This window comes from Letharia lupina, assembly GCF_014066315.1.
Source record: "Letharia lupina isolate WasteWater1 chromosome Unknown contig_3, whole genome shotgun sequence".
Taxonomy (NCBI): domain Eukaryota; kingdom Fungi; phylum Ascomycota; class Lecanoromycetes; order Lecanorales; family Parmeliaceae; genus Letharia; species Letharia lupina.
Window position 1 is genome coordinate 2,279,068 of NW_023502972.1, and position 72,089 is coordinate 2,351,156.

Consider the following 72,089-nt stretch of genomic DNA (forward strand, 5'->3'; position numbering starts at 1 on the left):
TCTAAAAGCGGTAGCTCGACTTCTAAATAAGATGAAAGATATTACTTTTTTAATACTTTACGAATTTCTATAATAGGCTTAAAAGCTAAATAAAACCTTTAAAACTTTTATTAGCAGATCTTAATATTAATAGATAGCGCCTATCTAGAATAGTAGATTTTATCTCTAATTCTCTTCCTCCTTCACTCTCTACTACCCTCCTCTCGTCGATATATAATATAGAAATTAGTTTTAAAAATATCGAGTCTTATTATTTCTATAGAGGGAAAAAGAAAGGGGATAAAGGAATAAGTGATAGTATAGATAATATTATCTAATACTCTCTTTTATTACCTAGTATATCGCTAAATTCTAAATTATTACTAGTTTTATAGCGATCTTTATATTAAAAAGATACTCTAGAGTTAGTAATAGATTCGGCTAAATTTTTATAGATATGAAATCTAACGAACTTTATAGATAATACGTCTATAATAGCTATAAATATTATTAATATTTAAGATTTCTTTAAATATATAGTAGATACTATAGATTTAAATGAGAGCGGAGAAGATATATATAGATTAAAGAAGATCTAGCGTAAAGATTAATATATAAATACTTTTCTCTCGTGAGTATTTTTAATAACTCTAAATAGACGTAATTATAATTAATAAGATAGATAATATCGATAATAATTTAAACGATCTTAATTTTATATAAATCTAATTATAATCTAAGTCTATCTTTAGATAATTTATCTTTTTATAAAATTTTTAATAATATAAGAAATTAATAAGCTTTAGACGATTTAGTAAAGTTAATAATAATTAAAATATATCCCTTAATATATTTCTAATTAATATTCGAGATTTTATCTAACGTATTTAAAATAATTCTCTTATTATAAGAGATAATAATAAAAAGATTAGCGAAATTAGCGCTTCTACTAGAATTATAAATATAAAGTCTAAAATTAATACTATATACTTTTAAAGCTTTCACTTAAGAAAATAATTAAAAATATATAATTACTTAAATCCTTTCACTATCGAATCTATCTTCTCTTTTATTAATTATTTAATCTCTTCTAATATTATATTATTTCGAGGTCGAGTTAAATAGATAATCTATAGAGATAATCGCGGAATAATAATAATCGTCTATTACTCTTACGTAATTATTATTTCTCTATCTCTTATTAAGCGATTTTAGAATTAAAAAACTTTAATATTAAATAAAGAGAAGTAAAAGATTATAAGAATTATTGATAAGAGATAAAGAGGGAAAAATTATAAATATAAGGTGTACTAGAAGAAAATATAACTATTTAAATACGAGTTAGAAAATATATAGAAACTACTATAAGAGTTTAAGGCGAAATATTAAGCGTAGCGAGGAGATAAATAAGAAAGATCGATATATATAGATAAGGATCGGTAATCGTTAGTCACTATTTTATTTCTAGAAGGAGTTTATCTATATATTCTTAAAATTTTAGAAATTAAGATTATTCTAGTATATTTGAGACACTACTGCCATTCGCTATATATTTTCATTTTACAAAATTGATATGCTTGAGGAGGCGAACATTCTACAGCTAGTGGTGCCCGGTTCTGACGAACATATAGAATAATTCTATCCATCACCCACTCCGCCGAGGGCGCTGGCCGTTATTTTAGATTGGCGACTTTACCCGAACCGTTAGCTTGAGCCCCAACGAGAATAGGAGATAGAGCATACAGATTTACGTCCCCAAGCGCAATATTGATAGTAGACTTATAGCCAGCCAGGACATTCTTGAACCCGGAAATATCGCTGCCCATATACCTCAGCTTTGCCCAATCCCGCATACTATGTTTGGATCCAACAGAATGCATTGTGCAGCTGAGAATCAATGCCTTGAATTCTTTGTATGCCTTCCCGCAGCGCAGCAGGGGACGTTCTAGGCACGTGAGACTTGCTATATCATCGGTGACTGCACTTTGAGGTGATTGCAATATCTCTTGGGATGGTGGAAATATAGGCATTTTAGTCTGTTTACATAGCTGAGTGAAGTGAGGTATGGCCTTTCTGTAATTGAGCGTGAATGTATCAATGTTGATGAGATGCTAATATGGTCTAGATACTGAAAGGAGAGGTAGCATGTAGAGGATGGGTGAAGGTTTTTGATATCTAGCATGAAAAGGATATGGCAATTGTCAGAGGTGGAGCGGTGGTATTTAGTAAGAACACTACCGGCAAATCTCTCAGTTCCGTTTATTTTAAGTATGTCTCAACTAAACACTCTGACTCATTGAGTAGCATAGTGTCTTTCATTAACAAAATAACCTCGCAAGTATATATTGTACCAGATTATAAAGGAGCCTCAATGCCTCCGTCGACTGCATAGATACATGATTCTTCTTCTTTATCTTGAGGAATAAGCCGAGGAGCAATCTGCGGAATGAAGTGCCTCGCGCTCCTTAAATCGTCGACGGTGCCTTACAGAAACCTGATTAATATTATAAGCGTCATGATCATATCGACTTATTATGCTCTACTGGGTCGCTATCAAGTTGACCCAATTGCGATAAAAACAGCTTTCCTCTTATACTAAACGAGGCTTTATTAGAGTTATAAATTATAATATCTCTTTCTTCTCTTCTAATCGACTTTATAATTTTTCAATTAATTTAAGATTTTAATAATCTTATTATATTCTAGGCTTAATAATTATATATATCCTTATATAATAAGCTTAAATTATTATATCGTATTCTCGAACTTAAATCTTATCTTATAAAGGAATCTTAAATTATATCTTATATCTAAGGCTTACTTATACTTAGAATCTTAGACCTTTTCATATCTCGCTAATGCTCATAGATATATATCTTCGACCTCTTTTATCTTATCTTAATTCTTATATAGAGTGCCTAGATTATTAATCGTATTAAGCGTCGACATATACTCGAAACTCTAGGTCTTTTTATATCCTATTAATGCCCGCAGGTATATATCTTCGACCTCTTTTATCTTGCTTTGATTTAAGTATAGATTTTCTAGTTAATAATATACGCTGCTAAGAAATAAGAGGTATTCTCTATTTTTAAAGACTTCTTATAAATATCGCTATAGTATTAAATAGATGTAATTATAATATAGTAGAAGATGTCTTTATATAAGCGAATAATAAAGTATAATCTTTAAAGATATAGTAAATATAATGATAATTAAGGCGAGCTAGCTTATAGTAGTTTTATCTTTTTTAAATATATAAAAGTATTAATAATAAAGTATAGAATATATAAAGAAAGAAAATAATCTAGTTTTTATATTAATAAAGAAGTATTCTAATAGAAGTTCTATATATTTCTTAAATTTAAGTTTATTATCTATATATCTAGCGAATTAATAAGATATTTTATTAATAATTATAAGATTTAGTATAAGCGTAAGAAGCTTATATAAGAGATCTCGATTATTAAAAAATGCTTATAGTATTAAGAGATTAGCTACGTTCTCGCTTTATAATCGAAAAGAATTAAAAGATAGCGTTTATATCGTTAGAATATTATGATTTACGTTTTCTCGCAGAGTAGAAAGATACTACTTTTTTAATAATCTTATTTATACTTAATTATATAACTCGATATACTTAGATATATTTATACCCGTCTTTTATATATATAATTTAACTTAATTAATCGCTAAAGGAAGATTTTAAAATATATTAATGAGTTTTAGTAAATCTTATTTATCTTAGATATTAGATAGGGTTTAAACGAGTAAACTACTAATTACACTGTTCTTCTATTAATCGTCTGAGGCTACTCTTGAGGATACTTGCTCCTTGCACTTTATTAACTGGCTCTAGTTTTATGTCCGGTCCTAGCCGTGACGAGCAAGGGTTTGCGTGTTTCGGTTTGGCTTCTCGGAAACCTTACCGTAGGATATTGCTTCAGGTCTGCAATCTCGGGCGACTCAAACCCTAAGCGTTCGGCCAATTCAGCGAACTCGCGCAGCACTGTTGGATCTGCGTGGGTCGTCGGCCGCATCATAATCTCTCTTCTTGTAGAGGGTTTGGGACTTTTGGGCATTTGAGGGTAATGGCGCATGGCGTAGGCATATAGCTGTCGAAGACCCAAGTCCACTGGATCGACCGACTGCGCTGGGCAGGACGTAAAGCTGGACTCTGCGATCTGGAGGACAGCTCTGTCCGTTCTTTCGGTTGTATCGGAAAAGGCTCTTGCGAGCGCTGTGGACACTGTGTCCTCAGGCAAAAGCCTTGTTAACCGGGTCATACAGCCGGCCAACACCTCCAAATAGTGGACGTCCTTGAAGAAGGTGAAGATGAAAGGGACGAGACCATCCAACATCTGTAGTCTAGTCCATATTCCTGCCCGAGCTTAATCGCTGAAAGCGCTGAAGATTACCCCTCCGAGTAGTTGGCCGCATAATATCTTGGCATCTTCCGTCGAGGTCCGTGGTGCTCTCAGCTCTATCGCTTCGATTGTCTCTTGATCCACCAGGAGTATGGCGTTTATATCTCCCTGCAGAAGTGTATATTAGACATCTTTGATATGTTTTAGGTAGCGGAGGATTATTTATGGGGTAATTAGTAAACGTGATACGCAGGCAGGGTGTCCTATTTTATATTATCGCATTTCATGGCTATAATTGTGTGTAACGTGCTGATCCTTATCCCGCCTTAGAGCCTAGAAATCTTTAAAAGCGCGTTAAAAGCGGCGATTAGCTTATCGTGTCTGAAGAGTTACTTAAAATATCGATTCTTATATTAACTTAATCGACTTTATTATCGCCGTTTAAAGCGTAAATTTCGTTAAAAATAGTATTAACAAATCTTGCAGTAGATCTCGTCGTCGCTTAACTTTTTTTCGTTAATATGTTTCTTAATTAGATATATTTTTAAATTAAGATAAAGATCTAGTTAAAGTATTCGTTAGAAGAGTTATAATATAGAGTAATAATAGTTATATCTATAAGATATAGATCTATAATCTATCACTTTAATCTTAACTCCTTTATCGTCTAAATTTTATTTTATTTATAAAGATATTTTAATTAATAGTTAGCTAAAAAAACTAACTTTAAATAGTCGTCTAAGAAATATTTAATTAGTTATTCTACTATAATTTTCGAAAGTCGAATAATAGTAAGAAGAGCTTACTCTTCGATTATAATCGAGATATAATTACTAGCGTTAAGCTATAAATATTCTTCTCGAAAGATAAACTTTAATCTCTTAATATTCTTTCGATTATTTATATACGATTCGTTTAATTAAAAGAAGAGCGATTTTAGCTTAATTTAAGCGATTCTCTTATACTTAATATATTTATCTATCTTAACTCTTAACTCTATCTCTAAGACTAAAGCTCTTTTTATCTTAATAAACTTTAATAAACGAAGAATCGAAAGAAGAAAGAAATAAAATATATTAAGATGTAGAAAGTATTCTAATTTAGAGAATTATTATTAGAAGCTAGTTCTAGCCTTTAAAAGTACCTCTCTCTATTCTATTTCCTTTTACTCTCTTTTCTTTTTATCTCTAGCTAATTCTATCTAATCTAAGCTTTTAATAGCTACTTAACTATTATAAGACTTATATCTACTTTTAATATTCCTTTACTCTAATTTACTTACTCGCTATATCTAATACTCTTATTTATTCACTATATTATTTATTACGTAGTCGAATATGACCTCTTAGAATCTCAACCGCGATACTTAATTCATACTGAAAGACCTAATAGGCCTAGAGTAACCCTCTTTACTTCTAGAGTTAGATAGCTATATTATAGAAGAGTAACACCGATCGCAGAATCGCTAGGCTCTAAAGAAAAATATATCGAAAAGAAAGAGATTCCTTTCTTCGCAGATAGATAGAGCGATAGGAATATTTAGGGTCCGATCGTACGATTTTATATTAAAAGAGGCCTCTCCATGGGAAAGCTACTGGAGGATCTTCCAGCTCAAGTTCGATCGCTTTGTAACCGTTGTCGTCCGGAAAGATCCCCTCCGCAAGTGTGTCATTGTGAAAACCTTTTCGGAGCGGAGCTCTCAGGAGGATATTTAGATAATCTATAGGATTCGGCACGACAAAATCGTGAACGTCCTCGAGACCTTTCGTTTCGAGGGCTCGTTCTACGTCGTCCTCAAGCGTATAGCTATTTATCTAATGTAGATCGTTGCTTCTTCTACCTATCCCGATGAGTAGGAACTAGCCGCTATACTAGAACAGGTAGATCAAAGAGATATAAATCGAAGGAGTATATACTGACTACGATAGATACTTCGAGGTTTTGCCTACCTTGCCTCGAAAGGCCTAAAGCACGGGTTTTTAAGCTACTCGATTATTCTTCTGAGCTCGAAAGAAGACGTCAAGATCGGTTGGTCTCTATCACTATCCTCGTCATAGCCTGTGTATCGCGTGATGATGTTTCGTCCTCCAGGAGAGCGGAATTTTACTGACTTGACATGGTAGCGGATTAAGAACGCTGTCGCTTAGTCGATCCGTCAGGCAATATTGGTGTCGGAGATATCAGGGCGCTGAGTAGGATCGTGATAGAATTGATGCAGAAATATGTCAAAGAGGACGGAGCCGTCGGGATCGAGAATTTGGATCGTTGGCCTCACGACTCTGCTGCTGTGGATTCTCTGTCATTGACGACCTCCGCCAGTTCGGCGAAATACTTGATGAAAGTGAGTCGAGGTTCTATCTTTGCAATCATAAATTGACGACTTCCAGCACCGCTTGCTTCAGTGTGATTGGCGGAAGGATTGGCTCGGATGAATGGTCGATTGGGCTGGAGTCTCCGCCTATAGACTCCATAAGCCAGCAGTATAAACGGATCCCTTGATCGTCAGATTGCTGAACCTTTCCTGTAAGGATTCTGGTTTCTTTGGTCGTAGGACTCTCGATGGATTCTAAATATAACGTTGTGCTAAAAGTTGATGCTCCATTTTTGCTGCCCCTCCAAAAGTCTCAGGTACCCGCCTTCCCGTTCACGTTTTTTCCCTCTATTTCTCTTCTCTCCCTCTTCCTTCTCTTCAACGTCAGTAGTAGTGCCTTTCTATGCACCCCTTATGGATGTCCTCCAGATTTACGCCACAGCCGTTGGCGGCTTCTTCCTTCTCTTTATCCTTCTCAACTTTCTTTCATAGACGGTACGGGAGCGGATCGCTCTCTTCACGTCCAAGCACCTTATCTATTCATACTGTCTTTACCGTTATCGACTACTAGGCCCGTGGACTCGAAATGACGTCCTTATTTAACTGATCTACATTACTACCAACAGTTTATGTCTGGGATTTAGAGTATCTACACTGTCAAAAGCTGGTCTCCGAGCGGGGAACCTGTCGCTGGTTAATATGGTCCCTCTCTTCGCCGGTCCTCACCTCAGCTTTCTGGCCGACGTGCTCGGCTTTCGTTTGGACTCGTATCGCTACGTTCACTGCTCAGCAGGTCTGATGTCGTTTACACTGTCGCTATTCTATGTCCTTGTCGTCGTGATTTAGCAAATATCGTTCTCTCTAAATATATCGGAGCATCTCTACGGCACAATCGTGTGTTTATTCTCCTCGCTCACGCTGTTTGTCACTGACCCTGTATAGGCAGGATTATCGTTATGTTTACTTGTGCTACTCTCCCACCCCCTTTTGCGCAGACCCTCCTACGAAGTCTTCCTGCGGATGCACTAAGCACTGGCCGTCCTCTCTGCCTACTCAATCTGGCGTTATCTGCCGTCGGATTCGCTCTTCCCACGCATGTACATTTATATCTCCGCGGCGCTATTCCTCTCTACGTCGGTGGTCCAATGTGTCAGCATCGTGTGGCGGAATGGGACCTTCCGCCACGGTCCCGCCCGAGCCTTCGTCACTTATGCTGAGGGCTCGGTTAAGATCAGCATTAGGCTTTCTCGGCCGCTGACGATCCAAGCCGGACAATATATCAACCTGTGGATGCCTTCCGCGAGTTTCTCGTCCTTCCTGCAGAGTCATCCATTCGTGGTGACCTCCTGGTCGCCTGAAGAGCAAATTCAACTGGAACTATTTATGGAACCTCGCCGAGGGCTTACTCGGGAACTCCTATACCATGCGCAGGCCCGTGAAAGGGGGGCCAAGTTTAGCTCTCGCTGGGTCCTGTTCAGTGGACCTTATGGAATTAGTGCCCTTGTGGGCGAGTACGAAAGCATTCTTATGATTGTCATCGGTTTTGGGATGGCCGCCCTTCTGCCATATCTCTCACAAATGATCCATAGGTATCAAACTCGAAAAATTTACACACGTCGAATCCGCGTAATCTGGCAGGTACAGCGAATCGGTAAGCAAGGCCGATGCATCCATACAAATAAGACAAAGCTTACGAATGTAAAGACTGCACTCGCGATGCAACCATTACTGAACAGTGCCTTGAAGGGCGACAGTCTGGACAAGGTGATAAATGAGCGCTGATTAAGGAGGCATCGCTGATATAGCCTACAGATTCTCTCCATCTCAATCTTTTCAACCTCTTTGAAAGAGGAAGAAGTCTCTTTTGGCCGCCGTGGCATCGTTTACCGAGGCTCGGCAGACGTAACGGGTATCCTGCGAGACGAGATAGCCGTGAGGAATACAGAGAACCAGTACAGAGATATTGAAGCCGCCCAAATCGAGGCTGGACACATACGAGAGGTCACAGGGAAGCTTCAGAGGGAGAAGGGAAAGATGCTGGTGATGGGTAAGGTCTCTTGTCAGCTTGCCCGTCATAACTGACCGTGAGCAGTATCCGGAATATCAGCCCAGAGAAGGGTAGGCACGACGGCCGGATTGGTGGTCGGTGTTTATATGTAGTATAAGAAATAGTAGTCTGTAGCATAACCTATCAACATGTCGCTCCAAATACCACCTCCTTGTCAAGCCGAGGTGGTCCAAGAGGGACTGAAGAGCATGTTGGGCTGATATCTACTCGAATTTGATTGGTATCTGCTCCATTGGCTGAAATCCGCCCAATAACTTCTCAAGACCAATCAACCACTTTTATCATGAGACCGTTATCTTAAGACATCATCGGTCTGGAGACTATGGCCTACCGAAATACTGGGAATAACCCGTCTCAAGATTAATACTGTCTTCAGACAGGTTGTCTCTAGACGCATGTAGTCTTTAGACATAAGATGTCTTCAGACTAATGTTTCAAGACATGCCAGGTCTGGCGACATGTGTCCGGAGACGTAATATGTCCCAAGAAATATCAGGTCTGAAAACAGCTGTCTTCAGACGTGATTAGTCGTTGGACAATATTTGTCTTCTGACATATGTCTCAAGACATATTATGTCTTGAGACATTATTTGTCCCAAAACGCTAGTCTGAGGACGTCGCTTGTCTGGAAACACTTGTTTAAGGACACTATTTGTATGAAAACCCTGGTCCCAAGACATATACAAGAATAAATTTCAGTGCTCATATTATCAAAGATGACGCTTACCTCACGTTAAAAAGTAAAGGTTAAAACTACGTACTTCATAAGAGCAAGGCTCCGTTGTTGTTCCTAAAGTCCTATCTGAAGAGTCTATGGCGAGGCATCTCTAGCCACTAAGACCACTACAACCTAATTTACTAGGGTGCCTGTGGAAGCAGATCGAAAGGCGTCGAGGCAGAAAGACTGTAAAAGCTTTAATTAGTATTAAAAACAAACAGAGAAAGGGAAATTGACCTGATCAAAGACAGAAAGGGGGGAAGGTGCACCTCAAAGAGAAGAGTCCATTTCTGGCACCCGCCATATTTGGATATCCATAAGTCAGGTGCGAGCACTGCCGTCTCTCCGGAGATATCCATGCCGCTGGTCACTTTGCGCATGTAGGTGTTAAGGAAGAATTGAATGAAGCCCTCCATTTGTATGCTATTCGCCTGTTGCGGTTGCCCCTAACATATAGATGGAATTCTATCCTCGCCTACCACTTCGCTTTTATGACTGCGCGCATTCAGGGCGGCCAGGACGTTCCTAAGGATTGGGAGCGGACGATCAGAGTTGTAGAGATCTTCTCGTGCCCAAAGGGACTCCTGCGAGCAACAACAGGCCAAATTCTGGTTGGCCTGGCCCTAATAAACCCGCAGCATTCGGAGGCAATGGAATTTGCAGGAATTTCAATGCGAGTCGCTGTGTTCGCGAGCGATGCCCCTACACACACATCTGCAATATCTGTCAGCAAGGTCACTCTGCAGACAAGTGCCCTAAGGCCCAGAACTCAGCTGGAAATCGCTCCAATCAGTTGCCACTGGGAAATCGAGTTACCAAGGCCGACTGACTCCCAGGGCACCCACGGGTGCCTTGGTCACTGCAGTGTGTATCCGAAGGATTCCCTTACGCGCTGTACGATCTACTGGACCTGGATCTGCTCTATCAAGGACCGTTGATAGTTGATGGTTGGGATAAGTGGTTGAAAGATCACCCGGACCTCTTTTTTGCTAAGTCGATCTCGGCTATTCTTCGGAAGGGAGCCAAAATAGGATTTCGAGGCCATATTCCAGCCCATCGCAATCACATTCACAATCACCTATCAGCACGTCAAACACCGCAAATACTATCGGCGGACCTCCAAAAACAGCTCCAACAGCATCGCCTGACTGAGGTTTACCCCCAGGGAAAGCCCCAATACGTCTGTTCGCCGTTGGGATTGGTACCGAAGCACGATGGCGGTTGGAGGCGAATCCACGACCTCTCTTTTCCACACGGTCAATCAGTCAATGATGGTATCCAGGAAGATTGGGGGGCTTTAGAATATGCTACATACGATGACGCAGTAGAAGCATTATTGCTGAAAGGCCCAGGGGCCCAATTCGTCAAACGAGACCTCAAAGACGCCTTCAGGCACATATTGATCGTGAACGTATCTGACGTATTCTTATCACACTTGACACTCAGCTCCCCTCCAAAGCCTACAGCTTCGAGGATCTGCGCCCATACTCCATACTTGCCATGTCGCAACTGATCGCTTAGCCTAATCGATTTGTAGGTTCAGCGTGTCCTGCTTACCCAGGACCCTACCCTAGCTTTACGCTCTCATGGAGATGGACTTTTGAGGTTAACGACTCCTCTCACCCTAGGTCACTTGCAGTTTGCTCCTTAAGCACGTAGTACTTAAGCGTACCAGCTGCCCACTGGTTCCTACACTCCACGTACCGACATGCGCGTCTGTCCTCTCGGGGTGTACAGGCAGTTTCTTTCAAGGCCTCGACGAACTACGGCTGTCTCACTCTCCCGAGAGAGAGTGATCCACCAGGGGCCAGAGCCCATTGAAGGGGTGAGGTCCCTGGGGCCATATGTATGCGTGCTTGAGCCCTGAGCAGTCGCTACCACTGTACACCATGCCCCGCAAGTCCCCGTAGAGAGCTTGTTTCGCGTTACCTGCAGAGATCTCCCTCTACAAGCCGACCATGTCTTGCAAGAGTACCACTTTTCCGCTGCGTCCCGTAGCCCTGGCCAGGCAGTTGTAGTATTCCCACTAACCAAGCTTGCTCCCCCGGTAGTCTAGGACGATACCATATCCACCAGCTACCTTCACGCCCAGTAGCTAGCTTCGGGCCTCAGTGCGAGTGAGGTAGACTATCGATCGATCGTTCCCCTCGCTGCTTGGCCCGCGCCGGAGCCTCCACAATCCCAGAGTATACGGCAAGCCCAAGGGTGTCCTGTCGCGTTGATAGAACGATATTACTTCCACTGAGTTGATAAGCTCAGCTTCGGGCCTGAGTACGAGTCAGGTAAACAACGCGTCGGATGGTTTTCGTAACCAGGTTCCCTTATAGGCGTTGCTTTGAGACGAGCCCAAAGCAACATGAGATCTCTTGGCTCTGCTGAATACCGTGATAGCAACAGGTTGGTAGCCGGCAGCACGTACAGCTGGATCTCGTCGCCGGCCATGAAGGAGAAAGTAGAATACATGTTTGTGCGTTTGCCAAGCCACTAGTATCACAGGGCTGTTTGCCACATTTTCCAACATAGATCACAGCGGCAACAGTACGTCCCAATAAAATTAGCTTTCGCATTCAGATCCCTTAAAACCTAACGTCCTCATTACGCCTATAGATATGGCAAATCAAATAAACGTACTTTTGAATAGATGGATAGAATCCATTTTGTTGTTCAAGCAAAGTGGTGAAGTGGCTCACTTGCAAGATACAATCCAATATGGGCAGAACGCCTTCTCACAAGTTTCGCTGGAATCACCTCATCATCTCACTTTCCTCATCATCTTAGGTGAACTGTTCGAAGGTCTTTATTATCAAATATACGACCTTAATCATCTCACGCAGGCAATCGAGTACAGTCAAGAAGCTGTCGATCTGACACCGAGGGGGAATCCTGATCGAGCTAGTCTGCTCAACAATCTCAGCACTCTTCTCAGTACGCGGTACGAAAGAGAAGGCAAGCAAGAAGACCTCACGCAGGCAATCGAGTACAGTCAAGAAGCATGTAAATGCTTGAACAGCCCCCCATCATTGCGTCTTCGTGGTTGTCAGATTGCTGTAAACCTATTGACCATATCTCAAAGATGGCCCGAAGCACAAAGCCTATTGGAGAACGGCTTTAAACTTCTACCATTCTTGATCTCGCCTCTGAACTCAAAGCTTGATCAGGAATATATGATGAAATCGATTTCTGGACTGGCCGCAACAGGCTGTGCAGTTTCGCTGCAATGCAACAATGATGGCTATGATGCCCTCGAAATCCTAGAATCAGGTCGAGGGGCCATCAATCGGCTGACAATCAATTCAAGAAATGACCTCTCAACTCTATATGAGTCCTATCCACGCTTGGCAAAGCGATTTGAAAATCTCAGAGTTCTGGGTAATGCTCCGTCCGAATCCAGGGAAAGCGCCGGGAACACTATCCCTGCAAGGAGCACTCTGGTCTCTGAGTTGAGTGAATTGATATCAGAAATCCGCACGAAAGAGGGATTTGAAAACTTCCAAAACTTCTTCTTCGAAGGACCAGCTTCTTGACACTGCCGCAAAAAAGACCAGAGTTCTTTTGAATACTACTCATTTCCGTACAGACGCTGTTATCATTGATGGCAACGGAGACGTCCAGACTCTACCCCTAGATCAGTCAGTTTTCCAAAATTCATCTAAGTACTATGGCAAACTGCAAAATAGGTTTGGGTACAACAATCATGGAGATTGGGCAAAATCGAATACGGACATGCGAAACTTCTTGGAATGGTTATGGGACCAAGTAGTTGGACCGGTTTTAGACGCATTAAAGTTGAAGCCATTGAAGATTCTCTACGATTACGATCCACTAGTTAACAAGACCAAGGCAGATCACCTCTCCAATCTAAGAAACACCACTGGTCCTAGATGTCCCAATTCAGACCAGCTGGTGATCCTCCAAGAATTAATGAAGCAACAGCCCAACATTACAAGCTCTGCAAATTCTACCGAATCTCCTAGGGCTCAATTCAGAACTCGGAAACCAGCTAATGCCCCTAAGTTTCCACGAATTTATTGGATTGGTGTTGGCTATATGGGTGCTTTCCCTTTTCATGCCGCTGGGTATGGATCCCGATACCTACGGAAAAATACCATGAGCTGCGTAATATCCTCCTACGCTTCAACGCTCACAGTCCTAGCATTTGCAGGACGGAAGCAGACAACGCTTCAACCCAGCGCTTCGAAGCTGCTTTTGGTCACAATGCCGAAGACACCAAATGAATCCGATCTTCCAGGAGTAGCCAAGGAGGCCCAAATTATTCAAGAAGCTGCAAAGATTCTCGCGACTGTCGAATTACGTGAGTTAGCTCCCGTACAGGTGGTCCTGGACGATTTACCACTTTTCAATGCCGTCCACTTTGCATGCCATGGCTACGCAGACCCAAACAGTCCATTTCGGGGTGGCTTACTCTTGTGTGGGGATGAACCTGAAAAGATTTTCGCTGAGAACACCCAGAACAGCATACTCACGGTCGAGTCTATCAGCTCGGTCAATACGGAGAACTCGCACCTTGCTTTCCTATCTGCCTGCTGTACTGCAGAAAATGCGTCTTCACTACTCATGGATGAAGGAATCCACCTAGCTAGCGGTTTCCAGCTCTCTGGCTTTCCTCACGTGATCGATTCTTTGTGGGAAGCTGATGATGAGCTTTCTGTGACCATAGCGGAGAAGTTCTATCAGATAACTTTTGCTCGGAGCAATCTTACTGGACACAACAAGATAGCCTATGCACTTCATGACGCGGTTCTAGCCGCACGCCGAAGTTGCGATGACCCTTTGTCCTGGGCTACAACGGTGCATTTTGGACCTTGATGAATAGCAGTACATGAAAAGAAAGAATTAAAAAAGCTATGATGAATTCGAAACTGATTCATGATGACTTTGCTTAGAGTCCAGTCGTCTACTTTGCCCGCCAAACATAAGTAGTCTCGGTGCTTGTCTCTTGCATTCTACTGATGCGGTCGACACTGTTCGATCATATTCTTCTTGGAGCCATTGGCCCTGATACGTCTTGAGCGCTTGCTTTCTCAGCCGCAGCTATATCTCCCCGATCTTTTTGCGCTCATCCCATTCCTCAGACGACAATGCTACTAGCCTGCCCCGAAGCGCTGTCATTTCTTGGCTATCTTCAAGGTCAGCGAATACTTGGGCCGGCAATTTCCGAGGCAAATCGGCATTTCGGTGACGGGCAGCACTGCGCAGATACTCGATCGATTTCGCGTTAGTAGTTCCTCTCAAGAAAAGGGCCTGACCATCAATACTGGATATCCGTGATTTATATTTTTGCTCATACATCTTTTGAGATTTGTGACCGAGGGCTTGTGAAAGCTCCGTGGTCGTGACATGTGCTAGTATCGGCATATTAGCAAGGTTCATTCAAAGAGACCTAAGCAATTCGAGGATCACACTCACGCTGTACACGATTGTCGAAGCCTCGGCGCAAGGTATGGATTGCAATAGAGCCCTTTTCATATCCGGCAGTTTCCGTTAGGCTGTTCAACAAACGATTCATTGAGTGGGTGTTCCAGGCAGGGGAATCTCTACCCATCGCCCAGTCCTTATCGAACGATCGAAAGACCGGGATATCCATAAATGCAACGTTCCATTGAAACTCAAATTGTTTTTGGCGCCCGAAGGTCGAACCTTCCAGAATTGGACTAGGGATAAGATACTTCGAAAAGCATTTTCTGCGAATGCGAGAGCAACCGAAAAACATCTTCTTAGCCACAATTAGATACAAAGATGAGTCACTGACCTCGTATTTCAAGCATCTGCCAGAACCCTTATAGTAGTAGCCGCTCTCGATAAAAGTGCCAGCGTGAGCACCTGAGTACGCATGCAGTAGGAGAAAGAGTGTCAATTGAACCCGCATTCGTTCCTGCTTGAAAGAACAACCATTTTTGCGCCACAGAGTTGCAGTCAGATTGTCTAAATCGGTCTCTAAGACCTCGTACTTCTCCTTTGGTTGTTTTCTTACACCAAACTTTTGCGGTAAGCCATCGCGGATGTACTGCGTTGAAAACCTGCATTCGTTTTGCGTGGCCGTTGGTCACTGGTACAATCGTAGGAACGGCCATCCGGTAAGTAGATAGAGACTGTGACAGGATTTTCGGGTTACTGATCTGGCTGCAGTTTGCAATAGGTGAATGCGGTATGCCGATGCAGCTCGCTCGCTGTCCGGAATGCGGAGCACCTGTCGGTGGACAAAGTCATACAGTAGCTGAGGGGTTTAATCGTGCGAAAGATATGGAAGGCTGAGATGTTGTCGGAGGTAGCAATCTGAGATCCACGTTGAGCTTTGATCTGGACAAAATTCATTGTGTTCTCACCAGACGGAGGATGACGAAATGATGGGACCAGTTCCTATACCGAACTCATATGAGGAGGCGATCAACGATCCCATGTATGGACGCCATTTGCTAGAAGCTGCCAAGAACGAGACATATCTTGCACGGGAGCGACGGCGTTGTATTCTTTTTGGATCTGATACATAAGCTCCCGCTCTCGCGCTTTGATCTTGCGATCTATAGCTCATTTGGCCTCCTTATACTGATACCTAGCTGGTTTTGGGATAATTTGTTATGGCAGTGGCTTACTTCTTGTATTCTTCGAGAGTTTAATCGAAGAATAGAGTAATCTATTATTTCTTTACCGCTTAATCGAACTAGTAAGAAAAATATTAATCTTATATAGTTTAAGCGCTTCGTAAGATATAATAAATTAAATCTTAAGAATCTAAGAGCTATAAGTTTTATCTAAATCTTTTAAAATTATCTTCTAATTATATATTAGTATTTAGAATTTGAAATCGTTATTTTTTTAATCGAATGATTATTAAATTAATCGAGTTCTAGAAAACGAGCTAAAATTGAAAGAGAATTGGATATTTTCTCGAAGATAAAGAAATTCTCTATATATAATTCTATCTTCGAGTAATATCTTATTAATTATAATATTTATCTTTATAGATATAATTATAATAATAATAATAGCTCTATATATTTAAATAATTAAGAGAAAATAAATAAGAGGCTAGCGTAGCTACGGCTTTCTCTTTTACTATTATATTTTTCTTATAAAGCGTTTTAGAAGTTTAAAAAAATAAATATATAGGCTTTAATTAAAAATATTATAATAAATAAGATATTCTCGATTATTATTAGTACCGCCGATATTCCTTTATAGAAGAATCTTCTCTTTAAAAATCTTAAATATTTAATTAATAACTTTATTATTAAGACTAAGCCAGATTTCTATAATAAAAGTTATCTCGCGGAATTTAAAAAGTAGATCTAAAAAGAGCTAGGGCTCTATATTGTATTATTAATAAATATTACTATATTATATTTATCTAATTTCTTTATAAAGATAAAAGATCTAAAGAAGATTATAGACGTATATAAGCTATAAGCTTTATATAACTATACTTTAAATACTTAAGAGATATATAAGTTATAATTATATATCGATTAGGAGATATTATTTAATAATAATATATATATAATTATATTAATCTATTATTATAGTAGCCTTCTTACTATATATATAACCTATTCTAATATATTCGAAAGTTCTATAAATTCTATTAAATATCGTATAATCTAGCTTAGGTTATTCGCTATAATTAATACTTTAAATATCTTTCGATAAGGAGTTAGTGTATTAAGAAATATTAAGAACTAGATAAAAGAGAAATAGGAAGAGTTTATAACTACGGCGAATGATAAGGCGCTAGATCCGAGATAATCAAGCTTGATTTTATCTACAGATAGCTTCGTGTCGTCATCAAATGAGGTTACTTACCCAGAATCTGAGATATCAGCTGACGAGCTTGCCTTGGACGTTGGTACGTTTCGGGTCAGCAGAGCTGAAATGTCGTAAGGAAGCCTGGCAATTTTAAGCAGTGTAATAACCTGTGATGTGATGATCGGACGTAGCAAAGATTAGATATCCTTGAGCGTATATATTCACCTTGGTCTGCAGATAACACACAAGGTCGATATGAGGCTGCTAGCACCCGCCTTTCTGTTGCTCTGGATCTAGAAAGAAACACGCTGGGAGTAGAACATCCAGACACGCTGACCAGCATAGCCAATCTGGCATCAACGTACTGGAATCAAGGACGGTGGGATGAGGCCGAGAAGCTGGAGGTGCAAGTGATGGAGACGAGAAAGAGAGTGCTGAAAGAAGAGCATCCATCCACGCTGACCAGCATGGTCAATCTGGCAGCAACGTATCGGAATCAGGGACGGTAGGATGAGGCGATCGAGTTGATTCAAGTTGTCGTTAATCTTCGTACAAAGACTATTGGGCCAAATCATCCAGATACGCTTGGTGCAGTTGATTTATTGGATGAGTGGTCAAGGACTTGAAATTATTTTTACTTATTGTATCTAACTTGGTCAATACGGCTTCAATTTCAAAAATTCTGAAAGGCTTATAAATCGTATTCTACGCTTTATAATTTGGCTTATTACATTTTTTATCAAAACGTTGTGGAAAAACCGAGTGCATATCCCAGGGAAGTGCATTTCTGGGTGGACCCTTCTAGTGCCCGATTTCCATGTAGATCTCCCGTGGAGGCGATCGTTAGGGTTATTGCTCATATCGCACGCACTCTCACCAAGCAAAAACGGCTTGCCGCGAATTTCTTATTTTATAAATATTATTAGAACGCGCGCTAAGAGATATTAACTCAAGGTAAGCGAGGGTTCTTCTCTGCCTCAATCGGGGAGGATGGTTGCGGTTCAGGTACAAAGAATGTCTAAGATCATGGAGGGGGGCAGTCAGAAATTGAACGGCGCCACATGCGAAGCTCATTCATGATTCGTGCGATTGGACATATGTGCAAAGACATACTACTCCCTTGTTTATCCTATTCAAAGACCATGTCAAGATATACGGGACCTTGATGGCAATGAAACAATTTGCGATTATGGCTTCGATAATTTTATAGTTCGCGGTGGCCTAGAAAAAAGACATTGGGTCATAGCCGCTTAAGAGATCTTTCCTCAAGGCTACAAGATCTTCCGGGGTGTCTTAGTCGCACCTCCTCGTTCCGGAAAAGACAAAATGCAGTGAGCATGCAGAGTACAGTAAGGGGGCGTAATACGCTGGTTTCTGCAGGGATTAGACGGGAGGACGAGGTAACTCAGCCGAGTGGCGTTATTCGTATGGCTCAGAAGCTTGGCAGCCAGGCAGCACAACGATGTTGATACTGACACCAAGATTGCCGTCGGAAAGGCAAGCAGATAGACCTTGCCATATCCAACTACAAGGAAAGCATCATGGTTATATTGCGGAGAAGAATCGCAAGAGGAGATAAATTCCGCTACAGCAAAATTGACCCGTCGACTCGTGAAATTCGCGTCGTATGGATTCAGCCGAATCTTGAAAATGGATTGACAAAATGCCAGTTAAAGCATGTTGAGGTTGATTCGCAGCATGCATGCCTATCTTACATGTGGGGCTCCACGAAGAAAGTCAAGCAGATCCGCGTCAACAACCAACGCTTTTATGTTCATGGTAGCCGGCCAGGGCAATCGCCAAGGCCAAATACCCGAGTTCTCTCACGATTCCATCGACTTCTCTTCACATCCGGCCCTTCCTTCGTAAGCTTCGCGTACCGCCGGAGCAGCTCTGTTGCTTCCGAGGGTTCCATCTCCGCCACTTCCACCGCGTCCAGCGTTGTCATCTCCTTAGCTGTTAAGCTCCGCGAGGTAATAACAACATATACTCCAGGCGCGTCGGGCATGAAATAGCCCAGGTCGATATAGGCTTTATCTCGGTTGTTGTCGATGGTATCCGCACTGTCCAGAACCACCAGCCATCGCCCCTCACGATCGTGGAATCAGCGCTTAACCGCAGGCACCGCATCTTCCACCTTCACCATCTCATAGCCTACATCAATCTGGCGACTGTAAAGGAGTCGGTAGATTTGAATATAGTCGCGCTCGATCGACTCCTTGGATCCAGCTTCGATCCAAAATACAGCTGTATAGTCCCGTCGATATTCGCGGATGTAGATCAGCACCAGCTGCGACTTTCCCGCTCCACCGAGCCCCCACACCACTAGGATCCGCACGTCTTCCACCCCGTTATTCTTGAGGTCGTGCAACTGCTCTTTAACCTTTTGGTGCAATCGCGGTCGCGAGACGTAGTTGGGGATTGGTTGGAGGGACGAGTTGGCGTAATGGCCCTTATACGAGCTAGGGGCGACTTGGGCAGCAGTCGTGGGATCTGAGCATTATCAGCTTGTGTTCTGTCCGTATTGGTGATCCAGATGGTTCCGTGCGTTAGCCGAGCGATGATGGAGCGATGGTGGGCCTCAGCGCCATTGCTACGCCCGCGTTTCGTGCTAAATATAGGCCAAAACTGCCATCAAGGTGCAGAAGAGCGGCTACGTGGGGCTAAATTCTGGTGGAAATCTATTTGGTCGCCTCACTTGAGCAAGGCATATATTCTTAGGTCGATTGGTCCCAAGCAAGGAATATTGCATAAGTTTTGTTGGCGGTCGATCATGAGAGGCTGTTTTGGGGAGCGTGAAAACAGACGGATCGAGAGAGCAGATCGGATGTTGAGGCTATCTGTGTCGGGAAAACTAAATACCAGCTTCTTACCTTGCCTCAGAATCGGCACCTTCCGCCAATTTTGGTACCTCTGCCATTTTCAGGGTTGTTCTGGAGAACTTGTGGTCCCGTGTAACCCAGATTTCCGAAAGCGGCCTCTAGAGAAGGAAGTGGCGAAATACGCGATAGAACATAGCGCGATTTTTGGATTGTAGTTTCGATGGTTGAGGTATGGCGTAGATACCAGATTTTGTTGAGATCATGCAGTTCCTATGTACGCTCGCTCAGGTCCTCTTTCAAATGTAGACGAACAGCAGGTACTCTGACGTTCTGACATCCTGCTTGCGATATGCTTGGCAAGCTTACGGAAAATTGCCCTGGCAGCGCTGGATCCTCTCCAGTTGATCCACCCCCACGCATGTACGACCTTAAGCATTAGGTAGCTCCCATGATCCGAACTCCATTAGGATCATGGAACACACTTAGATATCTCGACTGCTGCCTCCAACTCATGGAAGTCGAAGTCAGCTTTGGGGGAAGGGACTATATGATGGGGAGGGCTTCTGGCTCATGAGACAATACATTTCCCTTGTCATACACCTCGAAAGTACTGCACTGCTCTTGCCGGCCACGACCTCATCCGAGTTCCAGACACAAAGTCATTCTTCGACCAAGACACCATGCCTGATTATTCACCTGAGTGTTCCCCATCCTCTTGTACATCCCAGGCTGGGATGTCATCCTGCAAGTCGCCAGTGCTCAGGAAGTCAAGAAACTCGTGATCGATCGGTTGAGAGCTTTGCATTGTGGCTGCGGAGCCCTTGGGACGTTTGGAGGGGTTCAGAGCGCAGGTCTGGCATTCTTTAAGTAGGCGTATAACGTCCGACCGCAGAATGCCGTAGTATGAGCTGCTAATATCTTTCCATGTAGCATCCCACCCACCATGTCTATTGCTTTCGTGTACAAATTCCACAACATCTGCGATCGCGTCCTCAGTGACTACCGTACGATCCTTTTCTTCATCCTTCTTTGCGACTGCGAACAGGTTTTGCGTCTTCTCATCCCATGTGAAGGTCTTCCAGATATAATGCCGTCGGCTGAACTCTTTCCGACGGAGCGAATCAACAGACAGTTCGTCATATTCTACACGAATGTAGACTGTTTAGCAAGCAACGAAGGAAGTGGTGGGCCGAGGAAAGAAGAAAGGCGGAAGGTGGGGTGATTACTTATAGGGACATGCTAATAAAACCACGCTATGCTTCGATGGCGGCGGATTTCATGAGGAGCATTGGGCTTATTGGGCAATTTCAAGCCCTCGATAAGCACTAACAACAAGAATTTACTAGGGTGTGTGGTCAAAAAACAGGATACGGTGTCGACGAGAGGACCCCTGCGTTGTAGGGTGTACACCCTCTCAAGGTTATAATATAGGAAGGCGCAGTGTCTCACAAAATCTTGTAACGCTACTTGTTCTGGAAAGACTCGAGCCCTATTATTTCTAACGCTGTTGTTAACGACTCCTTTAACTTTTATCGACTTTTAGGATTATGCTTATTAAAGTCTCGAGGAAATAGATTTACTAGTAAAGAGTATAATTCTTTCTATAATCGAGTCAGCGCGAGATAAATAGATTTGTTAAGTCCGTATATATAATCTCTATAATCGTGAAAGGCTATTAATCGTAATTGGTCGATTAATATATATAATACCTACCGTTCTTACGGATAATTAGGTTAAAGTCTACGTGATATAATCGTGCCAGCTGATCTACCTTTTTCATAAGGTTCGATTTCCTTCTGGTGAATTATTGCGTCTTCGCTTTTGCCGCGTTAGGCATAATAAAATCTATTAGTTAAGAAGGTAATTGAATGAAAATAACCTTTCCTTCACCTGAGCGGAATTCGTGGTTATATGTTGTGTTGTCGATTTAAGCATCCTGCTTCTATAGAATCTACTCGCCTATTCTGAAGACCCCTAATCGACTAAACTAGACCTCTTATTCGATAGGTCCTTTATCTTTAAGTTATACGGAATTTTATAACTGATGTAATTAAAGTCTTTAGATAGTAGACTAATAGATAACGAGTATAAGGCTTTCTAATAGCTCGAGTTAGCTTATATCTCGATATATCGAATTTATATATACGATTTCTATTATATTAGAAGACTATTATTTACGATTAGTCGATCGATAGATATAATATCTTTTATTTCTATAAATAATTAAAGTAATATCTATGTAATATAATCGCGCTAGCTGATCTACGTTTTTCATTAGATTTAATTTTCTTCTAGTAAACTATTACGCTTTTGCTTTTGCTATATAAGATATTTTCTATCCTTTTTACTAATTTAACGTCCTTCGTAGAGAATAGGACGGGGAATATTTTAGAGACGAAGGGACTCTTAGTCTTGCTTATCTTTTTCTTCCGTAAGTATAGCGTAGAAGTCGAATAATTTCCTTTAAGTATCTTTCTACACTTAGCGTATACTCGTACTCTTATTCCTTATCTTTAAGAGCCTTAAAGATATTTTATATATATTTACTAATATAGATAATATTTTAAAAAAACGATTTTCGTTAAAATATTTTAAACTATTTACTATTTTATATACTTCTTTTCTCTCGCTATATATCGATTTTAAGTCTATATAAGATCGTTATAGCTATTAATAATAGCGATTAAAAATACTATTTCATATTATATGCTTTATTACTTTGATTAAGCGTATATAAATATATCTCTTTTATTTTAATATACTTACTTCGACTAGTGTTAAGTAATTTTAAGTTGTTAAGAATATAAAGCGTTGAAGGGTGGTTACGGCTCTATATCTTCTCGTATCTATTTAGTGCCCGCTGGTACATCTTCTCCGCCTCAGCCATCTTGCCCTGATTCTTATAGAGGTTGCCCAAGTTGTTGACGGTGTCGAGTGTGGATGTATGCTCAGGACCCCATGCTTTCTCGTATCCCTCCAGTGCCCGCTGGTACATCTTCTCGGCCTCAGCCATCTTGCCCTGGCGCTTATAGAGGATGCCCAAGTTGTGGAAAGCATGATCAATGTCTTGGTCCTCGGTTGCACTAGATGCTTTGACGGTGAAGAGTTGTTGTGTATATCGATTTGCATGAGGGAGCAAGCGCTGCTGCATCAGCCAATACTCTGGCTCCGTTATAAGCCTTAGCTTCTTCGCGACTATCCCTTCTCTAGACCGATAAACCTTCAAATCTTACCAGCCTTTCTCTTCTTAAGCATCGAAGAATAGTGCAGTAAGTATACTATAGTAGTCGGGTGCTTCTCTTCGAGTGTCTTTCTATATCCAGCGTATGCTCAATAATAAAACACTTCCGCATCCTTATATCGTTTCTTTTGGTACAGTAAATAAGCAAGATAGTAAACGCTCGTTAGCGTATTAGGATGTTTCTTGCCTAGTACCGTCTTAGATAACGCCAGTGCTTATCGATGTATCTCTTCGGCCTCTTTATATTTGCCTTGGCTGCTCAACACCAAGGCCAGATTGTACATGCTCGTCAGCGTAGATCGATGCTTCTTGCCTTCGAGAACCGACGGTGGGCTCGACTCACGCCGCACGGAAGGAAGAATCTGAAGGGACTTCTTCGTCGCCGGGAGCTGACCGCTGCGTTCGATGTGTTACTAAACATTCCCGGCCCGTGGGGTGGAATAAAGATCAGCACCTTGCATAAGATAATGGCAATGAAATATGACGAGGTAAGTAAGCGTGGGAGGGGTATTATAGCCGACTTACGCTTGAGTGATAGAAGATTCTATATTACCTCGATTATATCGGGAATGTCTAGCTCGAGCTCCTTTATGCAAATCAGGTCGCGCTGTAAAAGATAAATGAAATTACGATAACCACATTGGAGCTTATAGTCCTACGAGCCTCGACTGTGCTTATTTTATCTTCTGGGCTTTGAATTTAAAGGAACTCGATAGGCGGCCCGTAAGGCTCGCATCATAGACGTCAGATTCTAGACTAGCAACCACCGATATACTTAATTATCTATTATTTGATAACGATTAGAGTCTTAAGAACTCAGTGGTTTTTAAGAGTTTGCATTAAACTGTTTCTTATAAGAGTTCTCGATTCATTATTTAGCGTTATAGAAAAACTACTTATATATTTATTTAACTGCGCCTTTATATATATTTATAAAGATCTATAACTCTCGACGCTATTAGTCGATTAATAGCTAAGGGCGAAGTAGATAATATATAGAATTATTTCATACGTTCGTTAGAATCGTACATTATTAACTATAAAGTATTCGTCTTCTTAAGTATATTAATTTTATAAAATAAAAAGATATAGCGAATAGTAGTAGTATTTTAAAACTTATTAGATAATTTTAATATCTATAATTTTAAGAATATAAACTCCTTCTAGAAATAAAATAGTGACTAACGATTATCGATCCTTATCTATATATACTAGTCTTTCTTATTTATCTCCTCGCTACGCTTAATATTTTATCTTAAACTCTTATAGTATTTTCTATATATTTTCTAACTCGTATTTAAATAGCTATATCTTCTTTTAGTACATCTTATATTTATAACTCTTTTCTCTTTATCTCTTATTAATAATTCTTATAATCTTCTACTTCTCTTTATTTAATATTAAATTTCTATAATTCTAAGATTACTTAAAAAGAGATAAGATAATAATAATAGCGTAAGAGAGATAAATAATTATTATTATTTTGCGATTATCTTTATAAATAGTTTATTTAACTCGATTATAGAATAGTATAATATTAGAAGAGATAGAGCGATTAAAGAGAGAGATAGTAGATTCGATAGTAGGTTTAGTAATACTAGAACTTAAGTAATTATATATCTTTAACTATTTTCTTAGATAGAAGCTTTAAAGATTTATAATATTAATTTTAGACTTAACGCTTATCGCCTTAATAGAAGCGTTAATTTCGCTAGTCTTTTTATCGTTATTTTTTATTATAAGAGAATTATTTGAAAGACGTTAGAAGAAATCTTAAATGCTAATTAGAAATGTATTAAATAATATATCTTAACTATTATTAACTTTATTAAATCGACTTAAGCTTATTATTTTCTTATATTACTAAAATTTTCGCGAAAAGAAAGATTATCTAAAGATAGGCTTAGGCTATAATTGGATCTATACGAAATTAAGATCGCTTAAGTTATTATTAATATCTATTCTAACGAATAGCATCTAGAAATATACTATTACGTTAAGCTGTTAAGTCGAAGTAATAAAAAGATAGTAAAAGAGTAGCTTTATACGTCTATAGTTAATTTAAAGAATCGATAAGTTCTAGCTAGTAATAACGCCTTCGCGTACTTTAACTATCGCTATTAATAGATCTTATAGTTTAATAAATTAGAAAAGATCTTATAGCTATATTTCTACTTTTTTAGATTTAAAGTCTAGATCTTATTATTTTTATCGCGTTTGAGATCTCTATAGGCGATAAATATACGCCATTCATAGCTTTTAACCTTTATCGACACTCGGTAAAACTTCGATTTAATTAATCGAAACTAGCGTTTCTAGAACTCTTAGCGTAGATTTCCAGTTATTTAATATTTCGCTAATTAAGATATTAGCTCTATTAATAGATAATTATAGTAATTTAATATAAAATATATTTAACTAGCTCGATCTCTAAATATAGTTTAATATATAAAGAGAAGGAATTTATTTAGTATAATAAATTCGATAATAAAATTAAACGAATAGTCTTTAAGATAAGATAAATCGAAGTTGTATCTCGAGTAAGTATTAATAGATTTATTAACTTTTTTAGTACTATAAGCGAGTATAATCTTATTTCTAATCTTATCTCTAAGTTACTATATAATATTTTAAAAATAATCTATTATCTAATTCTAAAGAAGAAGTATAGTATATTACTCCTTCGTTTTAAAGACTATATATTTTTAACTATATATACTTATAGTCTAGATATTTTAAATATCTAATAATATAATATAAGCGACGCTAATATAAAGAGAATATTAAAGAATAAGAAATGTTAATATAGAGAATCGCGTATAGATATTAATCTAAATAAAATATAGTATAAGATCTATAATTTTAGAAATATAAGTTTTTATATAATATCGAGAGCTATTTATAATACGACGATTTATTATTTTTTTAATATAAATCTCTTTCGATATTTAGACTTCGACGATTTAAAGAATTTCTTATAAGATATTAAATATATTTATATAATTAATAAGATTTAGATTATTTAGAAAGATGAATATAAAGATAATATAAAGGCGATTATAAAGAAAATTCGCGTATTATAGAATAGAGTTACGAAGCTAAAGAAGTTATATCTTATTATTAAAAATAAGATTAGTAAGACTATACTCACTTAGAAGGTATAGTAATTAATATATAAAATAGCTTAATAGAAGAAATAGTAGGTAAACTTAGATGGTAAGATGGGGTATTTGCTTAAGGCGCGTTAGCAGCTAGAGGATAAGGGTTAAAAGATAACCTCTCCTGAATAGAGGGCTAGATCATATAAAGGGGGCAGTGACGGGAAGATGATACAGAGTAGTTCCACGCTCGATCTCGTTTTTAGTTTGTAACCTGGCTGTAGGAAGCATGGGTAGTTTGATCGGAGGCCTTCAGCAGCCCTTCCCAACGTTCCTCCTCCTTTTCCAACCTCTTCTTAAGTACCACCATCCTCGCATCCAGGCCTTCTGTCGTGTCCCTACAACCGGTCTCGTTCACCTCCCTAGCCATACTATCCAGCAGTGCCTCAAATCCGACGTTCTGAGAAGGCTCATTAAGTTTAGCAACGCCACCATCTTCGAGGCTTTAGCGCTGTCGTGTTCTGTCTCAATAGACCTTTGCTTTAACGTCCCACAGTCTGACAGTCTTGTCGTCAGATGCAGAGAGGCCAGAAGCTGGCGGTCAGGCAAGAACACCACCGCCTTGACCGATTTTGAATGACCTTCAAGTGCTTGTAAAGAGGGCGTCCAATTCTTTTCCACAATTAGTGGTCTTTCTATCCACGCTGGTAACTCTTCTGAGAACAGGCATTTAACAATACTAGCTTCTGGGCTGAAAAGAAGGGGAGAATCATAGACTTAGAGGGGCGTCGTTTCTATAACGTATCTGAACTCGAGAAATAAAGGCTAGCAGATTTTTGTTAGCTTGAAATTATAGGTCGAAAGGATCAGCACCTAGAACACATAGAACTACTCTATAGTATATACCTCAGGTATAGCGTTTAACGCTTTAGTCATAAGTATCGCTTCAGACATTTTGCCCATTAGACTAAGTCCTTCAAGCCAATGAAGGAAATGGATTCGAAGGAATTCATATACGTGAGTACCATCATGCCGACTGAGATTACCCTGTTGGAGATGATTAACCCAATACTGACATGCATATTGAACGTGATAGGGCAAGTATTGATCCACTGTACTGATTTCTGTTTCATTCTTCAGTTTTGTCTTTGATCGAGCTCTGTGGACTTCGCTTCCGATCATTGCGAGTCAGCTACAGTTTTCATACCGCTAAACGACCATAAGAATAGTGCTAACCTTTTGTCCGAGCCGAGTCATTCATAGCGTGCTTAATCTAAGCTTATAAGCAAGGGAAATATTAAGACTTTGGCTTCTTATAGTATCGTCTATATCTTATTAATAGAAGAAACGTAGCGGTTTAAATAGTTAAGGAGATATAAAAAAGTATAAATAAATAAATTAAAAATTAGAAGAATATAAGATAGATTTATTCTATTTTATTATATATATATAATGCTTTTATATATTACTTATAATATCTTAAGATAGCTATTTAAGTATATAGAGCTTAGCTATCTTAAAGAGCTTTATATTTCTTAAAATAGTACTATTACTTAGTCTCTTAAATCTTCTATATTTTTTTTATATATCTTAATCTTCGCTATAATTACTTTATATATATTTATTTTTATAATTATTCTTAGTAGTAATTTCTTTATTACTACTAATTAATATTTTATCTTTACGCCTTTAATCGAATTCTTAGTTTAATTCTTATTTTATATCGCTATAGTATTTTTAGTATTTATATTATTATAGACTAGATAGTATTAATAGAGAAGTTTATTAAAAATATAATAGATATTAAATATTTAAATTTTATACGAGTATAGATATTAGTAAAATTTATATTCTAAGAGATTTATAAGAGAATATTATTTTCTTTAATCTCTAATAGAGATAACTTATTAGATTAACGCTCTATTAGACTTCTTATTCTTTATAGTCTTTATAGTTATTCTAGTAAGATTTAACTCGAGAAAATTAATATTTATTTATTTCTTAATCTAATTATCTAATAGCTCTTTAAAAGATTTATTATACTCTACGTTATTAACTATTAAATTAATATAATTAAATTTATTAAGTATAATTATAAAGGCTAATTAGATATTATTAAAATTTATAATATTAAGTTTAACGACGTAGTAGTTTTTTAAAGTAATACGTTTAAAGAAGATAATCTTTAGTTTACGCGCTATAATAATTATAATATTATCGATATTAAGAATTTATTATATAAGATATTATAAAGAAGATATATACGTTCTTATTTATCGTCTTTCTTAATATAGCTTAATATTAAACGTTGAATAATAGAGTTTATATATCTAAAACTTATATCTATTAAAGTTTTATATTAATCCTAAATCTATAGATGAGAAACGTTTTTAAGCGAAAGCTCTTAGAACTAACTAGCACGCCTCTCTTAGAAGATAGCCTAATAGAAATATATTATTATTAAGATAATACGGCTCCTATAAAACTCTACCTCGGATGACGTAGGTCTTAAAATACTACGCTTAAGAGACTCTGGCTTTAACGAGAATTAAGCTTCTAGGTTATTAAATAGAGGAGAATCTGGCTCCTAGAATAAAGAAAGCACTGTTCCTGGGATAATAGCTCAGACAGCGAAGCTAACTATTACTCTACAAGAAGTCTCTAGACTAAAAATAGCTGATAGTAAGAGAGTAAGATCTCGTACTATTAGTCTTTCTGAGAATTCCTACGTTAAAGCTCTAGCAAGGTTGTTGAGACTGGTCTCACTTTTAAACCGGCTACAGCAATTAGGAGTTCGCCAACTCACAAGTTCTATTAGATATCTTCAGAGAGCCGTTGACACTCGTTTATCTAGACAGGAAGGTAATTGGGTGCATCAGAGGAAGCCTTAGCTCATTTCTAGGCTGATAAGATGTGGAATAAGCTCATGTTATAGCTTTCGTACTGTATCTTGGCATAAAAGATTGTCGTATATACGCATAGCAGGCGCACAGTCCACAGTAAAGCCGGTGGTGTTGTGGAGTCGGTCGTGATTAGGATGCTAAGGGTTGCAAACACCAACATGGAGACATTGACGACATGTTCCTTGCCAACCTTTGTGTGTTCACCCACAAATGGCAGTATCAATGCAATGACAAGGCCAATGCCAGGAATACACGTAATAACCACTGTCGATCAAGGTCAGGCCCATGCTCTTCTGATTCCATTGGCTGATTCTGCTGTCCTACCGCTGTTTGGCGTCACATTCCAAACCGCAGCTGAGGTGCGACCCCGTCAGTGCGGCCAGGCAGATATGTGGAACGCTCGAGCCATCGTCACGAGGGATGAGACATTCCTTTCATTGGTTGTGTGGAGCCTCGAGGGAGGCGTCAGGATTCGGCAAGCTGAAAACTTTCGGCTAGTCCGTCGCATGATTGCAGAATCAGCTGAGCAGTGGTGAAACTATGACGGGGAAGGGAAGGGAGAGCCCAGGGAGGCCATAGCGGCAGAGCCGAGGGAAGAGACGTTCCAGTATGTGCTGAAAAATGGTCATCTGGAGCTGGCCAGTAGAGGAAAGGAGGATACACAAGGCGGCGAATCAGATGGAACGTCTGTATCACTGACTCCAGTCGTACAACAAAGCAGGTAAATCGAGAGTGTAGCGATGTAATCCCTAACGGAAAGGCCAGCTCATGCGAAGGCTCAAGCACGGCGATCGGCGATGGTCAGCAGAAGCTAGCTAGGCAGCAGGGAAGGGGGGGACGGACCCTTGCAATACGAGAAGGAGCGAGGAGACGGCAAGGAGAAGTGGAAGAAAGATAGAGGAAAAGTGGGAAAACAGCGAGCGGTGCAGGTCTTTATACCTTGAAGAAAGCGGCGGGTGAGGCGACGCATGGCACCTTGCCCAATACAGGCGCGCCAAACCCAACTGGGATGCGCCTTGGCTGGAAGCAGGAAAATGCCACCCTTTCGCCGTCCCCTCGTTTAAGCATGAGCAAGACAGCGCGAAAGGTACGAGCAGTCTTGTAGTGCAGCGGAGTTCTCTTCAGACTCCTTGAATGCTGCGCTTCGCATATCTCAGTCTCACAGACCTTCAATTTGGGCCTCGAAACTCTTATAGTCGAACGTTATCTGAAGTATTGACGTTGACCGATACGAAGAGACTCTATCCTTAGTGAGCTTTTTGAAAAATTCAAAAAGAAAATAGCGGACCCCGAGGTTCCTCGATGCGCTACCACTCCTCCACCAGCTCCCAGTACACAGACTACACCACGCCGCTCTCGAGAGCTGAGCACCACAGACCAATTGCTGATGGGCCTTGTCTATGGAGTCGATCAAATTGTTGATCATCGTCCCGCACAGCAACAGCAACTCAGAGAAGCATCGCTTACACCCAATCTTGCAGGCCCTGCTGCTTATGCTTCTGTGGCCACTCCGGAAGCTGGGTCGTCGAAGGAAGCTACTACCGATATGAAGATCCTAAGGACTGTTTACATGGACAACAAAGGAGGATTCCTGGAGCCTTCATCCTGGAAAGGGCCAATGACCGAAGAAGAATACGAGAAGGTTAAAGAGACAGCATCTACATCGATTTTTGAAATGAAAAAGAGCGTCAAGGTTGTCCCTCCACGCACTGGCCATTCTCTCGAAGATCCTGTCATCGACTCTATACAGTCAGAATACATCACAGTGCACTCTCCACGTCTTTTGAAAGCTATCAAAGAAGTGGTGCAGTACTGGCCCAGTTCATCATATTATGCAGGCCAGACCAAACTAGTTCTAGCCAAGCCGTATCGGTCCATTGGAGTACATAAAGAAGGTTTTGATGAACTGGAGAGAATTTATCGCTCAAAGGCGTCAAAACTGCTCGAAGACGGGCATGAGGATGCTACTGAATTTCAAGAAGCGGCAGAGCAGATTTCTATGCTCATGAAGGAGGTCAATAAGGTTCAGAAAGTTCAGGTGGCTGAACAAAAGGAACTCTATAAACAGTCACCGCCATCTGCCACTTTTGAAACGCTCTGGATGCTGTTCAAACCGGGAATTTACGTTTACACGTCTATCGACGGTGAAGAAGTGGCGTGCCGAGTCAGGCTAGCTGTTTGGGACCGTGGGAGGAGCATCGGTGTAGATGACCCATACGTCACCCTTACTGTACATATGTGGTGTTTGGATCATAATGGTAAGCACACGAGCAACGAACTTCTGTCAGCAGCAACTGGAAGCTTGTGGCACACTGCTGATGAGGTCCGTAGGCGTCGAAATAGACCGCAGACACCGAACGGTCACCATTCATCGCTTCAATGGGAGTCGTCCTATCGTGGAGCTTCCAGTATACCCGGAAACCTTTGCAGAGAATGCCGAAACAAAGCGCAAAGAACGTGTCGAACGAGGACGCAAGTACTTGGACCTCTTGAGTCGAGGCGGAGCCCATCGAATGTATTCTGGGTTTTTGTCGAATCATTCCTCAAATCCGTCCTTGAGGCAAAATCATAAACACGTTCGTTCTCGATCCACGCGGTTAATTCCAATGTTCTAACACACCTCACAGTACGAGGGAAAAGTTATCGTTGATCCTTACCAATACTTCAAGGAGAACGGTGCAGACGACAAAGTCTCATGGGAAAATGATATAGACACAGGCAGTGAGGGCCTTGGTGCTGAGCTCAAACAATTCATCAAGATCGATCCTACGATTCCAGGCCAACGCAGCGATGATATCTGCCTCCTGCTTCCCAAATGGATCCGAGGATTTTCCCTTGCAACAAAGGGAGCGAGACAATGGGGTACTGTGACTTGTTCCTAGCACTACGAAGCCATAGTCCCGCTAATGTGGCCACAGCGTTCCTTGACGTCGATAAGATTGAACAGTGTAAGGATTTTCTGCTTCTGTATCTGAGCCATTGAGTGTAACGGAGGTAACCAACTTCACCAGTCACGCCCAACACCGGTCTCTTGTCCATGGTCGCCGTCAAAGACTCGACCCGAGAGAGAATCAAAGCCCTGACTTATAAGCCCCAGGACGGCGGAGCAGGCAGCTCGCCAGAGACTATTCAGCCATTACGTGCGGATTCCATTGCAGGCAAAGGAGAGGGCAGCATCATCCTTTTGCACGGCGAACCGGGAATGGGAAAGACTTATACTGCCGAGTGCGTGGCAGAATGGTCAAGTATGAATTTCCGAGAAGACGCGTAATGTATCTGATGATCAAATCTACAGATCGCCCGTTGTTACGACTTACCTGTGCGGAACTTGGTAAGGGAGAGGTGAGTCTCTTCGCGTAATAGACGTTGCTGATACTATATTGACAGGACTGGAGCCAAATCAGCTAGAGAAAAGCCTTTCTAAGTATTTGAGACGCGCAGAGCGATGGGATGCTATTGTTCTGATTGATGAAGCCGATATCTTCCTGGAGAAACGAGATCGTTCACAAAGTCTTCAGAAAGCAGCATGCGTAGCGGGTATGTCTTGGATTGGGCCCACCGCACTGGCTTTACTGACCGCCCTAGTATTTCTTCGGGCATTGGAGTACTATTCCGGCATTCTCATCCTTACTACCAATCGTATCAGAGCCTTCGATGAAGCTGTGATCAACCGCATGGCTATGATCGCACATTACGAGAAACTGGACCCTGCGCAAAAGAAGCACGTACGCCGTAATTGTGAAGAAAACATTCAAAAAGACGGCCATTTCAAGTTCCAGCCGGAAGCGATCCAGGCATACGAGGAAATTGATAATGATAAGGATCATGGTTGGAATGGTCGAGAGATCGTGTCAGGTATGGCATGGACACCTTGCGATGATTATTATGGCTGACCGATATAAAAAGTAGCCAAATTGGCCGCAGCCATCGCACAATGGGACTGGTATGGTACAAAGGCCGAGTATCGAGAATCCTCAGGGATCATTATCCAAAGAAGTCACGTTGCGCAGGCCATAGACGATGTCCGGTCCCGAGAGGTCTATTTCAATAAAAAGACAGCGAAAGGTAGAGAAAGCCGGTATGAGGAAGATGAATTGGGCTAGGGTCGCCATGCGAAGATGGCGTGATAATCATAGATGGCGGTTGCTGAATTTGTTGGATCTGCTTCGATTTTAGACGCCGCGGCGATTCATTGCGCAGCTCGCGGAAATTGCAGGCTTGAAAGCTTTCGGTCAAGTTGTAAATGGCCTATTTGATGATGGTCCCTATCGAACATTTGCGTGGCCAAGGCGTTTGGCAGACTGTGAGTTATGAACAATACTTTCAAGGCAGACGAAGGTGACGATCTACACAAAACGCTTAGGAACACGGTCAGGGCGGACGAAGCTACTGCCTTGTCCCAATGTCGCTGACCGATAGCTTGAAGGCCATTGACGAGGACAAACAAGGGCGAGACCGATTCATTTAAATCCTGAAAAGCACCTTCGAGACGTTCCACAAGAGTGGAGGGGTCCAATCCGTGTAGCTCGATTTTATGTCCTAGTAGATCCTGCAAACGAAATGCCAGTGTAGAGAATGTCTCGTCCATTGAATCCTTCCCCGCCCCGACGTTGGGACAGTATATGACCCGATGACCCATACTCGACAGCTTCTGTTGAATGAAGACCATGGTCGGCCCGAGCCAGTGCTTTGTTTCCGGACCTCCGTGGAGACATAGCGGATTCGAACCACCGACACCGGTGCCGTGGAGCCAGTCTTCAAGCCAGATCTGAGCTTTGCGTGGTATTCTCGTATCTGGTGGATGTGGCTAGGAAAGTTGATCAGCCGGACGCACGCTAACCCTAGGTCTCCAGTGTCACCTCGCTTTTAGACCCAACTCCTAATGTATCTGGCTCGGCTGCTGGCGGAGCGCATAGTGCAAGAGGTGGTGATTGGTGCGCGAGAGCATGTTCGCTCGCAGAGATATTGCTGGCGCTGGGTGAGTCGAAACCAGCGGACCTCTGCATACGTTTGCTCGAGTGAGTCTGGAGTGAGGGGTTGATGATCCATGTTTCCATCTTATTCAAGATGGTTTTGTATTGGCTTTCCGGTTTACTGGGGATGAGTTTTGCTATCTCCGAGTGATCACCATTTCCATCAAAGATGACAAATTCTCTCTTATCTGGCCAATGCAGCTGACCAGACTCGGCCGTGACCGCGAAGTTCTTCTCGTTCTTCTTCACCAATTTCCCTCCCTCCGTGTCATATACCACTTTGGGACTATGCTTCTGCTCCACCACCGAAACAACCTTCGGACCTCGTTCGCCGAAATAATTCTTGAATCGGTTCCCGATATCTTTGAGGAAGTTTGAACCCGGTCTTAGATCTAAGATCAGTCTAGGAGCTCTCGATATTATATCTCTGAGACTTTCTTCCAGTGCTTCGAAATCGATTCCGTTGTGAGGTGCGCCGAAAAAGACGAGGCCTATTATAAAATCAGAGAAGAGATATTGTTCGTGACTTTGCTCGCGCGCAAGCACCATAGCCTAGTACTGCTATCAGCCAAGGTATTGGATCGTCCGGTGTATCATTACATGTTTTAGAAGCAGACATCCGAGGCTGTGTCCAATCACTATGACTCGAGTCATCTTCGAGCCCCGCAGTCAGTTGCTCGTTACGAGGAACGCACACAGTCGGCACGCTTACGTGATTATACCGGAACGCCGTCTCGAAGTCTTCCTTCAGTGATTTCGCCAACTCGTACGTCCCGGACTCGTTGGTACTGTCGAGCAGTTTTGAATTATAGCCGTAGGTCCAGACTTTGCAATTGGTGAGATCCGCGGGTAGCCTATCGCGCAGCCAGTTCTCGTCCTCGTACTGCTGCCAAGTGAGCAAGGCGTGCCCTCCAAGACCGGTCACGGCGATGATGCTATTTTTTTGATCAGAGAGTTCGATGGAGGTTAGCAGCATGAATGACTCACTCCACGGTTTCTGGTGTACGCGAGACCTCGTTCAAAGGCGTCATGCCGGGGAAATCATCACTGTAGTGATACTTTTTCAGAGCACCATTCTTTTCTCCCGCCTCCCGTGCTTCCTTAACCAATCTCTGTAATTTCTCACGATCCCCTTTGATCGTCACGAGGAAAGTATGCGCTTTATCTGATTCCATTTGGCGTGCTGAGGAGGAATGGATGAGTTCCCCAGGCGTTCCAATTAGAGCTGTGACCTCGGTATTCTGCGGAACGTTTGCGATCCGAAGAGAATAACAATTTAGTCTCGGCATAGCGAAGTTCCACGCCTGGAGAGTTTATTGTCTTCGTATGAAGGGGTTTCAAATAAGTCAAGGAAATAAAAACTTTGTGGGTGAGGATTCTGAGACTGTGAGGATTCTAAGGCTGCAGGGAATTTGGAAGTAAAGGGACTCTGAAAGTATAGGGACTCTGAAAGGGGACGGGCCGAGCCGTGGATAATTACCCCGCTCTATATTGTCAGCTGTGTCTTAAAATCCTCGCTATAATCTCTATTTAAAATAATTATTATTAGAGTCTAAACTTATTGCCGGTCCGATATAAGAGATAATCGCTTATTATTACTATATTACATTAAGAATTTTTAATCTATAATTTAAGATAATCTAATACGAATATTAATATATTCTAGCAATTTCAGAGTATTAATATAATAACTTTTAAGTAAGCTTCGCGGTCTTATTATAGTAATAGCGAATATAAAAGTATACGCTATAAAATTAAAGATATTTTTAAGTATAGAAAGAACGCGATAAGACTATAAATAAGGTTCTAAGTAATATAATCTAAAGAAGACTTTAGCGTATATTAGTTAAAAGTAATAATTTAGTTAAACTCTAATACCTCTATAAAATAACTCGAAATTATTATAACTCTTAAAGTCGAAAATATCGCTAGAGAATTCGCTTAATCGCTAGAAGTTAATACTCGCTATAGATTAAAAATAATATTTATCGCTAACTTAGTATAACTATAATAAAAATATAATCGCTATTATAGATATAAAAAATTCGAAAGATTTATAACTATAGATATATAAGATATTAGAACTTTAAGAGTTAGATTTAATAGTAGCTTATAAGTATTAATTAGTTTCTATTAATACTAATTTCGTAAATTCTTCTCTAAGCTCTAAGCTTATCGAGATTATTATTAATTCGAATTTATAAAATTAGAAAGTCGATTAGTAAATCGTTAATCTTAATAAGAAACTAGTTAAAGTATAAGAATAGAGTAAAAAGATTATTAAATTTATTCTCTAGTCTAATAATATTATTTTTTAAGCTCTTAGCGTTTAGTCGTATACGGCGTTAGCGTAATTAAGGGTATTAATTCTTTTTTAATAAATAATATTCTAATAGTAAAGCTATATTAATAACTATTAAATTAAAGTATAATTATTATTAAATTTCTTATAATAGAGTTATACTATAATTAAAGATCTTAATTTTATTTTCGATTTTTTACGTTTATATAAGCTTAAAGAAAAACTCTATCTACGAGTTATAGATAAGTTTACTTATCTAAACTTCGTTTAGACTATTATAGAGCTTTATTCTAATATCTTCGAGTATTAAATTCGATTAATCTATTATTTCTCTTAGAATTCGTTTAAGCGAGATATTAGAGATATATTAGAGCTAAATAACTAAAGAGATATAATAAAAAAGATCGAAATCTCTAACGATAGTTATATGTAATATTATATACTCTTCGATAGAATAAAAAAAAAGAGTTCTTCGATAGTAAGTTAACTTATATATTATAATTACTTAATATTTAAAAATATATTCTAAATATATTTAAGATATTTAAAGTAAGTAGATAGTAAGATCGTCGAGATAATTAAGAGACTAAATTACTTAAGACTCTAATATTCGATTATAAAAGCGATAAGAACTCGATTTTAGTAAGAGTTTCTAATATCTATAAGTGATTTTTTAAGAATTATAGATTTCTAGAGTAGCACGATAGTAAGTATTTAAGACTTCTCTAGATCTCCGCGAACCTCGAATATAAAAAGTCTATATTATCGCGATTCTTAATTGATAAGAGAAGAGTCTATACTAGTACTATAATCTCGATTATCTACTACTTTTTCTTTAAGAATAGCTAAGAATAATATATATGTGATATTAATACGCTAAGTGCTATACTTTACTAGCTCTTTAAGAATATCGCTTTTATTAATTATACGCTTATGAGTGCTAAGAGCTATAATAGAAAATTATAAGATACGTTTAGCGAGTTATAAGAGATTTTAATTAAATACGCTTAAGATTTAGAAGTAGGCGAAATTATTTATATTCTTAATACTTTAGATGAGTACGAAAAGAACTTAAGAACTCAGTTATTAAAGAAGCTAATAAGCTTTTTCTTATATATTAAAGTATATAAGAATTCTTTATTTAAGCTTAAGTTTATTGTAATTAGTCGTTCTTACGATAACTTAAAGAAGAGATTTCGATTACTCTTAGATATTAGTATTTATCTATATTTTAATAAAGACGATAAATTATAAAGAATCGGCTAGAAGATTAATCTAGTAATTAATTATAAAATATCACGTATTGCGAAAGGCTTTAGTAATAAGTATTACGAGCGTATCTCTAATCGTTTAAAGAAGATAGATAATCGTAATTATCTCTAGCTTTTTCTTATTCTTAATATTATTAAGAGATCTCGAAGTAAGTATAGTAAGATGTCGAGTATAGATTCTCTATTATTCTATCTACTATTAAAAGTCTCTAACGCGTATAAAGAGATTTTATCTAAGAGCTTAGACGGAATCATAGCTTAAGTTCTATTTCAGCTTATTATAATAGTTATAAGACCGCTTAGTCTCTAGAAAGTTAATATTATCTTAATAGTAGTAACTTAAAAAATAAGTTATACGTTATATAAGGCGCTTAACTAAGACTTATAACTATAATAAAATTTTAAGTCTACTATCTAAAATATGTACGGTCTTTTCGTTAGTATTTACGATGAAAAGATATTCTTAATTTATTAGATTGTAAGAGAGTTTCTTATTTAAAGTATCGAGTTCTCTAAATTATAGTTAGATAAGTAATAAGAATACTTAAATATAGTAACGACCTATTATATTATATTTTAGATCTATCTTAATTATCTAAACTTTAATAACTTCGCTAGTATATTTATAGACTAGTCGGATTAAGACGATTATACTTAATAAGAAGATAAATCTTATTTTCTTCTCGACTATATAGCTCTTAACTAAGTAATTTATTATATTTTATAGAATAGCGAACGAGCTAAAGATTTATAAAGCGCTATAAAAATCTATATAATATATTACTACTATAATAAAGTTACTAATTTAAGATATACTATAATTTTACTTATCTAAGCTTTAAGAATTAAACTAGCTTAGAAATAGCGTCTCTACTTAAACTAAAATACGTCGTAGAAAGTTTCTTAAATAAAGGGGCTAATATTAACGCTTAAGGTAGAGAGTATAATAATACTCTATAGATAGCGTTATAGAAAGGTTATAAGAAAGTAGTAATAATATTACTAAATAAAGAAACTAATATTAACGCGTAAGATAGAGAGTATAGTAACGCTCTATAGGCGGCGTTATATAAAGATTATAATAAAGTAACATAGATACTATTAAATTATTATACTATTATAAATTAAAAGAATATATAAGATAGAACTCTCTTTTATCTAGCCTCCGCTAAAGAGCGATTAAAAATTATTAAAATATTATTAAATTTTAGAGTAGATATAACTATTATTAATATATAAGAATATAATTATCTTTATTATACGGTCTTTAAAGATTTAATTAAAATAGTTAATTAGCTTTTAAAGAAAGGCTTTAATCTTAATTATACTAATCGAGATAGCTAGATCTTATTATATTAAACTATTAAAAATAGATCTATTAATACTATAAAGATTTTAAAGACTATAAATATCTATTTAATTATTAAGACTATCGAAGATTAGACGCTAGATTTAATTTTTAATTTTTATTATAATAGTCTTATATTAATATCTTATAAAAACGCTAAATTCGAGTTAGTAGTAAAATAGAATATTAGTTTATTAGTCGCGGTCGTTAAATTAATAGATTATAAATATAAGATTAAACTTAATATTTAATAGAATATATACTATTACGATAACTATTTTTTAATAAGCTTCGATCTTAATATTCTTCTAAATTTCTTTATCTAATATAAATAGAATATATATAATACGCGTTATAAATATTCGAATTATCTAGATTTTAATTATTATTTTAAATATAAAAACTTATTAGATTAGATTTATATTAATTATAGATTTAAGAAAATAGAATAAGATAGAGGGTCGATGGTCGGTTATAGGATATATCTAGTAGACTTATAATTTGCGCTCTATAAATCTCTTCGTATAATTGAAGGGCAACTAAAAACGACGAGGTAGATCAAAATTCTGTTTTGGACGAGATCGAATATAGCGCCGGGGTCGCCCAAAATGAAGGCCAGGAGATGCGCCAAAAAGCACACAACTGAGAGACTTCAAGAATGTAGATTGATAAGCAGAAACCTGAATCATACGGGAGCAAGGGTTCTCAGAACGGCGTCCGCAGGAATCAAGCTTTATATGGGACGAATATTAGGGACTTTTGCGAATCCTAGAGTCAAGAGGGGCTAGGAAGGAGAGGAGCAGCGACGAAATATGTATTCAAAAATCTAATTCGTTTTACGAGATTCTACTGGGCCCGCTTGCCTGCACTAAGTTTCATTGCGGGTGAATACTGTAGTGTGGCTTCTAGAACGACGACATCATAATAATCATCCGATATCCAGCATCGTAGCAGGTGGCGAAAAAATTGCCAAGGATCCTTAGCGCTGTCACGGTCGAACCTCTTCCAGGCTTGGCAAGCATAGAGAATCTATATCAAGCGGGCTTAACTCGACTTTATAATTGAATTGAAAATTGTTATCCGAACTACGTAATTAAGGCTAGGTTTTTAAATAATAATAATCTATATAATTTACTTATTATTATTACGCTCTATAGCTTAGAAGCTATACTATATAATATACTTAAAAACTTAAACTTCGATATAAATAAGTTTCTTTCTTAATTAGCTATAGGGGTCGTTAATTAAATTCTTCTATAAGATAATTAATCTAGGCTAAAAATATTTCTCTTAAAGGATAAAATTAGTTATTAGCTTTAAAATCTTGATTTTTTTCGATTTATTTTAAAGACGATGGCCAGGTTCTGATAAATATCGTTAGAATTGGGACCTGGTGTCAATATCGAAGGCCATTTCGCTGCGTTGCAATTCATTATGGACACCGCTCTTCGTAATGGCGACGACGCGATACTTGATCCGCGAGCGTACCAGCTTGAGATGCCAGAGGAAAGCCTGAGAAGGAATGTGATTGTTGCTGTAAGATGGTCACCAAGAGGGCTATCCGCCATTACTTAGTCTGTACTCACCCCGCATCCCTTATCCCTGATCTTGTAGATAGTGTAGTATAGATGTTTTCCATGTGCCCAACCACATTAGACAGATTTAGAAGATGACCGTTGCTTGAGGTTTTCAATCAAGCAGATAGGTTCTCGCACTGTATTCGTTGCTGATTTCCCAATCGAAGACATATTCGGATTTGAAGATAGACTTCTCCTGTGGCGACACCAAGTCCACTACTAAATGATATAACGCTGGTCCTTCTACACTCGGAACGTAGATCAGAGCGATCCAAATATCTTCTGCTCTCTCCTCCTCAACATTATATTCATACAATGCGCCACTAAGTATTCTGGAGAGCTTATCACTGACCGAAACGAGCGTTATCGGTTCTAGTTCATCTTAAAACCTGTGCTTATGCCGCTCGTTAAACTCTTACTTACACTCCCCAAATGACATCTCTTTGCGTTAACCCAGACCTTTGCCATAAACCAGACCTCCAGCGCTGCAACGTGACTAAAATCTTGAGAAGGATTTCCCTTTAGCACTGTGCATCTCGCTGGCTCTCGTCACGGTACGCTTAAGTGCTGTAGTATTAGATGTTAATACTAATCTGGTGTTAGCTCACTCTCGGTCAAGGCCGCGCGTGGTTCGGTTTAGCTTCGCGTTAGTCACAGTCCTGAACAGCCACAAGCACCAGCAAGCTTGGTAAATGATTACATAAGCGAAATTACCACGATTATATCGTAACTAATTATTATAGGACGTGCTGGGTACTAACCAAAAGTGGTTGGTCGTTTTGATAGGAGGTACCGACCCACGTAGTGACCTTGCATGAATTTATGTGCGACAGCACCCACAAGACTGATGAAGATATCCTACCATGGCAGTAAGCTCTAAGGCTCGGTTAAGACCATTGTATGATTATCAGGATAGATAAGAGCTTAACAGTGGAACTGTGGTGAAGGAACTCTATTGTGCCATATGAGAGAACTCTATAAATCAAGTACAAAGGCGACGATGCGAACGTAATTTTCTAATAGGAGGGATTTAGAGTGTTTAAAAGTGCCCACAGAACACGGCCTATACCAAAATATGGGAGATATCAATATGTGCATAGAGTTTAAGATGCTTAAAGTCAAAGTACCCATTATTTTTCTCGACAGAGTGGGTTTCTCTTCACTCAGGGACGGACGTTACTAAGCATTAGCATACGGTCCGAACATTCGTTCTCGCTTCTAGTATTACTATTCCCACTTGATCAGAATTCAAACCCAATCACTTCTTATTGGTTTGTGATTGAGAGCCCTTTATTGTCAATACTTTCGTTATTTCGCTTTATGGATTTGTAAAAGCGCGTTAACAAAGGCAATGTTGGTAGAAGAGTTGTTAGAAGAAGCGATAGTAGACAGGGAAGAAAAAGTGGGAATGCGTTTGACCCCAAAACAGGGTGTCCATTTGTGACTGTCGGTCACTTGAAACACCACTATCAAAAACCACCTTTCGGATGGAGGTGGCTATGACTGGCTAAGCCTCACCAAAGCCTTGCATACTAACGGTTTAGAAACACGTCGACGCACAGCACGGAAATCTTTGCGGCGTAAAACAGGCAAGGCGCGAGTATAGAGATCTTACTGTCGGTGTAAGAGAATCTGGCATACAAAGGAAAGCAAACGCCATACGAAGAAGCCTGGAACAATGGTCCGCAAATTTGTTCTATGCAAATGAAGGGCGACCCCAAACGGAAGAAAGATCAAAACCTATTTTGAGTTATAGCGCGAGGTTCGCACAGAATGGAGACCAGGATGTAGCGAAGTTGGAGCCATCTCTCAAGTCGAAAAGTGACGGGCGTTAACTGTAACCTTTGAAACAGATGTGAAACGAGTTGTTATCAGTAAACCTCGTCACGTTTGGATCGCTTTACCCTTCTTTTCGGGTGGGCCCTGCGTAAGGCCGTGCGATAGATCTTTCTAGAATCCTGGACTTGCGGACCCATTTAGGTCCGCAAGTCCAGGTCTAAATTTACAAGAATTTCCACCTCTTGTTATGAGCATCTCGCATGACTCTTGAAGTACCACAGCACATACGGCAGCGACTTCCTGCGGTCATTGATGACTTAAAGAATGCTGTTGGGCAGGAGGCAGCCAAAGCTTACTTGACGCGTATTACCACCGTTGAATCGCTAGAGCTTGAGCCTGGAGCCAAACTCTGTGACAACTCGTGGATGGAATACATCGACGAAGACTGTATGACTGATACCAGCGATCATTCGTATTCTACTCCATTTTCGCCCTCTCGAAAGATTGAAGAACCCATCTTGAACGTGACGAACTTCCAGACAGAAGCTGAGCCATGCTGCCCAGCACGTCGCCTCAAATCGCCAACCTGTATCTTTGTGGAAATGTACAATACTCTGGAACCAAAGAAAAATCATAAGGGAGACTCGTGGCGGACATTAGGGGCATTCTACATTACCGATAACCTTTTTAGATTGCAATAGCCCTAGGAAAAAGCAAAAACGCAGCAGTTTACTAGAGGGAATCTGAACTTAATAAAAAAGACGGATCAGCTGGCGTGATTATGTCACGCGGACGTTGTATTAATTATTCGTAGAAATGAAAGATATTATACTTATCGATTAATTAATTATAAATTATAGCCTTTTAATATAACGGAAATTATATATATAAATCTAATATATCGAGATTTAAGCTAACTCGAGCTTAGAAAGTCTTATATTTATTATCTATTAATCTATTCTCTAAAGACTTTAATTATACTATTTATAAGATTTCGTATAACTTAAAGATAAAGAATTTATCGAATAAGAGATCTAGTTTAGTTAAGACTTCGTAAGATATATAAATATTAAAGAATCTAATATCGCGTTATATATATTTAGTAATATAAATAATACTATAGAATAGCGATACTAAGTAGATTAAGTAGAAATAGAATAGATAGAAGTAGAATAAGATAAAAGTAGAAAGATAGAAAAGAAAGTAGGCATATATTTGATCTCGAAAAAAAAGGCTTCTATTTTAATAATCGATTATATAAAACTTCTAAGATATAAATAGCTAGAGGATAAAGCTAGTACTAGTAAAGATAGTTCTATAAAGCGTAGCGAAAGATAGTATCGCGAAAAGTAGTATCTTAAAAGCTAGTATCTATTATAATATAAAGATAAGACACTTAGTTATATTAACTATAGAGTTACTATAAAGAAAAGAGCGACTAGATACGAATACGCTAAGGCGTATTACGTGATTATATTATATAATCGTTAAGACGCTAAGAGTTACATAATTCGAATTTTAATACTTCTCTTCGTATATATTCTCTTATAAGCGAAATCTAATAAATACGATATTCGATACTAACGAGGTCTAAAATCGAGTAGATAAGATAAAATAATTTATTAATTTTTACTAGGTTATTAAAGTAAGACTAGCGTTAAGTAGTTAAAGTAAAATCTAAGCTAGATAGTCGAAGTAAGTTAGCGTCGAATAATAAGAGTAAAATTAATATCGAATAGCTAAGATAAGTTAGTATCGAATAGCTAGCGTGAAAATACACTCTTCTATACCCTCTATACTTTCTATATCTCTACTCCCTTTCTATATAAACGAAGTTAAAAAAATACGAGATTTAAAATTCGCGATATCTAAAATAGAATAGATAAAGTGAAAAGTCGAAATCTAAAAACGACTATATTAGATTAGACCCCTATCAAAATTCGATCTAAATTTCATTTTTTATTAAAAAGCGATTTTTTAGAAATTTTATTTCTAGATCATCTAATATATATTAAAAATTAATCGATTTAAGATTAAAGTATATATGTGAAGATAACTAAATAAAATAATTAAAAGAAATTCTTCTAGCTATATATTATCGGCTATAAGATCTCTATAAAGACTATTTTAAATAACTAATTCTTGATAATAGTAACTATAATAGCGGTAATTTAAAAGTATAATATTTAAGATATTAATAATAAATAGATATAGATTCTTTAAAAGAGTTTTAAAAGTTTAATAGCGATAGCGATAATAGCGTTAAAGAAATAGCTATTTCGATATAAAATAGCGAGTTCGTAAAGTATTAAATTTAATATAGCGGCTCGACGAGCGACTTAAGATAATTATTTATAATATAAAAATTAATAAAATAGCTCTCTTAAAGTAGATAATTTCTTTATATTAAGATTATTAAGTTATAATTATAGACGATATTCTAATCTAATAAATCGATAAAATTTTTTAAATTTATTCTTATAGAGAGTCTTAGTAAGATTATTAATTATTTATTAATTAATAGAAATATAATTTAAAGCGATATTTTTAATAATAACTTATTCTTATATATAGTAATATTAAATATTAATATATTTAATATAGATATAAAATTAAGAGTTTTTAGCTAGTATTATAACGTCTTAATTATTATAAAAAATAATTATCGCTTATATTTATTTATTATTAGAATTAAGCTAATCTAATAAATTACGTAATTAAATTACTTTCTTAATAATTTATATTTAGCTAATATATTTAATCTTATAAATTAAAAGTATTATAGTAGATTATTATTTCGATAACTAACTAATAATCTCGCTATCGATATTAAATATATATTTAGAAGTAAAATAATAAATATTTTAATTATTAATTTAATTAACATTAATATAACTATTTAAAGATTTTAGATCTTCTTTAAAAATAAGTTAATAGTTAATAATTTATCTAAAATAACGAAAAATTCGCTTAATCGCTTTTTAATAAACTTTATTAAAGTTCGAGCTATATTAGAATATTACTAAGATCGCGAATATAATATTTAATCTTATATTAAGTATTATATATATTAATAATTCTATTATTAACTAATATTTAATATAAGAAATTTTAAAAGTTTAGAAGTCCTCTTTAAATATCTAATATCTTTCGATATCTATAAAAATAAATATATCTTTAAATTCTTATATATTATATTTAATAAGAAACTTTTTAATATACTTTATCTAATTAAGTTAAATAATATAATTAATATAATCTCTAATAATAATTATATTTAGATAATAGACGTATAATCTTAAATTAGTTATTTCGAAATAACTATTAAACTTATCTTTAATACTTTAAATTTCTACTTTATTAAGATTAGCTAAAAAGATATTATTTATATAAATTATAATAATTATAATATTATTAATAAAGATTAAGAAATTAGTTATAATAGATTTAAAGCTTAATTTCTTTAAATATATAAAGAGAGTATTATATTAGATTCTTAAGAATTACTTTAAATCGTATAACGCCTTCTTTAGCTTATATATCTTATATTTATTATTAATTTTAAAACTCGTAAATTACGTTATATAGATAATTTTCTTTATATTATTATAAAGAAAAATAATTTTAATATTTATTTATTTTAGTTTTTAATCGAGGATTATTATTAAAATAAAGATCGCTTTATAATTTATAAACTTAATTATAAAAACGAAAGTCTTATTAAAATCTACGCTTTCGCGCTATTTAAAATTATAAATTACTTATTAAGCTTTATATCGTATAATCTCTTCTATAAAGTCTCGCTTAAATTTATAAATCTATTTATCGCTTAAGATATACACATTTAAGAGTAGATTTATTAAGATTTAAGTATTATTAGCTATAAAAAAGTTAACTTCTTTCTATATAATAAATTCTTATTCTATTTTTCGATATTTATCTACTATTATCTCTCGATAGATTTAAGATTTAAATAATTTAGAAGTATTAGTTTTAACTAAAAAGATAAATAAATTTAACGAAAGATCGCGATAGATTTTAAGAATTTTATATTATCTAAATTATTTTAAAAAAGATTATTAATTAATTATAAATCTAGTTATAGATCTTATTAAAGCTTATATTAAAGATATTAAGACTATTAAAGTAAATTCTATAAGCGTATTTTCGCTTAGAGTTTCGAATAATTTCAATTTTATCCCCCTTAGATATGCCTATAGCGATATCTACGGCGGAGATATCTGCGGAGATATTTCTCTAATGGGGATTCGTATAATAATAACAAATTCTCTTCTAACGACTTTAGTTAAGATAATTATCACTTCGATAAATATTTCTTATCTTATTCTTTTTAAGACTCTATTGAAATTCGGATCACGTGACTCTTAGCGTCTTAACGGTTACGTGATATAGTTATGTAATATATCTTAGCGTATTTATATTTAGTCGCTCTTTTCTTCTATAGAACTCTATAGTAAATAATTAAGTATTTTATCTTTATATTTTAATAGATTATAAGCTCGAGCTATACTCGATAACTATTTTAGTAATAATATAATCTATTACTATAACTACGATTATCTCTAAATATTTATATCTATTATAATAAAGATAATTATAACTATAAAAGACTTTATTAATCTTCTTAATATAAAAAATTTTTATTTTAAAATAATTATTCTAGATTTAAATAGCTATAATTCGCTTATAATTTAAAAATTAAAGGCTATTATTTAGACGTTTTCGCTTTTTATTTAAAATAATATAAAGCGAGTTAAGATATATTATATCTAGTCGAGATTACTAAAATCGTTATACGATTAATTAAATTATATTATTATTAAAGTCTTTAAAATATTATTAACTTCTCTATATAAAATACGCTAAATAAAAAAATAATACGCTTTTATTTATATATTATAAATATTAAAAAATTAGATAATAAGTATTTAGACTTTATATTTATTTAATTATAAAATATTTATAATAAAGATTAGAAACTAATTATCTTAGCTACTACTAAAAAAAGTATAATCTAATTTTTTTTTTTAGCTTTAACGCTAATTACGTAATTTTTAATTATTACTAATAGAGATATATTAATTAAAAGAATAAGAACTTTAATCTCGAAAGCGAAAGAAGAAAGAAATCTCTATCGTTATAAAGAAGTCTTAATATAAATACTCGCTTTAGAGATAAAATATCTTTATAATAAATAAATAATCTTATAATTAATCTTAATCTTAAATTTTAATTAAATTAATTTTAAAGAAAATAATTAAAGCTTTTAGTTTTTAAGATAACTAATATAATTTTAATAATATAATATTATTCGCTATTTCGAGTATTAATAGATAATAAATCTTCGTAAATAAAGATCTAAATTATATCGAGTTAATTTTAAAATTTAGCGAGACTTTTCTTATACGCTTAAATCTTTAGCGTATTATAAAGAATATTTTAATAGCGAGAGTAAGTATATATTAAGCTCTCTTATTGATTTTAATTTAATATTAAAATAATTAATCTCTAAATCTCTATTAGAGTTAATCTCTAATAAAGATCTCTTTAATTTTCAAGCGCGCTTAATTTCGTCGATATTATCTATCTTAATTATTTCTCTAAATCTTATTAATACATAAATTTTATTCTTAAATTTTAATTTTAATAAAATAAGCTTATTCTCTAATAAAGAGAGCTTATTAAATCTCTAAATATTATATTTTTCAAGAAATCTAAAATCTTAATCTCTTTAAGTTATCTTAATAATATTAATAAATTTAAAAATATCTTTAATTATTAAATTTAGAAATAATAATTTAAGAATAAATTAAAGTTATTTAAATTATAATATTATATTAAGAAAGATTATATAAAGTTAATCGTTAATATTATTATTATCGAAGCTTAAATTAATAGCTAGTTATAAATATAAGATTAAATTTATATTATATTAAAATCGCGTTATAAAAAGAACTTATATTTTAAGATTAAAAATAAAATTAATATTAAAGAAGTCTAAAAGACTTTAAATAAGTTTAAATCTTAGAACTTAAATATTTTTAATTCTATATTTAAAAAGATAGATAATATTACTCTTATAGAGTATAATAATAATCTCTAATTTTATATCGATAAATTTATAAAGATTCTAGACGAGTTTAATAATTTATTCTTAAAATTAAAGTTTAATAAAAATTAGAAAATTTATTACTTTTATTTAGACTTAGATTCTTTATATAATTTATATTATAAATAATATAATTAAAATTATAATATTTTTAAGAATAATAATATTATAAAGTTCGATCTAAATTATATAATTATTCAATTTATTAATATTATAATTAATTTTATTAATTTAATTAATATTAAAGTCTATATACTAATTATACTAATTAATAACTTTTTTATATATAATTTATAGAGCGTTATTATATTAATTATTATCGATAAAATTATTAAGTATAGAATTTAATAAAAAGCTTATATTAATAACTTTTATATTTATATTTAAATTTATAAATATTATAATTATTATAAAAAGAATTAATATAATAATATTAAATATATTATTTTATATTTTAAATTTAAAAAATAGAATAATAATAATAATAGAGAAGATTACGATAATTATAAAGATTATAATAATTATAATAATAAAGATAATAATAAAAATAATAATAATAATAATTTTTTTAATTTAAATAATAAAGATAAAGATAAAAATATCTAAAATAATAAGTTTATTATTAATCACTAGTTTAATAATATTAAAATTATTATAGCGTATATTTAATTAGCGATAATATATAATTTTATAATATATATTAATCTTAATTTAAAGAATATTATATATCTTATTATTAATTCTTAATTCTTATAAAATTAAATCTATTATTTCTTTATTAAAAAGGGCTTAAAGACTATAATTTAAACTTCTTCGATATCTATAATTATCGTATTATTATACTTATAATTTATTAATAATATTTATATTTAATATATTACTCGCAACTTCTTAATCTTTTAAATCTTTACTTTATTTAAATTATATTATTTAATTAATAAAGTTAATAATTTAATTATAGCTATAAACTTTAAATATATTAAACTTAAATATAAAAATTTTAAAAGTAAATAAATTCTATATATAAAAGATATCTAATATATCTCTAATAGTAATTTTAATCTAATTTTTTAAAAGTAATTTAAAGATTAAAATTATTCGCTTTAATTTATATTTAAAAATATTAAAATAAAAAAGTATAATATTATTTTTAAATATTAATATAATTATCTTTATATATTAAATATATAAATAAAGATCTTAATATACTTAGTAGTTATTAATAAAGATATCTTTATTTATAATAAGTTTACTATATTTATATCTATATCTAAATCTAAATTCTTATTCTTATTTATTAATATCTTAGATTCTTAAATTAATAAGAAAATCTTATATATATAATACGCTTATTATAATTATTTAGAGTTTTAAAACTTTAAGAAATTAGCTAAAATATATATTAGAATAAATTTATTTATTTTATCTTTTAAAGATATATATAAATTATATAATATTATTAATATAAAAATTAAACTATATAAGTATTATATAACGCTAGATCGCTAGAAGAATAACTTAATTTATAATAATCTTTAAAGATTTTTATTTATTTTTTATAATAGTTATAAATAAATAGTAATTTTTCTAAATAATAAAATGCTTTATTTCGCTATATTCTTATTTTCTAATAAAAATAATTCTATAATTCTCGCGATATTTAAATCTTTTCTAAATTAAATTAAATATAGAAATTATATTTATATTAGATTTTATAATAATTATAATTTCGAGTATAATAATTATAATATATATACTTTTTAATTTACTAAAGAAATTATTTAAAAAGATATTATATCTAATAATTTCTAAATAAATAATAAATTTAAATATTTTAATTAAATGATATAATGTAAAGTTAGCGCTATATTTAAAGAGAATAAGCTATTATAAAAGTATTAGTTAAAATTTACGCGAGCTTTTAATTATTTATATAATATATAATTAATATTAAAAAGAGATATTACCTCTTATAAAGCCTTTATAAACTATTTATCTAATATTTTATATCTTTAAATTATTAAATAGACTAATTTCTATTAAATATATCTATTAAATATCGATTAAATTAAATATAAGAATTATACTTATAAGAAGCGCTTAATTAACTATAAAGCTAATTAGTTTTATTATATACTAATATTAAATAGTAAAATTTAGATCTATTTAAATATAACTTAAATTAATAATATTTTTTCTAAATTTACTTTATTTAAGTTTAATTTCGCTAAGAAAAAAGAGGTTAATAATTAAAATTTGCTTAAAAATAGAAATAAGCGTTATATAAATACGCTAGAAAAGACTATATACGAGTTATTAATTATTTCTTTAATATTAATTCTAAAAGAGAAAGTCTTAAAAAGAATAAGATAAAAAATATTTATCGAAGTAATAATTATCTTAACTACTATCTTAGCTAAAGTCGTTAGAAGAGAATTCATTATTACTATATAGATCTCCGTTAGAAAAATATCTCCGCAGATATCTTTATAGTAAATATCTTTATAAATATTATTATAGATATATTTAGAGGGAATAAAGTTAAAATCACTTAAAACTCTAAGCGAAAATATGCTTATGAGATTTATTCTAATAGTATTAATATCTCTAATATAAATCTTAATAAGATTTATAACTAGATTTATAATTAATTAATAATCTTCTTTAAAGTAATCTAGGCGATATAAAGTTCTTAAAGCTTATCGCGATTTTTCGCTAGATTTACTCGCTCTTTTAATTAAAGCTAACACTTTTAAATTATTTAAATCTTAAATCTATTAAGAGATAATAGCGAATAGATATTAAAAAATAAAATAAGAACTTACTATATAGAAAGAAGTTAACTCTCTTATAGCTAATAATACTTAAATCTTAATAAATTTACTCTTAAATACGTATATCTTAGATAATAAATAAGTTTATAAACTTAAGCGAGATTTTATAAGAGAGATTATGCGATATAAAGCTTAATAAATAATTCGTAGTTTTAAATAGCGTAAAGGCGTAAATTTTAATAAGACTTTTATCTTCGTAGTTAAGTCTATAAACTATAAAGCGATTTTTACTTTAATAATAATCCTCGATTAAGAATTAAAGTAAATAAATATTAAAATCACTTTTCTTTATAATAATATAAAAGAAATTATTTATATAATATAGTCTACGGGCTTTAAGATTAATAATAAATATAAGATATATAAATTAAAGAAGGCGCTATACGATCTAAAGTAATTCTCGAGAATCTAATATAATATTCTCTTTATATATCTAAAGAAATTAAACTTTAAGCTTATTATAATTAATTTCTTAATTTTTACTAATAATATTATAATTATTATAATTTATATAAATAATATTCTTTTAGTTAGCTTCGATAAAATAGAAATTTAAAGTATTAAAGATAAGCTTAATAGTTACTTTAAAATAATTAATTTAGAATTATATATTTATTATCTAGATATAACTATTATTAGAGATTATATTAATTATATTATTCGACTTAATTAAGTAGAGTATATTAAAAAGTTTCTTACTAAGTATAATATATAAGAATCTAAAGATATATTTACTTTTATAGATATCAAAAGATATTAAGTATTCGAAGAGGATTTTTAGATCTTTAAAGTCTTTTATATTAAGTATTAATTAGCGATAAAGTCTTTAATATATATAATACTTAATATAAGATTAGATATTATATTTATAATCTCGATAATATTTCGATATAGTTTAAATTCTAATAAAGTCTATTAGAAAGCGGTTAAGCGGATTTTTCGCTATTTTAGATAAATCGTTAACTATTAATTCGTCTTTAGAAAAAATCTAAAACTTCTAAATAATTATATTAACGCCGATTAAATCGATAATTAAGATATTCGTTACTTTATATTTAAATATATATTTAATATTAATAGCGAAGTTATTAATTAATTATTAAAGCGATAATCTATTATAGCGCTTTCGATTTATAAGACTAAATATATTAACTAAATATAAATTATTAAGAAAATAATTTAATTACATAATCTATTAAATTAATTTAATTTTAATAATAAATAAATATAAGTAATAGTTATTTTTTATAATAATTAAGGCGCTATAATATTAATTAAAAATCTCTAATTTTATATTTATATTAAATATATTAATATTTAGTATTATTATATATAAAAATAAGTTATCGCTAAGAACATCGCTTTAAATTATATCTTTATCGATTAATAGATAATTAATAATCTTATTAAAACCCTCTATAAGAATAAATTTAAGAGTTTTTATCGACTTATCGAGCTAGAATATCGCTTATAATTATAGCTTAATAATCTTAATATAGAAGAGTTATCTACTTTAAAGAAATTATTTTATTAATTCTCGTATTATAGATAATCGTCTTAAGTCGCTTATCGAGTCGCTATATTAGGCTTAATATTATATAAACTCGTTATTTTATATTAAAATAGCTATTTTCTTAACGCTATTACCGCTATCGTTATTAAAACTTTTAAAACTCTTTCGAAAAATCTATATCTATTTATTACTAATATCTTAGATATTATATCTTTAAATTATTACTATTATAACTACTATTATTAAGAATTAATTATCTAGAATAGTCTTTATAAAGATCTTATAGTCGGCGATATATAGCTAGAAGAATTTCTTTTAATTATTTCATTTAGCTATTCTCACATATATTCTTTAATCTCGAATTAACCGATTTTTAATATATACTAGATAATTTAAAAATAAAATTTTCGAAAAATCGCTTTTTAATAAAAAGTGAAATTTAGACTATATTTGAGTGAGGGCTATAGTTTAATATAGTTATTTTTAGATTTCGACTTTTTACTTTATCTATTCTATTTTAAATATCGCGAACTTTAAATCTTATATTTTTTAATTTCGTTTATATAGGGGGTAGAGAAGGGGATAAAGAATATGTTTTTACGCTAGTTACTCGATATTAACTTATCTTAACTATTCGATATTAATTTTACTCTTACTATTTAGTATTAACTTACTCTAATTATTTAGCTTAGATTTTACTTTAATTATTTAACGCTAGTCTTACTTTAATAATTCGATAAAAATCGACTAAGTTATTTTATCTTATCTACTCAATTTTAGATCTCGTTAATATCGAATATTATATTTACTAGATTTCGCTTATAAGAGAATATATGCGAAGAGAAGTATTAAAATTCGAATTATATAACTCTTAGCGTCTTAATAGTTATATAATATAATTACGTAATATATCTTAGCGTATTTATATCTAGTCGCTCTTTTCTTTTATAGAACTCTATAGTTAATAACTAAGTATCCTACCTTTATATTTTAATAGACTCTCTTCTTTGAAATTAATATTAAAAAAGCGATTAATAACTTATATACGATTTTTTATAACGCATCTATATAACGCTTATTTCTATTCTTAAATAGATTTTAATTATTAACCTTCTTTTCTCTAGCGAGATTAAACTTAAATAAAATAAACTTAAAAGAGATATTATTAATTTAAGTTATATTTAAATAAATTTAAATTTTATTATTTAATATTAATATATAATAAAATCGATTAGCTTTATAGTTAATTAAGCGTCTTTTATAGATATAATTCTTATATTTAATTTAGCTAATATTTAATAGATATATTTAATAAAAATTAGTTTATCTAATAATTCGAAGATATAAAATATTAGATAAATAGTTTATAAAGATCTTATAAGAGATAATATTTTTTTTTAATATTAATTATATATTACGTAGATAATTAGAAGTCTATATAAATTTCGATTAATATTTTTATAATAGCTTACTCTCTTTAAGTATAGCGTTAATCTTATATTATATCATTTAGCTAAGATATTTAAATTTATTATTTATTTAGAGATTATTAAATATAATATTTTCTTAGATAATTTCTTTAATAAGTCGAAAAGTATATATATTATAATTATTATACTCGAAATTATAATCGCTACGAAATCTAATATAAATATAATTTTTATATTTAATTTAATTTAGAAAAAACTTAAACGTCGCGAGGATTATAAGATTATCTTTATTAGAAAATAAGAATATAGCGAAATAAAGCATTTTATCGTCTAGAAAAGTTACTATCTATTTATAATTATTATAAAAAATAGAAAAAGACTTTTAGAGATTATTATAAATTAAATTATTTTTCTAGCGATCTAGCGTTATATAATATTTATATAATTTAATTTTTATATTAGTAATATTATATAATTTATATATATTTCTAAAGAATAAAATAAATAAGTTTATTTCGATATATATTTTAGTTAATTTTTTAAGATTCTAAAACTTTAAGTAATTATAATAAGCGTATTATATACATAAGATTTTTTTATTAATTTAAAAATTTAGAATATTAGCGAATAAGAATAAGAATTTAAATTTAAATATAGATATAGATATAGTAAACTTATTATAGATAGAGATATCTCTATTAATAACTACTAAGTATATTAAAATGTTTATTTATATATTTAATATATAAAGATAATTACGCTAGCGTCTAAAAATAATATTATATATTTTTATTTTAATATTCTTAAATATAAGCTAAAGTAAATAGTTTTAATTTTTAAATTATTCTTAAGAAATTAGATTAAAATTACTATTAGAGATATATTAGATATCTTTTATATATAGAGTTTATTTATTTTTAAAATTCTTATATTTAAGTTTAATATATTTAAAATTTATAATTATAATTAAGCTATTAATTTTATTAATTAAATAATATAATTTAAATAAAATAAAGATTTAAAAAGTTAAGAAGTTATAAGTAATATATTAAGTATAATTCTTATTAATAAATTATAGATATAATAATATAATAATTATAAATATCGAAGAAATTTAAATTATAGTCTTTAAGCTCTTTTTAATAAAGAAATAATAAACTTAATTCTATAAAAACTAAGAATTAATAATAAAATATATAATATTCTTTAGATTAAGATTAATATATATTATAAAACTATATATTATTATTAATTAAATATATACTATAATAGTCTTAATACTACTAAACTAATAATTAATAATAAACTTATTATTTTAAATATTTTTATTTTTATCTTTATTATTCGAGTTAGAGAAATTATTATTATTATTATTTTTATTATTATCTTTATTATTATAATTATTATAGCCTTTATAATTATTATAATCTCCTCTATTATTATTATTATTTTATTTTTTAAATTTAGAATATAGAGTAATATATTTAATAATATTATATTAATTCTTTTTATAATAATTATAGTATTTATAAATCTAAATATAAATATAAGAATTATTAATATAAGTTTCTTATTAAATTCTATATTCGATAATTTTATTAATAATAATTAATATAATAACGCTTTATAGATTATATATAAAGAAGCTATTAATTAATATAACTAATATATAAACTTTAATATTAATTAAATTAATAAGATTAATTATAATATTAATAAATTAAGTAATTATATAATTTAGATTAAACTTTATAATATTATTATTCTTAAAAACGTTATAATTTTAATTATACTATTTATAATATAAATTATATAAAAAATCTAAGTCTAAATAAAAGTAATAAATCTTCTAATTCTTATTAAACTTTAACTTTAAGAATAAATTATTAAATTTATCTAGAATCTTTATAAATCTATTAATATAAAATTAAGAGTTATTATTATACCTCGTAAGAATAATATTATCTATCTTTCTAAACGTAAAATTAAAAATATTTAAATTTTAAGATTTAAACTTATTTAAAATCTCTTAAGCTTTTTTAATATTAATCTTATTCTTAATTTTAGAATATTAGTTTTTTTTATAACGCGATTTTAATATAATATAGATTTAATCTTATACTTATAGCTAATTATCAATTTAGACTTTAATAATAATAATATTAATAATTAACTTTATATAATTTTTTTTAATATAGCGCTATAATCTAAATAGCTTTAATTTATTCTTAAATTATTACTTTTAAATTTAATAATTAAAGATATTTTTAAACTTATCAATATTATTAAGATAATTTAAAGAGATTAAGATTTTAGATTTCTTAAAAGATATAATATTTAAAGACTTAATAAGCTCTCTTTATTAGAGAATAAATTTACTTTATTAAAGTCTAAACTTAAGAATAAAGCTTATATATTAATAAGACTTAAAGAAATAATTAGAATAAGCGATATTAACGAAATCGAGCGTATTTAAAAATTAAAAAGATCTTTATTAAAGATTAGCTTTAATAAAGACTTAGAAATTAATTACTTTAATATTAAATTAAAATTAATAAAAAAACTTAATATATACTTACTCTCGCTATTAAAATATCTTTTATAATACGCTAGAGATTTAAGCGTATAAGAGAAATCTCGCTAAATTTTAAAATTAGCTCGATATAATTTAAATCTTTATTTACGAAAGTTTATTATCTATTAATACTCGAAATAGCGAATAATATTCTATCGAAAAATTAAATAATTAACGAATATTAAAGATATTAGAGTAATCTAAAAATATTATAATAATAAAAATCTATCTTTTATATATAAATATAATATTATATTATTAAAATTATATTAATTATCTTAATAACTAAAAGCTTTAATTATCTTCTTAGAAATTAACTTAACTAAAGTTTAAAACCGAGATTAATTATAAAGTTATTTACTTATTATCGAGATATTTTATCTTTAAAATAAGTATTTATATTAAGACTTCTTTACGATAATAAAAATTTCTTTTCTCTTTCACTTTCGAGATTAAGGTTTTTATTCTTTCGATTAATATATCTTTATTAACAATAATTAGAAACTACGTAATTAATATTAAAGTCGAGATTATTTTTTTTTAAATTATATTTCTTCTAGCGATAGCTAAGATAACTAGTTTCTAGCCTTTATTATAAATATTTTATAATTAAATAAATACGAAGTTTAAATACTCGCTATCTAATTCTTTAATATTTATAATATATAAATAAAGATATATTATTTCTTTATTTAGCATATTCTATATAGAGAAGCTAATAATATTTTAGAGATTTTAATAATAATATAATTTAATTAGTTATATAGCGACTTCGATAATCTTAACTAGATATAATATATTATAGCTCGCTTTATATTATCTTAAGTAAAAAGTGAGAGCGTTTAAATAATAGCCTCTAACTCTTAAATTATAAGTAAATTATAGCTATTTAAATCTAAAATAACTATTTTAAAATAAGAATTTTCTATATTAAGAAGGTTAATAAAGTCTTTTATAATTATAATTATCTCTATTATAATAGATATAAATATCTAGAGATAATCGTAGCCATAGCGATAAATTATACTATTATTAAAATAGTTATTAAATATAGCTTAAGTTTATAATCTATTATAATATAAAGATAGAATACTTAGTTATATTAATTATAGAGTTACTATAGAGAAAAGAGCGACTAGATATAAACACGCTAAGGCGTATCACGTAACCATATTACGTGACCGCCAAGACGCCAAGAGTCACGTGATCCGAATTTCAACAGTATCGTAGAAGCTAGTAGTGATAGAAGTCGATGAAGAGGCAGGTTCTGGGTGGTAGGGATGATAATGAACTTGGATCGACAGTTGTACCTGCTGGATTTAATCTCAAGAGGCGAAGCACCTAGAGATCTTCTACTTTTTAGAAAGATTTACGCCCTCAGAAATGAAAGAGGTAGCTCGAATGTTTTGGATCTCACGGCCTTATCTGCGTTACAGAAGACCAGTAACTCACGTAACCACATATATGCCAAACTCTCTCTAGCTGATAACGCTTAAGCGAGACACATAGTTTCCAATTACAGAAAAGACGTCGCTTAAGATATGTCAGAAGATATTATTAATTTAAAGACTTTTTTCTAGATAAGTATTATCTAATAATTAATATCGTCTATAAATTATATTCTTCAGATCGATAATGTCTTAAGATAACGATGTTATAATAAAATCGATCTATAGATAATATTAATCTTAAGATAATCTATTTAATAATTTTACGTAGGCCTCTATATTTAAGTAATCTCTACGCTATATTTAATCTCGTCTAAAATAGATTTTTAGTCTATCTTAAAGAGATTTTCGGAGTATAAATTAAGGGCCTATTAGATATATTCTATAATCGTTTATTAATTCTTTATCTTATTCCATTTTTTTAAATCTATAATTAATATAAATCTAGTTTAATAAATTTTTATATTTAAAATAGTAGTTAAAATCTAAATAATCTAAATATTTATAACGTATATTATATATATTCTATTTATATTAGATAAAGAAATTTAGAAGAATATTAAGATCGGAGCTTATTAAAAGATAATCGTTATAATAGTATCTATTCTACTAAATATTAGAATTAATCTTATATTTATTATCTATTAATTTAACGACTATTACTAATAAATTAATATTCTATTTTACTATTAGCTTAAACTTTATATTCTTATAAAATATTATTAATAAAGATTTATTATAATAAAAATTAAAAATTAAGTTTAATATTTAGTCTTCGATAGTCTCGATAATTAAATAAGTACTTATAGTTTTTAAAATCTTTATAATATTAATAGATTCGTTTTTAGCGACTTAATATAAAGGGATCTAGTTATCTTAATCGATATAATTAAAATTAAAGTCTTTCTTTAGAAGCTAGTTAACTATTTTAATAGAATCTTTAAAAATCATATAATAGAGATAATTATATTTTTATATATTAATAATAATTAAATCTAATTTAAAACTTAATAATATTTTAATAATTTTTATTCGCTTTTCAGTAGAGACTAGATAAAATAAAGTTCTATTTTATATATTCTTTCGATTTATAATAGTATTATAATTTAATAGTAATCGTATTATTTAATTATAATCTCTATATAATATCGTTTATAGTATATTATTATAGACTTTATCTTACGCGCTAATATTAGCTTTATTATCGAGTAATATTATTACTACTTTCTTATAACCTCGATATAATATTATCTATAATACGTTATTATAGTATTTATCTTATATTATATTTCTATAACTTAGCGTAGCTTAGTCTAGCGTAACTTAACTTAGCGTATAACTACTTTCTTCGTTTCTTTATAGCTTACTAGTATAATTAATTAATTAGAATTATATAAAAAATTACTTTTCTTCTTCTTCGTGAAATTACTTTCTCGAAGTATATGTTTACTTCTCTATCTATAGTCTTAATAATTAATAACAATACTAACTTTTCTATATTCACCTATTATTCTTATTATTTTATATTAGAGATTATTCTTATATTAAAAAGTTTTCTTCTATTAGAATAACACTTTCTATATTAAAAGATATTCTTTTTTTAAATTAAAGAATCTACTTTTTTAAAAAAATCTATTTCTTTATTATGAGAAAGTTATTATTATATATTTATAATAACTCGTTATTTATCTACTTCTTACTTAAAGAAACTTTTTTTTTTATAAAACTTATTTCTTTAAAACTATCTATCTTTCTTTCTTTACGAAAGTATATAAAAACTTTAAATTTAGAGCTTTTATACTCTAGAATCTTTCTTAAGTTTTATATAGAGTATTAGATTTCTAACGCTAATTTACTTTTAGAATTGATTTAAATTTACTATTTTTTTTAAAAAAAGGTTTTTTTTTAAAAGGAAGAATCGCTATAGAAGCTACTTAATTCCCTCTATCTTTTTAAATAACTTTTCTTCTTTTAAAAAAAACTTATCTTTTATTTTTAATATCTTTCTTTCTTTTTAATATCTTTCTTTCTTTTTAATAAAGCTTTCTTTTTATTTTCTTTTTATATCTTTTTTATAATAGAGTATAACTATTTATAATTAACGAAGTTAAAAAATCTATTCTATTAGATTTAACGATTTTACTTATCTTTTAATTTTAAGCTTTCTTAATAAAAAATCCTAAATTTTATAAGTAGATTCTTAATAAAAATTATTATTAGATTATTAAATCGATTATATAGACTTATAATTTATTTATCGATAATTTATATAATTAAGATTTATATATTCGACGAGATCGATTTTAGAGTATTAACTTAATCTCTCTTTCGAAGATTACTTAATTAAAGAAACCTCTTATCTATTCTCTTTTCTAAAATTATAATTTTAAATTTATAAGTATTTTAATAAAAGTAGTTATTACTTTTATATATAAAGTTTATTATTATATAAATAATAATTACTTTCTTATCTAATAAGTTAAAATAACTTATCTTAAATTTAAAAATATCTCTATTCTTAAGAATCTAAGTCTTAACTTAAGAAATTATATAGACGCCTCTTTAGAGTTATTATCTTCTCCTTTTCTTAAGATAACTTAATTTTCTTATCTTAATAATAGAACTTCTCTTCTTAAGCTCGATAAAGATAAAAAAAGAAAATTTATTAGTCTTTTTTTATTATTATTTATAATACTTATATAAAGAACTTAATCTCTTTATTAATCTTAATCTTTATCTTTCTTTTTATTACTTTTAGATTTTATATTAAAAATAAATTAAACTTTAAAAAAATTAAGTATATCGAATTTTTAGAATCTTTATATAGCGACGAATTTGATAAATAGAATTCTCTTTTTATTAGATTAAGCTATATTCGATAAGATATTAAGAAATAATAATAAAAAATATCGAAATTTTATAAGTATAGGATTTTTTAATAATAAATTTAATAGACTAGTTTTTAATTAGTTAGAAGCTTTTAACTTAGAAAATATCGCTTTGAAATTTAATTTTAGCGAAAATTAGCTTTTATAAAATTAAGAGAGCTTTTAATAAATATTATCTTCGCTTATAAGAGTATATTTAATAATATAATAAATTATATTATAAGCTATATAAGTAATTTTAAGAAATTTATAATTTATATTTAGTATTATAAATTTAATAAATTTATAAAGTCTTTTAGAATCTTCTAGATAAGTTACTTTGAGAGAATCTAATAGTAATTTTTATATTTTTAATTTAGAATTCTTTTATCTAGATTTTAAAAAATTATATAATATTAATAATATTATTTTTAGTAGTAAAGAAATTATATATTAAGAAGTATATTCTTTTTATTAATATATAAAAGATTACGTCGTAATTAAAGAAGAGGATATTATATATATAAATCTCTCGATTTATTTTCAAGAAGCTATCTTATCTTAATAATTAAATACTTTATTTTAAGATAAGAAAAACGCGATAATATAACTTTAAATAGAATTAAAAAGAACGCTTATTCGATTATAAAATCGTTTTAAGATATTTATATTTTTAACTTTAAATTAATTTATAAGATAAGTTTATACTTTTAATAACGCTAATAGTAAGCGTAATTTTATAAACTATATATAAAGTATCTTTAAGTATATTATATAAATAGAAATCTTTAAGAAATATATTTAAATTATTTAAGTATAAAATTATTTAAAAGTTAAGTTATAAGCTATTATATCTTCTTTAACTTTTTAAACTACGCTTTATAAATTTATAAAGAAGCTTAATAATAGAAAAAAGCTATAATATTATCTTAATTAGTAAAAGTAATTATAGTATAAAAATATATAAAAGAAAATCTAAGATTAAAAATAAGAGAGAGATCGAGATTAAGATTATAAATAACGATTTAATAAAGATAAATCTTTATTTAGAAAATAATAAGATAAATTTTAAAAAGCTTAAAAGTAACTATTTCTTTCTTCTTATTCTTTTATAATAGATTTATAAATATATAATACTTATTCTTATTAGTTAAGATTATTATACTTAGATTATAAATATTAATAATAATTAAATTTTCTTATATATCTCTCTTATATTTTTTAAGCTTATTTATCTTACTAGTAGAATTAAAATAATTAAGTATCTTTTTATATATAATTACTCGAATAGTAATTTTTATAGACTTTGCTCTTAATTTAGACTTAGACTTAGACTTTAATTATAATTTTAAGAAATTAAACTTTAAAAAACGTCTTATTAACTTTTAAGTAATTATTTATAATTATAATTAAAAACGTCTAGTTAAATTAATTATAGTATTTAAATTAAACGAACTATTAGAATTATAATAAATATCTATCTTACTTAGTTAGATAATATAATAATAATTAAAAATATAATAATTAAGAATTTACGAGAATATTTATATCTTAATCTTTATAAAAGATATATTTTTATAATCTTAGAAATAAGAGCTTTATTTTTAAGAATTATTATAAAGACTATAATCTTATATATTTATAAGATTCTTCGATATATTATATAAATAATAATAATTATTTTTATAATATATATAAGAATAAGATTTTAGAAGATAAGAAATCTAATTATAAAAATAAAAAAGTCGATATCGAGTTTATCTTAATTATTTATTATATTACTATAAATAAAATAAAAGATTTACTAATTTATTAAAATATTAAAAAAAGTTTTTATTTAATAATTAGTTATATATTTATTTTAAGAAGAAATCTTATCGTCGAATAGCCCCTTTAAGAAATATTAAGAAAATTTCTAAAGAGAAGAATTTTATATTTAACTTACTATTAGAGAAGTTAATATAAATCTCTAAAAAAATACTATTAATAAAGATATCTATTTTTAAAAAACTCGAGTTAATTGAGTTCGTAATACCCGCGAATTTGAATAATAAAATAATCTTTTAATTATAATATTATCTTATTAAGCTATTTAATCTTTCTTTAAAAGCTTTATTAGAATTAGAATATTTAAATATCGAATATCTAATAAATATAGAGAATCGAGTTTTCTTAAAGAGATTAATACTCTCTTTCTCTATTAAGAAGTATATAACTTCGATTATCTTATATGAAATTAATTTAAATTAATATTTTACTAATAAATAAATTACTCTTTCTTTCTTTATAAAAGATAAAACTTTAAAAGAAAAGTCTATTATAATTAAGTTTATTTAAAATATATATATCGTAAATATACTTAGACTAGAAGAAGTAGTAATTAATCTTTTATAAGAGAAAGTAATTCTTACTAAGTGTGAAAATATCGCTATATTAATATAAGCTACTACTAGAGATAATATAAGAATTCGATAGATTATAAAGTCGAAATAATATTAAGTTATTTCTTTAAAATCTATAAATTCATTACTATATCTTTACGAGAGAAGGACTTACTTTCTAATTAAAACTTTCTTTTCAAATTAAAAATAAACGAAGTTTATATATATCTTATAAATATAAATATAAATTTTATTTCTATTCGAAATGATAGTGTTATTTCGTTTATAATATCTTATTATTATAAAATCGATTTTGTAATTAAATACGAAGTTGAAGAAGATTACTCGATTTAAATAAAGAATTACTTTTTAGTAATTAAGATATTTAAAGATAAAAGGTTTATATTTAAGAAATTTATTAATATTATTATATTAAAGTTAGCCATCGAGAAAGTAATTATAAATCTTACTTTAGAAACTCGACTATTTAATAAAATTATTATCTATAAGAAATAGAAATATATCGATATAATGCGAAGTATTTTAGAAGAAAACTCTTATATCTAAGAAGACTTTAATAATATTATTAATCTTTCTAAATCGAAGTAATTATAAATATTAATTATTACGAATTAATAATCTTCCGCGATGAAATTAGAGAATAAAATCTATTTTCTAATTTTAGAAGGCTATAAGTTTATTAATAAAAAGTTTGATAAGATATATATATAAGATAAGATAAGTTAATTTAAGAAATTAACTTTTTTCGCTTTTTCTATTTTTATAATATATAAAATAATCTACGTTAGATTTAAGAAAATATCTAAATAAAAGAGAAAAGTTATTATTAATATTAAAGGTTTTAATAAGATTACGATTTTTAATAATTACTCTCTTTCTTTATAGAATAATATAATTACGATAATTTAAGAATATATTTTTATTAGTATAATTAATTATAATAAATAGTTTTATCTTTTTTTAATAAAAAAAGATTATTAGTAACGATTTACTATAATATTTTATTAAGAATTAGAGTACTTTAATATAACAGTAATAGATTTTAAGAACTTAGTATTTTATATTTAGAGGAAAATAAATAATTTTCTTTATTTATATTATTATTTTATTAGATACTATATAGATAATATTACTATCTTTTCTCGAAGTATAAAAAATTATTTTAAGTATTTAAACCCGATTTTTCGTCTTTTCGCGAAATTTAAAATTACTTTTAAGTCTAAAAAATTCTATTTTAAATATTTATTAATTACACTTTTAGAATAGAAGATAAATAAATTTAGCTTTATTACTATCGAGAAAAAAGTTATAGCGATTAAAGAAATATAATTTTTTACTATTTTAAAGATATTCGAAATTTATATAAGAATAGTAAACTAATTATAAAGAAATATTAAATACTTTATATAGATTTCTAAGTTACTATAACGCTTAAAGATAAAATTTTTAAAGCGATTTTTAGTCTTAAATAATCGTCTTTATAGAAATTTCTTAAAGATTATAAAGATTATCTCTATTAAAAAAGAAGTAAAGATTTTTTATATTCTATAGTAGATATTAATTATAAAAACTTATTTATACTATTATAATATTAGTTATTAATTTTATATTAATCTCGATAAATCTAAAAAGTATAATTTTAAAGTTATAATATATTACGTAGTAAATAATTCTTAAGAAAATTCTTTCTCTAAAATAAATATTTAATCTATTATATTTTTATTTAAACTCTTAAACGTCGTAGAGTTATATTATTAATTAATAAAATTAAAAATAATTACTTTAATTTAAATTTTAAAAAAGATTTCTTATATATTAAATTAAAGAATAAGAAAGAAGATTATTATTTTTACTAACTACTCTATTATTATCGATATTATTTATTAAATTATACTTTCTTCTTTATTCTTTAATTAAATAAATTTATAACTTATATATACTTTATAGTATATCTTTTAATTTAATTTAGATATACGATAAAAACTCAATAAGTAAAATATAATTTTTAATATTTTATTTAGATTACTTCGTAAGTAGAAAGAGAAATTCGATATCTAAGATTTAGGAATTCTTAATAAAATTCTTATATATAATTTAACACTCGTGAAAATATCTAGAAAATTTTATATTAAACTTATACTTGATTATTAAGAGAATAAGAAATAATTAAAGATTCTTAATACTCTCGTCGCTTAAAAGATATAGCTTCTCGAGAAATAAGAATCTATAAAATGTGTTAAACTTTTAAATATATAATTTCTACTTTAAGATGAAATTATTTATTATTAAGACGAGTTTAACGAGTAAAAATACTTTTATATTTCTAAAAAGATAAAATAGAAGATTTTTAAGCTTATTTATAATTATTATAATTATATTAATTTTTATAGATTATATAAAAGAATTATAAAGATTTATTATATAAGATATTTAACTTAACGCTTAAAGCGCTATATCGTTTATTATCTAGAGTATTAGCTAAATTAGATTATAAGATATACTCTATATAAGAGTCTTAAGTCTATTATAACTTCTATTTTAATTTTTTATATAATTATTATCGATTTTATTTTAGTATTATTATTTCTAGAAAATAGATTTAATATAATAATAATTATTATTAATAAGTTTTTTAAAAGAAATATATCTATATTGAGAAAAGATATATAAAATACTATCGAATAGATAGAAGTCTTACTTCTCGCTCTTATCGACTAAAATTTTTTTAAAATAATTATTTCGAATAAAAATTCTAAGTTTCTTTTCGATCTTTAAAAAGCTACTTTTAAAATATTAGAAATAAATCTTCTTATTTTAACTATTTATTATCTATAAATTAATAATTAATCTAAACGTATTAATTAGATAATAAAAATTATTCTAAAATTTTATATTTCTTACTTTTCTAATAATTCTTAAAATAAATTCTTTATTTACTTAAGAGATAGTTTTAATAATTTTATAAATATTTCTATAAAAAAGATACTTAATAAGAAAATTTATAATATAAAACTTTATAATAGATTTAATATTATAGATATCTTAGTAAAGAATTATTTAGATATTATAAATAATTATACTTAATATTAATAGAAAGTTTTAAATATTTTAATTTTCGTAATAGTTAATATGAAATTTAGATATAATTCGAAGTATAAAGCTTTAATTATAAAGAAAGAAGATAAAGCTTTCGTTAAGCTTTATAAAAAATATCGTTTTTTTAAATTTAAGAATATAAAACTTTTAAATTAGAGGGTTAGATCTTTTATTATTCTTAAGCGAGTTAAGAATTTAATCTATAAACTTAATCTTTTAGCTATTTAAAAGATTTATTTTATTATTTTAATTATAATATTTAAGTCTACGCTTAAAAGAAAAAATCTTTATTATTAATTTTATAAGAAAAAATAAGTTTTTATATTTAATTAGAAGAAGCTAGTAATTAAGAATTACTACGAGATTTAGAAATTAATAGATCGATATATTAATTAATCTTTAAGTCGAGAAAACAAAGAGAAGAAAGATATTTTAGAGTATCTAATAAAATAAAAAGACTAGAGAAAGGTTTATAATATATAATATAAAGTAAAAGATTTAAAGAACGCGAAGGATTTGATTTATAATTATGATTTAAAATATAAGAAATATTCGTAAAGAGAGTATTGAAAGAGGAAAATTTAGAATATCTACGTAAGCTTGTAGTATGAAAATAATTTCTTACGCTATTAATATGTCGTTAAGCTAGATATTAAACGAAGTATAGTTTTTAGACTTATTAAGCTGTTGAATTATAGATATAATTTACTTTATTAAATCGTATTTTTTTTAATATATTATTATATAGAAGCTCGAGTTCGGAAATTTTAGAAATCTCGAAATTTTTGAAAAACTTTATAACTTATAATCGCGAAGTGAAGTAACTTAACTAGCCCCTTATTTCTTTTTTTATCTTATTATATTTTCTTTTAATACTTTATAACTAGATATAACTCTATTTCTCGAGAAAAAATATCTTATAATCTTAATAATTTAGATATTATCGCTAAAAAAGTAAAGCGCTAGTAATTTTATTTAAGATTTAAAAAAGTAGAAATAACGAATTTTAATTATTTAAAATTAATTCTCTAGAATTAAATTAAACGCGTATTTAAATAATTTAAATTCTTTTAATTAAGTCTTATAGATTTTAATAAAATAATTAATTATATCCGACTTAAAGTAAAAGAAGATTTACTCTCGAAATAGTAAAATTACGATACTCTACTATAATATATTCTTAATTATTCTTTCTAAATTTATCTAGATTACTTTTATAAATTTAAGAATTCTTAAATAAATATATTTAATTAGAATTTTTATTATCTTTATTTATAGCGAGACTCTTTAATATATCTATTAAGTCTTTATTATTAAAATTTAAATAATTTTTTTAATTTCGTAGCTCGTTATTTAAGAATATCTTTTATCTTAAAATCTAAATTAATCTTATATTAAATAAAGAATTTATTTAAAAATAAAGGTTATTATTAAAATAAGACTATTTTTATTAAGAAAGTAAATAAAGATATTAATGCTTTTTTTTATTATATAAATCTTTTAAATACTTGAATTATTAAGATAGTAGAAATATAAAGTATTATTAGATTTTAGCGATATTAATATTAATCTTAGATCTTTACGAGTAAAGATTTATATTAGAATTATATTATAAAAGATTAAATAGCGAAGATAAAAATAAAAGATAATAAAGAAATTAAGTAATATTATAAGATTATATTCGAAATTTAATAGATATATAAAGATAAAGAGAAAGAATATAATTACTCTCGAGATATTAGCGTTTATATCGAAGTTATAAAATATAATAATTATAATCTTTATTAAGAGTATTTTTATTATATTTAGAACTTTAAGTATAATTTCGAGAAAATTAAGAAGATCGCTATAAAGAAGAAAAATTCTTTAAAGAAAATTAAAGATATTTTATTAGCGATTAAGAAATAAATAATATCGCTATTAAACGCTAATATAAAATAATCTAAGAATAATAAAATTTTAATATATAAGATAAGATCTAAAATAGAAAATATTATAATCGAAGTTAAATTTTTAAGAAAGATTATTAAGAAGTTAAAGGCTAAAAAGTTAAAAATTAAGAATCTAAATAATAGTATAATAATTAAAAAGAAATCGACTTATTAGTTATTTATCTTCGAGAATTTAAATTTAGAGTTAAAAGTTAAGAATATAAATATTTATAATAATTACGCGCGTATAAAAAAGAAGATTAATTTATTAAAGAATACTTTTTTAGAAATATAAGAAAAGCTAATAGCACTGTTAATAATAATAAAAAGAATTTATAAAATAGTTATTTTACTTTTAACTTAGTATAAAAGCGTAATAAAACTTATTAAAAATATTATAAAACTTTTATCTTTTCTAAATTAAGATAATAAATAAATTAAAAATAAAAAGATCGATATTAAGAGTATTAAAAAATATTAAAATATTAATAAATTATTATTAGATAAAATTCTCGAAACTTTAAATAATATATAAAAAACCTTTATTAAAAAATATCTAGATCTAATAATTTTAATATTTATTTATATTAACGATAAAAAGTCTTCTATAAAGTTTAAAGAGTGAAAGAAAGAATTTTTCGTTTCTAATACTATAACTGAGGAAAGCGTTTAAAGTCCGTCATATCTAAACCTTTATACCTTCCCTTTCCCCTCTTTCTAATTTAGTTTCTCTCACGTCAGATCTTTATGTCTTTCCTTTCCCCAGTAAGATATCTGCCTTAGGTCCGATTTAGCTTATAAAAAAGCCCGAGCGAGGAGTGAAAGGATGTTATGACTAAGGAAAGCACTCGAAGTCTGTCCGATAGGGCCTTACTCGGACATTTTCACGCCTGGACCTTTATACCTTCCCTTTCCCCTCTCTGCTACGACTAAGGAAAGCACATGCCTTCCTTTGTCTGCCTCAGGTCCGACCAGGCCTTATCGGGACACTTTCACGTCTGGACCTCACGCCTTCCTCAAGGAAAGCGCTTGAAGTCTGTCCGAAAGGAAACGCAAGCCTTACTCGGACACTTTCACGTGTGGATTTTCATGCCTTCCCTTTCCACTCTTTTTAGTCCGGTTATACTTTCGCGTCTAGATCTTTATATCTTCCCTTTCCCCTTAAATCCGACCTAGCTCGAGAAAAAGCTTGAGAATATAATAGCTTTTATAAGAGGGGGGTAAGTGTTATATTTCCGTAACTTAACGTAGCTTAGTCTAGCGTAACTTAGCTTAGCGTATAACTACTTTCTTCGTTTCTTCATAGCTTACTAGTATAATTAATTAATTAAAATCATATAAAGAATTACCTTTCTTCTTCTTCGTGAAACTACTTTTTCGAAGTATATACTTACTTCTTCTATCTGTAATCTTAATATCTTACGTCTTAAAATTAGCTTCTTTATCGAGTAGCATCTATACTATTTTCTTATAACCTCTATATAATACCGCCTATAGTACGTTACTAATAAGTTTATCTTACGTCTTAATATTAGCTTCTTTATTAAGTAATATCTATACTACTTTCTTATAACCTTTATCTAACGCCGTCTATAGTACGTTATTATAGTATTTATCTTATACGCTAATATTAGCTTCGTTATCGAGTAGTATCTATACTACTTTCTTATAACCTCTATATAATATCGTCTATAGTACGTTATTAATAAGTTTATCTTACGTCTTAATATTAGCTTCTTTATCGAGTAGCGTCTATATTACTTTCTTATAATCTTTAAATAATATTATCTATAATATATTACTATAGCGTTTATCTTACGCGTTAATTTTTTTAGAGATATTAAATATAGATATAGATAATAGAGTCGATAATATTATACTCTTAAATTTCTCGCTATTAACTAAATTATATAAAGTCTAATTAAGTCTTAATAATAATATATAATATACTAAAGCTAGAATATTATTTAACTCGCGATAAAAGTTAATTAAAGTATTTTAAAGTCTATTTATATCGTATAACTTAACTTAAATTATAAATAAATTTTAACGTTAAAATAACTTTAAGATAAAATCTTCTAATTTAGAATTATACTTTATCGTATTTTAATAGTAATAATATTAATATATAACCGCGAATTTAGCTAATAAAAATTTCTCGAGAAGACTTTAATTTAAGTTTAATCTTAAAAGACTATACTTAAGTAAGTAAGTTAGATAAATCTATATAATTTTATTATATATTATAAGACTAATTAAACTAAATATTATAATCTTCTAATATCGAATATATTTAGATTCTAAATATTTCTATATAGAGAAATAAGTAATTCGAATAATTTATATTAACTCTTCTTTATAGTAAGTCTTAATAGTATAATTAGCACCGAGATCGATATTAATAAAGTCTATATATATCTCGCGGATATTATTAGAATTCTATAATTAACATTTACGATTTAGTTCTATAGAGTTAATGATTTTAACGATAACATCGTCGATAATCTTCTATATCGTTAATAATTTTAAAGTAAAGTAAAGTAATATTAAGATTCGTTAAGCGTTTTTAATTAAATAATAATCGATATTATATAATATTCGCTTATATATTTTATTTAGTAACTAAAATAGTAAACTAAGTAGATAATTAAGATAATCTTTACTATAAGAATATAAATATAAAGACTTAGATTAGCATTTAATCTATCGAAATCTATAAAACGATTAGCTAGTATTCTTTAACGCTATTACTTTATTATTATTATTTACTTATACGCCCTTAATATATTTAGCTAATATTTCTTAAATCTTATTATAATATAGTAATAATTTTCGAAATCTTTAATTTATATTAAATCGATCGAATATAAAGTTAGTAATATTCTTATCTATTTCTATATTTTATATTATAACTTATTAAATAATAGAAATATTTAGAGAATTGCGAATATCTAACTTATCTCGACTTGTAACGAGAAGGTATAGACCTTATACGCCCTAGTTTCGCATTGCCTCTAACGCAGCAGAGCGAACTATATCGCTATTGAGTATAAGACCAACTTATTAGATCTCGTAAATCTATTCAGTTATATAATGGAGTTCTTCTCTATTAACTATCTCGAAAACTAGAGACTCTCGACGAGCTATATTCTTATATTAAGATATTTTTTTATATACGCCGTATTATAATTAATAGTAATATTAAATATATTTAACTAGTTATAAAGATTTAATAGAATCTAACTAATTCTAATTAAATCTAAAAAAACTTTTATTTCTATAATATCGTTTTAAATTCTCTTATTATTCTTAAGCTATAATACGTTTAACGTAGAGAAGAGATTA

At 30.8% G+C, this 72,089-nt stretch overlaps 9 protein-coding genes across 9 annotated transcripts; 3 read left to right on the plus strand and 6 right to left on the minus strand.

Moving 5' to 3' along the window:
* Positions 1-3,777: 3,777 nt before the first annotated feature.
* Positions 3,778-4,340, minus strand: HO133_007476 (uncharacterized protein; the record flags this gene model as incomplete). Its single annotated transcript, XM_037298367.1, has 2 exons — positions 3,778-3,828; positions 3,909-4,340. 2 exons carry the CDS (start codon positions 4,338-4,340, stop codon positions 3,778-3,780), a joined length of 483 nt encoding a protein of 160 aa, XP_037157002.1.
* Positions 4,341-7,752: 3,412 nt separating this feature from the next.
* On the plus strand, positions 7,753-8,817 carry HO133_007477 (uncharacterized protein; the record flags this gene model as incomplete). The annotated part of the gene is made up of 3 exons (XM_037298368.1): positions 7,753-8,421; positions 8,470-8,704; positions 8,750-8,817. 3 exons carry the CDS (start codon positions 7,753-7,755, stop codon positions 8,815-8,817), a joined length of 972 nt encoding a protein of 323 aa, XP_037157003.1.
* Positions 8,818-12,052: 3,235 nt separating this feature from the next.
* Positions 12,053-14,270, plus strand: HO133_007478 (uncharacterized protein; the record flags this gene model as incomplete). Its single annotated transcript, XM_037298369.1, has 2 exons — positions 12,053-12,874; positions 12,903-14,270. The coding sequence occupies 2 exons, from the start codon at positions 12,053-12,055 to the stop codon at positions 14,268-14,270; spliced, it is 2,190 nt and encodes a 729-aa protein (XP_037157004.1).
* A 225-nt stretch (positions 14,271-14,495) lies between these two features.
* Positions 14,496-14,970, minus strand: HO133_007479 (uncharacterized protein; the record flags this gene model as incomplete). Its single annotated transcript, XM_037298370.1, has 2 exons — positions 14,496-14,806; positions 14,871-14,970. The coding sequence occupies 2 exons, from the start codon at positions 14,968-14,970 to the stop codon at positions 14,496-14,498; spliced, it is 411 nt and encodes a 136-aa protein (XP_037157005.1).
* A 4,338-nt stretch (positions 14,971-19,308) lies between these two features.
* On the minus strand, positions 19,309-20,124 carry HO133_007480 (uncharacterized protein; the record flags this gene model as incomplete). Its single annotated transcript, XM_037298371.1, has 2 exons — positions 19,309-19,697; positions 20,097-20,124. The coding sequence occupies 2 exons, from the start codon at positions 20,122-20,124 to the stop codon at positions 19,309-19,311; spliced, it is 417 nt and encodes a 138-aa protein (XP_037157006.1).
* Positions 20,125-20,714: 590 nt separating this feature from the next.
* On the minus strand, positions 20,715-21,806 carry HO133_007481 (uncharacterized protein; the record flags this gene model as incomplete). The annotated part of the gene is made up of 2 exons (XM_037298372.1): positions 20,715-21,169; positions 21,740-21,806. 2 exons carry the CDS (start codon positions 21,804-21,806, stop codon positions 20,715-20,717), a joined length of 522 nt encoding a protein of 173 aa, XP_037157007.1.
* Positions 21,807-22,856: 1,050 nt separating this feature from the next.
* HO133_007482 (uncharacterized protein) lies at positions 22,857-23,281 on the minus strand (the record flags this gene model as incomplete). Its single annotated transcript, XM_037298373.1, has 2 exons — positions 22,857-23,188; positions 23,260-23,281. The coding sequence occupies 2 exons, from the start codon at positions 23,279-23,281 to the stop codon at positions 22,857-22,859; spliced, it is 354 nt and encodes a 117-aa protein (XP_037157008.1).
* Positions 23,282-30,655: 7,374 nt separating this feature from the next.
* On the plus strand, positions 30,656-33,371 carry HO133_007483 (uncharacterized protein; the record flags this gene model as incomplete). Its single annotated transcript, XM_037298374.1, has 9 exons — positions 30,656-31,526; positions 31,600-31,844; positions 31,896-32,130; positions 32,187-32,216; positions 32,280-32,513; positions 32,564-32,599; positions 32,656-32,805; positions 32,854-33,123; positions 33,175-33,371. The coding sequence occupies 9 exons, from the start codon at positions 30,656-30,658 to the stop codon at positions 33,369-33,371; spliced, it is 2,268 nt and encodes a 755-aa protein (XP_037157009.1).
* An 86-nt stretch (positions 33,372-33,457) lies between these two features.
* On the minus strand, positions 33,458-35,530 carry HO133_007484 (uncharacterized protein; the record flags this gene model as incomplete). The annotated part of the gene is made up of 5 exons (XM_037298375.1): positions 33,458-34,075; positions 34,128-34,793; positions 34,842-34,895; positions 34,954-35,176; positions 35,229-35,530. The coding sequence occupies 5 exons, from the start codon at positions 35,528-35,530 to the stop codon at positions 33,458-33,460; spliced, it is 1,863 nt and encodes a 620-aa protein (XP_037157010.1).
* Positions 35,531-72,089: the final 36,559 nt, after the last annotated feature.